The following is a 72,089-nucleotide window of genomic DNA, read 5'->3' as shown; positions in this document are numbered from 1 at the left end:
TGCAATTATTTCCATTTTACAGGAAAAAAGCTGAGAGTAGTGAACTAAAGGAATTTTCCTGTGGTTGCACAGTAAGTAGTAGAGTTAGTATTCCAGCTCAATATTGTCTGATGCCAAAGCTCAAGCACTTAATCAGTAGGCTCTCCTGACTCCTCAACTACCCAGATTGCAGATGTGGTTAAGTTTGGCAGATGTCAGAGACCAAGGAAAGAAGCAAGCCTGGTGGCACTTCCCAGGGTAGCCTGGAATGAATGGGCAGAGTACATAGAAGGCAGCTCTTACTCAGTAGGGAGGGATCATTTCTGCTGAGACCCCAGGCTGGGGGCTGAGGCAGGACACCCCCCACAGCTCCCAGCACTGGAGCCCTGCTCTGAAGCCGTAAGGGGGACACTGGGCTGAAACCAGGAGGGTCCCAGGGGAAAGAATTATGGGTTAAGGTCCTGTTCTACAATATATCTGCTCAGGGCCACTGTCCTCTTTTTTCTAGAAAAACTGATAGAACTTCTCAAGGCCAACAGGTGTAGTTCAGCACAGGTGAACCTAGAACCCAGTTGATCAAGTCTTATTCTTTGGAACCAAAGAAGTTAACACTGCTTAAGTAGATAAATGAGAAAATATTTTCTTCAAACTGATTTTCAGGAGGGACACTATTAAGTGCTTACATTGTAGAGGGAGAGTTTGGCTAAGGGGTATAGTTATGGGACAGGTGATGATGTCAGGCCAGGACCCAAGGAAAACTTCAGTCCCTACCTAGACCATCCACTTCTTTCTCCACAGTGGCCAAGGATGGTGTTTCCTGAGAGAAGAAAGACCTTTTGTTATCTCCCCCAACCCTGATGGAGAACTCTAGCTGGCTGGTGTGATACGTCTAGAAAAATCCTTCTCCCCCCATTTGGAAGGTTTAAGTAACATGTTAAACAGCAAACAGCAAGACCTATGCCATTGATTTTGTGTGACTGCCAATCCTAATACTTGTGAATGCCATGATGTCTAAGCCAGCACTGTCCAGTATGGCAGGCATTAGCCATGTGTTATTACTAAGCACTTGAAATATTCCTAGTCTGAGTTGAGGTGTGTTGTAAAACACACATTTCCAAGACTTAGTACCAAAAAAAAGAAAATATTAATAATTTTTATGTTTGATTACATTACAATGATAACACCTTGGATATATTGGACTAAACACAGAATTTATTAAAATGAATTTCACCCCATCTAGTTACTTTTTAAATTTTTTAAAATAAAGATTTATTTTTGGCTGTGCTGTGTCTTTATTGCTACATGGGCTTTTCTCTAGTTATGGTGCACAGGCTTCTCATTGAGTGACTTCTGTTGTTGCAGAGCACAGACCCAAGGGCACATGGGCTTCAGCAGTTGTGGCTCCCAAGCGCAAAAGCACTTAATAGTTGTGGCGAATGGGCTTACTTGCTCCTCAGCATGTGGGATCTTCCTGGACCAGGGATTGAACCCGCATCACCTGCATTGGCAGGCAGATCCTTTACCACTGAGCCACCAGGGAAGCCCCTACTTTTAAAATTTTTTGTAAAAAAATTTATTGGCATAGAGTTGATTTACAATGTTGTGTTAGTTCCAGTATACAACAAAGTGAATCAATTTTGTGTGTGTGTGTGTGTATATATAAATATAATCTCCAGTCTTTTTAAGATTCTTTTTCCACATAGGTTATTGAGTAGAGTTCCCTGTGCTATGCAATGAAAGTGTTAATCGCTAAGTCGTGTCCAACTGTTTGCAACCCCATGGACTATAGCCCACCAGGCTCCACTGTCCATGAGGTTTCCCTGGCAAGAATACTGGTGTGGGTAGACATTCTATTCTCCAGGGGATCTTCCTGGCCCAGGGATCAAACCCAGGTTTCCTGCATTGCAGGCAGATTCTTTATCATCTGAGTCACCAGTGTGGCTATTAGGAAATGTAAAGTGTTGTATGTGACTGGCTTCTGTGGTTTATGGTATATTGGACAGCACTGCTCTAGACATTTGAATAGCTAGATACCTTGAGGACCTGCTTTTCTATGAAGAGCACTAAACGCACCACAGAAAAGTCAGCCTGGTCTCATTCCTGGATGTAATTTTCCACCCATCGTGTCAGAAAAATTGTATTTGCAGTAAAAAGGAGTCATCCTTACTCTATTATTTCTGTGTTCAAAGAGAGGGTGAACACAGCATGTCCTGGGCAATGGGGCTGATGTTTTCCTATATAGTGGTTCTTAACCTTGGCTGTGCATTAGAACCACCTGGGGGCTTTAGAAAATTCTGAGGTCAGGCTACACCCCAGACTACTTAAGTGGCAATGTGTGGGAGTGAGACCCGGGCATCAGGGTTTTCCTAAAGTTTCCCCAGGTGATTACAATGCAGCTGGGCTGTCCAGCGATTCAGAAATCTTGCTGTATAAGAAAGGCAGGTGTCTGGGACTTAACAGCAGGTGAATATTTCATCAGATATATGTGTCAAAAGGTAACAGAATCACTGATTTCCTCACACTGAGCTTAGATAGCCAAATAAAATGTAGCTTCTTTGTATTCTAGAATGAATCTGAACTTCCTCCTGACTCACCTTCCCCAATGGCACACACAAACACACAAAAACCCAAACACAAAAAAAAACCCAAACAAAACAAAACTTTGCTAAGCCTGGTGTCTCCATCTATGCTAAACTGAGTAGTCTCTTTGCACTAGCTGGAGATCTTAGACTTAAAATGCTTTGTATTTCATTTAAATTTGTTTTATTGAAGTATAGTTGTTTTACAATGTTGTGGTAATTTGTGCTGTACTGCAAAGTGACTCCAGTTATATATATGTGTGTGTGTGTGTGTGTATTTTTTTTTCATATTCTTTTTCCATTATGGTTTATCACAGGTTACTGAATATAGTTCCCTGTGCTATACAGTAGGACCTTGTTGTTTATCCATCCTTTATATAACAGTTTACATCTACTAACCCCAAACTCCCAGTGTATCCCTCTCCATCAGTCCCCTCCTCCTTGGCAACCACAAGTATATTCTCTATGTCTGTGAGTCTCTTTCTATTTCATAGATAAGTTCATTTGTGTTATATTTTAGATTCCATATATGTGATATTTTATGATACTTGTCTTTCTCTTTCTGACTTACTTCACCTAGTGTGACAATCTCTAGGTCAATCCACATTGCTGCAAATGTCATCATTCCAATTCTTTTTCTTGGCCAAATAGTAGTGTGTGTGTGTGTGTGTATGTATATACCCCACATCTTTTTTATGTTTTAATTTTCATATGTATTTAATAAATTTACAAATTTTAATTTTTCCTTATAATTTGTACAGAAGACTCAAATATGGACAATCTGTGTTTTTCTCAGTTCAGTCGTTTAGTCATGTCCAACTCTTTGTGACCCCATAGACTGCAGCATGCCAGGCCTCTCTGTCCATCACCAATTCCTGGAGTATACTCAAACTCATGTCCATTGAGTTGGTGATGCCATCCAACCCCCTCATCCTCTGTCGTCCCCTTCTCCTCCTGCCTTCAATCTTTCCCAGCATCAGGGTCTTTTCCAATGAGTCAGTTCTTCACCTCAGGTGGCCAAAGTATTGGAGTTTCAGATGCAACATCAGTCTTTCCAAAGAACACCCAGGACTGATTTCCTTTAGGATGGACTGGATGGATCTTGCAGTCCAAGGGACTCTCAAGAGTCTTCTCCAACACCACAATTCAAAAGCATCAATTCTTTGGTGCTCAGCTTACTTTATAGTCCAACTCTCACATCCATACACGACTGCTAGAGAAACCATAGCCTTGACTAGACGGACCTTTGTTGACAAAGTAATGTCTCTGCTTTTTAATATGCTGTCTAGGTTGGTCATAACTTTCCTTCCAAGGAGTGTCTTTTAATTTCATGGCTGCAGTCACCATCTGCAGTGATTTTGGAGTCCCAAAAAATAAAGTCTGACACTGTTTCCACTGTTTCCCCATCTATTTGCCATGAAGTGATGGGATGAGATGCCATGATCATAGTTTTCTGACTGTTGAGCTTTAAGCCAACTTTTTCACTCCTCTTTCACTTTCATCAACAGGCTTTTTAGTTCTTTTTCAGTTTCTGCCGTAAGGGTAGTGTCCTCTGCATATCTGAGGTTATTGATATTTCTCCCGGCAATCTTGATTCCAGCCTGTGCTTCCTCCAGCCCAGTGTTTCTCATGATGTACTCTGCATATAAGTTAAATAAGCAGGATGACAATATAGAGCCTTAACGTACTCCTTTTCCTATTTGAAACCAGTCTGTTGTTCCATGTCCATTTCTAACTGTTGCTTCCTGACCTGCATACAGATTTCTCAAGAGGCAGGTCATGGGGTCTGATATTCCCATCTCTCAGAATTTTCCACAGTTTGTTGTGATCCACACAGTCAAAGGCTTTGGCATAGTCAATAAAGCAGAAATAGATGTTTTTCTGGAACTCTCTTGCTTTTTCGATGATCTAACGGATGTTGACAATTTGATCTCTGGTGTTTTTCTAAAAAGATACAAATGAACTTAATTTACAAAACAGAAACAGACTCACAGACTTAGAAAATGAGCTTCTGGTTGTCAGGGGGAAGGGTGGGGGGCAAGGATAGATTAAGAGTTTGTCCCACATCCTTTTTATCCATAAAATGCTGTCTTTCAGAATATCATCCCTGCCCTCCTCCTTTACTAAGATGGAGTCAAGGAAAGACACTATATGGGAGAGACACTGTGTGCACTGACCTCATGGCAGAGGGACAGCCGAACCCTCTGGCCTGAGGCTGGTCCTGGGGCCAGGTTGGGCCAGTGTTAGCTCACACCTGGGCCCTACATCTTCTGCTGGGTTCTGCTGCCCAGGTCTGTCGTGGATAGGGCCAATCCTCTTGCTGCCTTCCTCAGCATTCCTCTTCTCACTGTGAGTTGCCAACCCCGGAGCGCACCCCATTCCCTCTTTTGGGGCCTGCAACCTGGCTGCTCCACAGAGGGCACATTGAAGGGTTTTGGCCTGAGCCTCACATCCCACCTCCCCAGCAAGGCTGGGCTTCTGGATCCCTATGGCCACACCAGAGGGCTCATTCCTGCCCTCTCTCTGTGTGACCTCAACTCCTCCTTGGTTACTCATGATTAGGTTGGGCCTTGAACAAGTGTCACTCATAGAGTCAACAATGGGAAGAGAAGCTCCGAATCTGTCAACTGATTCCTATGTCCCTTCCCAGGCTGAGGTCAGGGGAGGGCCTTCAACATACAGGGGACTCCCTCTTCCCTCAATCCCCACCCCAAGGGCCCACCACCCACTTCTTCACTCACATGACCTTCCTTTCTGTGGGGCAGAAAGTCTGTTCTAGGTGACCCAGGCTGAAATAGTATCTTCTCTATTCTGCCAGAGCAATGTGGCCTCAGCCCTTTAGGATTTGATTTTCTTTTTTTGTTTTTTATTTGTTTGTTTTTTAAGATATTATTTATTTATTTGACTGCGCCAGATCCTTAGTTGTGGCACACAGGTTCTTTAGTTGTGGCACATGGGATCTAGTTCCCTGACCAGGGATCTAACCCAGGCCCCCTACCTTGGGAGGGCAGAGTCTTAGCCACTGGACCACCAGGGAAGTCTCTCGGATTTGCTTTTGATGTGCTCAGTGAGAACCAAAAAACTTAGAAAATGGTTCTCACAGCAAAGCCCGGCTCTTGAGATCATGGCTTCAACTCAAAAAAATCATTTCTGCAACCTCAAATGGAAACACTACCCTCCTCTCTTAGATGCTAGCCTCAGTCACATCCCTCCATTCTGCCATCTCAGGCTGATGTTGCCTCAGGGTGACTAGGGACAGGGTCAGCCACGTGGAAACAGAGAAAAGTCCACTAATGTGCATTTTCAGACATGATTATTACTCTTAGTATAATTACAGAGGAACAGTTTGTTTACTGAGGACCAGGTCCTGTTCTGTATGCTTTACATGAATTAAGTCATCTTAATCCTGATCACACCCTCATGAGAAAACAGACACAGAATGCCGGAGTCCAGCCCTGGTGGATCCAGGGTAATTCGAAGCGGGACAGTGTGGCGAGGAAAAACTTATTTATTTAGAAATATAAAAGAGAAATTAGGAAAGAATAGGGTAGTAGGAAAATTTAGTGGAGAAAAGATGCTGAATAACTTGGTTTACGGGGAAAGCTAATAAAACCTCAGGACAAGAGATTTGCACCATCTATGTTGGGCCACTGGTGCCTGTTTGAATAGCGGAGAGTGCCCCGCCTTGGGCTCCCTCTCTCATGGATCTTAGAAGCCGGGGCAAGTAAGTAGACATGGCGAGCCTCCCCGCTCCAGATGGGAATTCAGCCTGAAAATAGAGTAAAGAAGACACGGGGGAAACCAGTCCAGTGACTGGCCCATCCTCTATTGTCCAGAAAGGCCTTATATACTCTTGATTTTACATAGAGATCAATGGATAATACAAAATTATGCAGCATCAGCAGCCCTGACTCTTATCGAAACCAGGCTTTTCTCTCTGAATACCTAGTTGTATACACAAGTCTTAGGTGATTTACATCATCTTCTGGCCAGAAGGCCAATTAACATTTTATGGCCCTTTTCTGATAAGGGTAATAGTGTTGTTCTTCCCAAAGTCTGGTGCCACTCTCAGAAAGCACTAAATAAAGTTACATTCTTACATAGCAAGGACACAACATTTTATAACAAGAAAGTGGAGTACAGTGATTTATAACAAAGAGAAAATTAATTAACTCAAAAGTCTAGTATTGCTAACATCAAAAACTACTATATTCTTATTTCTGCATCCCATTTACATTGATTAATATCCTCCCAGGTGCCTAAAATATAAAGGATATGGAGGCCTAGCAGCAAACATTAACTCAACAAACTCTTCACCAAACTAATACTTAACTCTAAAAGGCTCTATATCTTTAAGATGTTTTAAGCTTCGTGCCTCTCACAGTTGGGGGCTGTAAACAATCCATAAGTTGTAAAGTCCAGGCAGACCAGTCAGATAAGTTAGAAAGCCATCAAAGGGGTTTAAGCCGAGACATTCTTTTTATATGCAGGAGACTGTTGGAGCTCTGAATTAACTCTTTCCAGAGAAAAGGTGGTAATGTCAGAAGAGTATAGTATAGCAGACAGTAAACAGACAGATTTTGGTTTTGGGGTAGATGCTCAGACAGGACCCCTTGAGACCTGACTCGCCTTGCCCATCAGGCCTCTCCGCATGACCTTGTCATGGGTGGGAACTCCCGTGCTGGCTCCCAGCAACAGAGAAGTTAAGTAACTTGCTGAAAGTCACACATCTGTCAAGGTCAGCTAGGGATTTGAATCTAGACTGGGCTTCAGGGTCTATTTTCTTAACTTATTTTTAAAATTTTTAATTGGAGGATAATTGCTTTACAATATTGTCTTAGTTTCTGCTGTACAACAACATGGATCAGCTTTAAGTATACATATATCACCTCCCTCTTGAGTCTTTCTCCTCAGGGAGACTCCTCCTCCTCCTCAGACTCACCCTCACCCACATCCCACCCCTCTGGGTCATCACAGAGCACCGAGCTGAGCTCCCTGTGCTATACAGCAGCTTCCCACTGGCTGTTTTACACATGGTAGTGTATATATCCGCAGAAGGCAATGGCACCCCACTCCAGTACTCTTGCCTGGAAAATCCAATGGACAGAGGAGCCTGTTGGGCTGCAGTCCACGGGGTCACGAAGAGTCAGACATGACTGAGCGACTTCCCTTGCACTTTTCACTTTCATGCATTGGAGAAGGAAATGGCAACCCACTCCAGTGTTCTTGCCTGGAGAATCCCAGGGACGGGGGAGCCTGGTGGGCTGCCGTCTATGGGGTCACACAGAGTTGTACACGACTGAGGCAACTTAGCAGCTGCAGCAGTGTATATATCAGTGCTACTTTTTCAGTTTGCCCCACCCTCCGCTTCTCCACCTGTGTCCACATGCCCATTCTCTACGTCTGCATCTCTATTCCTGCCCTGCAACTAGGATCATCTGTACAGTTTTTCTAGATTTCACATATATGCACTCATATACGATATTTGTTGTTCTGTTTCTGACTTGCTTCACTCTGTATGATGGACAGAGTTCATCGTCTTAACCTCTTCTCTCCCTCCATGAGGACCCTTCCCCTCTGCATGGTCCCCACTTCTCTTCTTGAGAGGTATAAAGACAAAGAGCTCTAAGAAAATATTCTTTTGACATGAGAGGCCCAGGATGTTTCACTACCAAAAGACTTTTCAGAAAGAGCTGAAGTACAATATTTTAAAAGTAAATGTGTGTGCCAGAAGACCATTCAGTTGGGTTAGCTATCAATCATTAAGCCTCCTACTTCCAACAGAATTGAATCCGTCTCTGTGGAGTCCAAGTCCTTGCTTCAGGCTCTTTTGAATTCTAAAGACTTCCATTAACCTAGTTTGATTTATTGTGAAATGCTTCCACCCTCACTCCTTAGCCTTACTCACTACTGCCTTTTAATTCCTTCTGTCCATTACCTATACCTGCACTACGTACAACATGGCCTGGTGAGATTATATATTGTTTCCTTTAAGCCACACACACACACATTTTTGTCTTGAGATGAGAACTCAGGATTCACTTTGGTTTTTGTTGATGTATATTTTTAGTTGTACTCAGTCTTTGTTGCTGTGTGGGCTTTCTCTAGTTGCAGTGAGCAGGGGCTACTCTTCGTTGCAATGCACAGGCTTCTCTTTGCAGTGGCTTCTCTTGTTACAGAGCACAAGCTCTAGGCACGTAGACTTCAGTAGTTGTGGCCCACAGGCTTAGTTGATCCACAGTGTGTGGGATCTTCTCAGACCAGGAATCGAACCCATATCTCCTGCATTGGCAGGCAGAATCTTATCCACTGTACCACCAGGGAAGTCCTATATATTGTTTTCTGATTGTGTCCTCTGTGTATATTTTATTTCCCCAAACTGACTGAACTCCTGGAGGGCAGAGACTGTACAGATGGCAGAGACTGTGTCAGACTCACAGCCCCCACAGTGTTAGTACAGTAGGGCACACAGAGAAGGGGCTCAGTCAATATTTGTGGATTGATTCCCTTGGGAAAAAAATAAATGATCTCTATTTGCTTACTTTTCAAATCTTTGAAACTTAAATTCAATCTCTGGCTTCCTTTATTTGTCAAATATAGGGCTCTGTGCTAAACTGTGTAGGTTGAAACTTTAGTACTGCCAGTTCCTAGCTTTGGGCTAGGTGCATTCACCCTCTGTGCCTCAGTTTCCACAAATGTAAAATGGGGATATAATTGTGTTATCTCACAAGGTTGGTATGAGGAGTATAAATGAGATAATATACACTGAAGAATTAGACTAGTGCCTGGCATGTTGTAAGCATTCAATAAATTCCAGCTATAAAAAATGGATGCACATTTACCTTATAATCCCACTTCTCCTACCCTCTAGCTTGAATACCCCAAGGACACATTTACATGCACATGACAAAACATAATATTTTAAATATTTTAAATTTTCTATCCATTCACCCATTTCCTCACATTTTTCAAACACTGTTTGTTATGTCATTTCCCAAGAAACCCCTTGATGGTCAGGCTTTCCAGATGGCGCTAGCGATTAAAAAAAAAAAAAAAAACTTCCTGCCAGTGCAGGAGACACAAGACACCCAGATTCGATCCCTGGATTGGGAAGGTCCCCTGGAGGAAGGCATGGCAACACACTCCAGAATTCTTGCCTGGGAGAATTCCATGGACAGAGGCGCCTGACAGGCTACAGTCCATGGGGTCACAAAGAGTTGGCCACAAATGAAGCAATTTCATAGGCACTTCAATGGTCACATGATCCTGGCCACCAGGTGGCGGTGTTGTTCAGTCGGGTGCAGTATATTAGCAGTTGCCTTACACTAGGGCTTGGCCTGAACTTCCAACGCTGTTTCAGAAGTAGCACAAGTTACTTTTCTTGTCCTGTGACTAGCTGTTTTTTCCTTCTGCTTCTGTTCCTATCTACTGCTTGACTCACCTCCATTACACATCTCACCACCTCCTCAAATGACACACCTCCATTACATATCTAAACACCTCCTCAAATATGCACTGTGTAACTGTGGCCACATAGAAATCTGATTGAGATTTCCATACCACCCAGCAAGGTGTTGACCAGAAATGAAAAAAGTGAAAGTGTTAGTCGCTCAGTCATGTCCAACTCTTTGTGACCCCATGGCCTGTAGCCCGCCAGGCTCCTCTGTCCATGGGATTATCCAGGCAACAATACTGGGATGGATATAATGTTTTTTTTAAAAGGGCCACCTTGAACATTCTGGAAATTAAAGGTTAAATCACTAAATACCTGCAGTAAATCACTAACAGGGCAGAAAAGGCAAATGCCCCTCTGGTCTCTCCATGCCAATCTCCTCCCTCCTCTGCACTCCAACCCCGCAGCTGGGCCACGGGGACCAATCCTGACATTCAGTGGCCACCCAGACACTCTCCATGGCTTCAGAGTCCTTCCCAGGATGACTTTCCTTGAAGCTTCCAGTAACCAACAGGCCAGCAAGTCAAAGCTGTGTTTGCCAGATAGAGCAAGCTTGTGGGTTCAGGTGCAGTGTATGTGCAGGACCCAAGCCCCACACCTGCATTCAGCTGCTTCCCAGAACCACCGCCTAGGGCTCTGCACCATTTCCTCCTCCCCAGTATGATGACAATAGCCAGGCGTTTAGTAACAGCTGCCACCTCCAGTGAGCCCATCCCGTGTACTCAGCGATTCACAGGCGTTAACTCACTTCACCTTCAGAACAGAGCTGAACTGTGGCAGTGACACTTGTGGACACCATGGCTGAGGTTCAACAATCAAAGTCACGCAGCCCCGAAATGGAAGAGCTGGGGTTGAGTCCAGGTCACTGACTTGAAGACCTTCCCTCTTAACCACCCACTCCCTGGAGGTCCCACAGGACATCACATGTTCTTGCTTCAGCAGCTAAAAGTGGAACAAGGCCGCCACCCTCACACCCACCCCATACCCACAATTCCCAGCTGTCCCTCCCCCTCCCTACCCACAGCTCACGACTCTGCAGAAAAATCAGATCTGGCAACTCGACCTGCCACTCTAGAAAGGCTGTGGTCTGTGGTCTTTCCCTCTGGGGCCCTGGTACCAGCGAGCTAGGAAGGTGCCCTGTGATACCCAGACGGGCAGGGCAGCCTTGTGGCAACGATAGTTGGGCACGTGGAGAGGGAGCTGACACTGTCTGCAGGGCTGACAAAAGGCCCTGAATTTGGGAAGGAGAGAGGATGAACTTAGGAAGGACGGGAACACAAAGGTTGACCTACGGGGACCCCTGTCCTCTGACTCAGAGCTGAGGTGCAGCTTCTCCGGGTCATCAGGAATTCTTCCACACCCTACAGAGGGGCAGCTCCTGTATGGAGAACTTCTCCAACATGAGGGAAGGGCTCAGCACCTCCCTAGCCAGGGCAGGATGCACGGATAAACCATTGCTAGGTCACGAGCTTCCTACGGAGCCAGGCCTGGAGTCTCTCTGGAGCGCTGGTGGTGGGGTCCACCTTCCTGCTGCTGCCTTGTGTGCTGCATTCCCAGCCCCATGCTGCTGCAGAGAAGGAGTAGGTGGCCCTGACAGTGTGGGTTCACTACACGGTGGTTTGTGTTGGCCTGAAAAATGGGTCATCATGGAAACCACGGAGGGCTGCCCTGGAAGGGCCCTGCTACCCTCATGTTTCCACCCATGTCTCATGTAAGGCAGTTTCCAGAATTCTTCCACCTGTAGCTATAAACCACTAATGGATCCCAAAATCAGTTTCATGTGTCACAATCAGAATTTTGTTTACAAAATAAAATAGGCTAGAGTTGAACACAAGGGAAAATATGAGAATGCCTAGAACATATCAAATCAGTTATTCTTTGGGGGCATTTTTGTTTCAGTTCTATATGTTTATGAGGGTAGTGAGTCACAATATAAAATAGATTCTTGTCGTAGCTGTGGTCCAAAATGCTTGTAAACTGATGCTAACCTGAGTCTCATCTTGACAGAAGGGAAAAGCTTGCATTTTTTTTCAGAGGAGAAAAACATTTCCAGTAGTCAAAAATGGGACACAACCCAAATGGTTCTCAAAGATAGAAGAGATAAATAAGTTGTGGCATAATAATGCAATGGTAATATTATGTATATGGCAAAGAAAGTGAATGAACTATAGCTATAAACAGTAACATGGATGAAACATATTAACATCATGTTGAACATAAGCAAGATGAAAAGGAAGACATAATTTATGATTCAGCTTATGTAAAAATTTTAAAAGGCAAAACTAAACTCTATGGTTTACAGTTACATCTATTGATGGTAAAATTAAGAAGAGAAGTAATCATTAAATAACATCAGGCAAATGGTTACCCCAGAGGCAAAGGGGTTTGACGATGATCAGGAAGGGACACCAGGCAGGGAAACCAGAGGCCTGAGTGTGTTGTTTCCTAACCCTGCTGGTGCTTACCTGGGAATCCACGTTAACATTATTCATTAAATTCTATGTTAATGTTATATGCATTTCTAGGTATTCATCTTTCATAGTTTAAAACAAGATCATAAAAGTATAGCAATGAAATTTTACCTTTCAGTCTACATGTTTATTAGCTTCTAGTTTTATGACTTTCTGGAAAACATCTTGACAGTGAAAGGAAATAATTATGAAGTAAAGTATGTCTGGGCCTGTTCATTCTAGACCAGCACTGGACAATAGACATTTCAGTGATGATGAGAGTGTTGTGCTTCTATGCTGCTGCTGCTGCTAAGTCGCTTCAGTCGTGTCTGACTCTGTGCAACCCCATAGACGGCAGCCCACCAGGCTCCCCGTCCCTGGGATTCTCCAGGCAAGAACACTGGAGTGGGTTGCCATTTCCTTCTATGCTATCCAGTGCCAAATCTACTAGCACGTGTCGCTGTTGAGCAGTTGAGACAAGGCTAGTATAACTGAGAAATTTCAAATTGTATTTAAATAATGACGTCTAAAAAGCCACATGTGACTAGTAGATTGTACAATACTGGTCCAGACTTGCTTGGTATAATCAAATGTAATAATGCTTCTCAGATCAACCTAAATCTGAATCCTACCTCTGTTCCTACCACTGTAAAAATTTAGGTGGAATAGTTGGTTTTTCTAATCCTATTCTACTCGTCTGTAGAATGGGGATAAAAAGAAGCACATCTTACTCTTGATATGAGGACTGTATTAAATTCATGAATGCATCCTGGGGTGGTTGCCATTTCCTTCTCCAGGGGATCTTCCCGACCCAGGGATCGAACCCACGTCTCCTGCATCTTCTGCACTGGCAGGTGGATTCTTTAGTGCTGAGCCACCAGGGAAGCCCATACAAATATATAATATAAACAGATATATTCTTTTTCATATGGTCAGTGGGTTTTTCTTTGCTGTGCCCTCTTATATAACTTGCCTGGTAGTGTACTTGGAGGCCACTCTGACATCATGATGGATAGAATCGTACGTGACAGGGAGGACGCTTTAATGGCCTCAACTCTTCACCCCTCCCTATGTGCACAGCCTTTGTCATGTGACTTTTCAGCTCCCCCCATCAAGGGATGACATGTATTTCCTCCCCTTTGAAACTGAGGTCAGTCATGTGGTGTGCTTTGCTCCATGGGATGTTAGCAGAGGCTTCAAAGAGAGCCTGTCTGGTTGGGCTTGCTCTCCTGCACCACTTCCATCTATATAAGAAGGAAGTGTCCAGGTTTGCCCACTGTCCCTAGGAGGAGGATGAAAGACACAGGGTGTGGAACCATGGCCAGACAAGCCCATTCTAGATCAGCTGACTCCTAACTTGCCCAGCCTAGATTAGTCATCTATCAGTTCAGTTCAGTTCATTTCAGTCACTCAGTTGTGTCCGACTCTCTGCGACCCCATGAACTGCAGCATGCCCAGCTTCCCTGTCCATCACCAACTCCCAGAGCCTACCCAAACTCATGTCCATTGAGTCAGTGATGCCTTCCAACCATCTCATCTTCTGCCGTCCCCTTCTCCTCCTGCCCCCAATCCCTCCCAACATCAGGGTCTTTTCCAATGAGTCAGCTCTTCACATCAGGTGGCCAAAGTATTGGAGTTTCAGCCTCAACATCAGTCCTTCCAATGAACACCCAGGACTGATTTCCTTTAGGATGGACTGGTTGGATCTCCTTGCAGTCCAAGGGACTCTCAAGAGTATTTTCCAACTGATCCACAAATTCACTGAAATAATATTGCAGGTTATTTTAAGCCACTCGGTTTAGGGCATTTTATTAAACAGTAGTAGCCAATTTATTATATTCATCTAGACAAATTCTGTGGCCTCCTCACTTTTATTCCTGCCTACAGTGGTCTCTTCCAGTCCATTTCCTACTGAAGTCATAGTACTTTTATAACACATAAATCTGCTCATCTTACTCATCTTCTTTAAACCATTCAATGAATCTTTTCTTTACCTTTAGGATAAATTACAAACTCCTGCATAATCTGGCCCCTACTTGTTTATCTAGCCAGCCTTATTTCTTGGCATGACCCACATCTCTCTCTAGACTTTAAATACACTGAACTCTTTGCAGGTGTCTGACCGAGTCATTCTCTCTCTTGCTTCCAGGCCTTGGAACATGTTGTTTTCTCTACAGGGAGCATGTGTGAATTTCCTAGGACTGCCTGAACAAAGTAGTACCACAAAGTGAGTGGCTTAAAACCGCGAAAATTCATTGTCTCCTGGTTCTGGAAGTGAGAATTCCTAAATCAAGTTATCAGCAAATTCATGTGCTCTCTGAAACCTTCCTCACCTCTCCCTAGTCATTGGTAGTTGCCAGCCATTCTTGGCATCCCTAGGTTGGCAGTGGCTGCAATTCAATCTCTGCCTCTGTCATCACATAATCTTCTTCCCTTGTGTCTTCACCTCCTTTTTTTAAAAAAAATTTTATTGTTTATGAATAATGAAGTCCTGGGTCTTCATTGGTGTTTATGGTCTTCTTTAGTTATGACACACATGCTTAGTTACAGCATGTGGGATCTAGTTCCCAGACCAGAGTTCAAACCCAGGCCCCCTGCATTGGGAGTATGGAGTCTTAGCTACTGGACCACCAGGGAAGTCCCACACATCCTTTTCTTATAAGGACACTAGTCAGATTGAATTGAGGGCCCATTTTACCCCAGGATGATCATATCTTTTTATTCCCCCACGTTTATTGGGATATAATTGACAATGATGTATAAGTTTAAGATTAGTTATCTTAAAGTTAGTTATCACCTCTGTCATCACACATAGTTAACATTTAATTATTGTAATGGGAATGTTGGAGATCTACTCTGTTAGCAACTTTCAAGTATATGATACAGTATTGCTAATTATAGTTGCCATGCTGTACATTAGATCCTCAGAACTGATTCATATAACTGGGCATTTTTACCCTTTGACCACCAACATATTGATCTAGGGTGGCATCATCCTGCAGCAGCTTGAAGCAGATCTTGGGTTTCCAGCCAGAGATTGGTCAGTGACAAAGCCCTGGCCCTTCGGCTCTGCAGAAAAGGATTCCCACAAAGATGGAAAGTAGTGAAACAAGTAAAGTATTTATTGGGAGGAAAAATAGAGTACAGTGCGTGTGGTTAAACACACAGGTAGGCTCAGAGAGAGTCGCTGAGTCGCACCCTTGTAGTAGTTTGAATCACTTTTATGGGCATTTCTTCCAGGTTTCCTTTGACCAATCATCTTGCTTTGTCTGGTCCTGAGTCTGTATTTGGTTTGTCTCAGGGTCCTCCCGTGTGTGTGTGTGTGTGTGTGTGTGTGTGTGTGTGTGCATCTCTCAGCCAAGATGGATTCCAGCAAAGAGGCTTATGGGTAGTTGAATCACTTACTATGAGGTGACAACACCCTCTCCCTTTTGACCTCCAAGGAGCCTTTCTGTGTATGTGTAGTCAGGGAGGTCTCCTTGACTTCAAGAATGAAAAATATGTTGTCTTTTATCTCTTATCTTGGCAAGGCCCAGAATCCTCCATCATCCTGCTTTTATGGAGTTTCTGCTGTTATGGAATTTCTGTCCACAGAGGAGAAAGTGTTCAGCCTGGGGCCTATCTATCTTCTACCTCAATACATATAGCTCACATCTTCTGTATCCATTCACCTGAGCCATACTTTCTTGTTTCTTTACATGCCTGTAATATTTTGTTGAAAACTGGACGTTTTGAATCTTATCCTTATTATTTGCCTCACTTCCAGGATTTGTTGTTGCTTGCGTTGGGTTGTAGTTGTTTGTTTAGTGACTTCTCTAAACTACTTTTGTGAAGACTATATTCTTTGCAATGAATGCTATATGAGGTCTCTGTTCCATCAGCTCAGTGGTCAGCTAGTCATTGAACAGAGATTTCCTTAAATGCTTTGAGTCAAATTTTTAAAAATAGAAAGAAAGAAAAATATACTCTCCAGGTCCTTGAAGAATGGCTCCCTCTTGGGATAATCCTTCATACATCAGTCATACCATTTACAATTCTACCTAAATTTTCACTTCCTACTTACTTGGAGCATAAAGATCAGCTATATGTAGAAGTGTATTGTTTTCTCAGGTCTTTTTTGAGCATGCATCCTTCCCTGGACATGAGTGTGGCCTTCTAGTTTCCCCAGTCTACAAGGCAGCTTGTCAAGACTTTTATTCCCCAAAGAATGTCCTACCCAGCTTTTCCTGCCAGGCTATCTGTGTTTCTGTCATTTGCCCCAGTGGTTATGTCTTGCCCCAGGTCACAGTGGCTTTCCTTTCAGTGCTTTTGAGGGAGGATCTTTGCATGGCCCCTCCTCCACTCTGAGACAGCTCTGATTTAGAGAAAACAAAATCAAGCACTTGTGCCAGTCCTTCATGGAACCCCTAGACCAATCAAAACAAACAAATGCTGTCCTTGAGGTTAAGGTCAGCTCTGGTCCCCCCACAACCAGGTACCCACAGTGGGAATGCAGGCTGCTGTCTTCAAAGTCACTGCCATCCTGCAGAGGGGGATGGGACTAAGGTAAATTAAAATGCCACAAAGCTCTCCTACTGTGTTCTCATGGCCTTTCTCTTAGTTAAGTATTCGCTTGTTGCTGTAAACATTTCATTATCGTCCAGTGTTCTGATGAGGTTTCTGCTGACAGTTTTTCCCCAGGTTTTTTCAATGATTCTGGGCATGGACAACCTCCCTGATTTCCTTATTCTGCCTGTATTAATCTACTCAGGCTGCTAAAACAGAATACCACAGACTGTGTGGCTTCAATAAGTGAATTTTTTTTTTTTTTTTGCACAGTTCAGGGAGCTAGAAGTCTTAAGGTGCCATCAGGGTTGGTTTCTGGTGATGCTTCTCTTGCTACTTCCTCACTGTATCCTACATGGACTCTTCTCTTGCACACAGGGGAGAAGAGAGAGCTCTCTGGTGTCAAAGTCTTCTTATGAGGACACCAGTCCAATCAGATTAGGGCCCCATCCTTGTGGTCTCATGTAACCTTAATTACCTCCTAAAGCCCCTGAGTCCAAATACAGTCACAATGGGGGTTAGGGATATAACAAATAAGCTTTATTTTTTATTTTTAAAAATTTTATTATTGGGTTATAGTGCCTTAGAATGTTGTGTTAATTTCTGCTATATAACACCGTGAATCAGCTATTTGTATAATAATTCCTTCCTTCTTAAGCCTCCCTCCCACCCCCACCCCCAGATTTTAGAGGGACCGAATTCAGTCCATAAAACCACCATTTTCACTGACATCATCCTTGACTTCATTATTATTACAGTTTTTCAATAAAAGGAAATTTTTTCCCTGTAATGTTTTGTCTTCCATGTTCCTGGAAGCTATTTTTTGGTTTTTGGCCATGCTGAGTCTTCATCGCTGTGCACTAGCTTTTCTCTAGTTGCAGTCAGCTGGGCTACTCTTCACTGCGGTATGTGGGCTTCTCATTGTGGGGGCTTCTCTTGCTGAGGAGCACAGGCTCTAGGTACATGGGCTCAGTAGTTGTGGCACACAGGCTTAGTCACTGCGCGGGCAGGTGCACTCTTCATGGACTAGGGATCGAACCCCTGTCCCCTGCTTTAGCAGGTGGATTCCTAACCACTAGACCACCAAGGAAGTCCTGGAAGATTATATTTTAAAGTCTACTTGCGAGGAAGTTTGGGAGCTTCCAGAGACCTTGTATTTGTTTTTATTTGTTTTTGTTTTCATTCTCTATATTGGGAGGCAGTGGAGGAGAAGGGAGTTAAGAAAATCTTGAGAGTAATGAAAACACTGCCTGCTGTGCTGGTATTTAACGGACTAAACCATCCTGGGGAAATGGATCAAGTTAGAGAGTACCTCATTTTGACTCTGAGCTTGCATTGCTTATGGTGCCTCTTTGATTTCAGCTATTTCATTAATGCCTGCAATGCAGGGGACCCGGTTCAATCCCTGAGCTGGGAAGATCGTCTGGAGAAAAGAATGGCTATCCATTCCAGTATTCTTGCCTGGAGAATTTCACAGACAGGGAAGCCTGGCAGAATATAGTCCGTGGGTCACAAAGAATGGGACATGACTGAGTGACTAACACTTTCACTTCATTTCATTAATAATTACAATTTTATACAGTCACTTAAGACCCAAACATTGTTCATCATTGCACCATATTGCTAGATATTTTATGAGGGTTTTAGTATCTAGAGCCACATATTTCCATGGACACTATCAGCTTTGATGGGTATGTGTTGTTTTTAAGCCAATCAGTGCTTTTAAAACTGAATCACACTCTCAGGACTGATATTTATCCAATTATATGTGTATAGATATAGACATTTAAATTTCTAAGGCAACTGAATAAATGTTAACTATCATCCAGAGTCATCAAATCTTTTTTAAAATTGTGGTTTCATTTCCACAAAAATGTTTGCCTTTGTTCAAAATCATGAATCCTTTGGGTCCAGGGAAGTTTAATAAGGGAAATAGATGTGATCTCTGAATTATATAACAGTCTGAGTTGTGTCTGAATATCTTCACTTCCTTGAACTGACAACAGTATTTCACATTTTTAGCCTGTAGTTTCAGGTTCAGTGTGTGCAGATGTCTTCTCACATCAGTGAGAAAATAAAACTTCATGGTTCATTTGAACTCTTGTTGTAGAGCTTCTTAGACTTTTTAAATTCCTGAAATCTCAGTGTCAAGAAAGCAGTGCAGTAAATCTTACAAGTAACCACAAATTAATAATCTCACTGTGCTAAAATCAAATAAATAGTCATTACCTGCCTTCTTATTTTTACACATGGTCCCTAAATTAGCAAAATTTGAAAGTCCACACAGAGGAATATTCTCATTCTTGATCCACCTCATATGCAAGGGATGACTTTGCCTAACAAAATCATTATTCTCCTGGTGCTTGTTGTAGTAGAAGGTAGGCACACCAACTCTTCCTTTGGACTTGAATAAACCACTCAAGCATATTTTTTTAACCATTTATTGTACATGACCCACATGTGGCCAATGAACTCTACTTTCCTATATATGCTCACATTCTCCAGAGTTCTGCAATTTTCTTCTCCTTAACAGCCAAATCACTACAACTCGAATGCCAGAGAATGCCTGGAAGTCCAGTGTCTTTTTCCAAATATTTCCAGGAATTTTTCAGACTGTTGGCATCCTCCTGATTGTCTCCTGCTCTTCCTTTCACGTCTGATCATCTCATCATTTTTTTTTCTCCTTGCTGCCTCAGGCCCTTCTAGTCTATTTCACCACATGGCCAGCTTCCACTTTATCCCTCAAGATGACCATTAATTCAAGACTGATGCTATGTCGTGCTGTTTTATCAGCTGTAGTGAAGACAGAGGAACAACATAAAGGAACGACGTTATAGGAAAGGGAAAACCAACAGTCATTATCGTGTGGCCCCGTTCTTACAGATTATTACCATGAACAGGAAAGTTCCTTATTGCCCATGTCCTCTTTTTCTTTTTTAAAATTAGATGACTTCCCCCCCCCCGCCCCCGCCCCCGCCAAAACCATGCCACAAGGCATGTAGCATCTTAGTTCCTTGACGAGGTATCAAACTGGTGCCCCCTGCATTGGAAGCATGAAGTCCTAACCATTGGGCTACTAGGGAAATCCTGCCCATGTCCTCTCTTGGGCCAGAGACTCTGTTCTGTTCTTGGGCCTGTTACTCATCTCTGTGAGAAACACTTCTGTCCTCCAGGACATTCTATTTCATGATCTCCAGTGCAAGCCTCATATCAAGGTAACACTGTAAGTTTCTCCACTCAAGGACATCATCCTTTTGTTGTATTATGCTAAGTAGCTTAGCTTTTCTCTGACTCTACCTCTAACCCCTTGACCAGGCAATGCCTTTGAATCACCAAGAAGCCCATTGAAGTGCCTTCCCTCACAAAAAGCAGCATTCCCCCCCCAAAACCAATGCTGCCCCCAAGTGCCAGAGCAATCTGTACACACTGAAAACCACTTCTAATATGTCATATTTTTAAGCTGCTTTATTTAAAAATTATGTCAAGCCTGTAGTAGTTATCAGAACAGGACAAAGAAACCCAGTGCCGTTTTGTCAGATTTCCACGATGATGGTTATTTTTTTTTTTTTACTTTATTTTACTTTACAATACTGTATTGGTTTTGCCATACATTGACATGAATCCACCATGGGTGTATACAAGCCATTTGAAAATAAATGGCCTACATTTACCCTTAAAGATTTCTCTGTGTGTTGTCTAAGAGTAAGGTCATCATCAGCAATGTGACAGACTGACATCACGTCCCTCCCTGATGTGATGCTCTAACAAGGACACTTGCCATTTCTAGCATATTCCTGCCCAAAAGGCGTAAGTTGAGTCTACTCATAAACAAATGCAATACCTCAAAGGAGGGACATTCTATGCAATAACCAGCCTATATTCTTCAAACATGCCACAATCAGGAAAAATAAACAAACAAAACGTCAGGAACTGATCCAGATTAAAGGAGCCCAGAGATACATGACAACTGTATTCCATACATGATCTTAGACTAGATTCCAGAGCACAACAACAAATCACAAAAAGGGCAGTTGGTAAACTCCATGAACTGTACATTACACAATAATATTGTATTTGTGTTGTGTCTCCTAATTTTGACAACTGTACTGTGATTATATATCTTAACAGGTTTTTGCATGTGGCTACAAGTATTGACCTGAAATATCTTCAGTTTCTCCTTAGCAAGCAGTCAGACCCTATTATTAATAGTTTTGTTAGGCTAGACATTATTTGGTGAAACTGTCAAGACCTCAGGCTCACGTGAAATGAAGATGCTTTTTCTCTTGGAGAGAATCCTATTTCAATGCCAGTTGTCCTACAAGAACTGACACTTGCCTCTCTCATGTGGCTGACACTTGTGATGACAATGATGATGTTTAGTTGCTCAGTCATGTCTAACTTTGCGAAACTATGGACTGTAGCCTGCCAGGCTCCTCTGTCCATGGGATTCTCCAGGCAAGGATTTCCTGACCCAGAGATTGAACCTGCATCTCCTGCATGGGCAGGCAGGTTCTCCATGCTCTGAGCCACCTGGGAAGCCCAGCTAACACTGAAGTGACTGATTAACATCTTCTCCAGAATGAACCCTTGCTAACTGCTGCAAGTGGGGCTATAAGAGCTCAGATACCTCCTGGGGCAAGGAAAAGTGATAGCAGAAACACAGAAACAGAGTTTTCCTGCTTCAGGTCAGGGTGAAGTAGGCAGAAACTGGTTGTATGGAGTCACCCTTGTGGCTCAACAGACTCCTTCAGGCTTCTTAGGTGGAGCCAGTTCTGCATGCCAGTGGTTACTGCAGGAAACCATCAGCAGCATCTAGACTGTCAGAGGGAGACTGGAAATCAAGGACAATTCTGGTCAGTCCTAGGTGGGAGAGCCATGTGTTGCCAACTAACAGCAAGATAGCAGAGTCCAATCCAGGGATCTTGGGACAGCAGCTGATGCTCCAAAATAAATGATTTTATTATTGACAATGAAGACCTAGCTTTACAAAATGATTCTGGAGGCGCGAATAAGCAGTGATACATCAGACTGCCTGCATTCAAATCTCAGCTCCAGCATCAAGCAGCCATGTGATTCTGGGCAAGCTACTTTGTCTCCTCACTGCTCTTATCTCTGGTCTTTAAAGAGGGATATGAGTCTTCTATTGCTGCTGTAACAAATTTCCACAAATGACTGGCTTAAATCAGCACAAACTTACTTTCTTGCAGTTCTGGAGGTCAGAGGTCTGGAATCCCTTTCATGGGGTTAAAATCAAGGTGTCAGCAGGCCTGCATTCCTTCTGGAGGCTCCAGAAGAAAATCTGTTTCCTTGCCTTTTAGAGATTCTAGAGCTGCTTTCCTTGCATTCCTTTGTTCAGGGCTTCTTCCTCCATCTTGGAAGTAAGCCACATAGCATCTTCTCTGCTCTCTGAATTCTGGTTCATCCCTCACATCCTCTCTCAATGCACCTGAACCTCCTGCCTCCTTCGAATAAGGGCCCTTGGGATTACATTGGCCTACTCAGAATAATCCCTGATAATCTCCCCATCTCAAAATTTTTAACTCAATCATGTCTTCAAAGCAAAGTTAAAGTTACTTTAACCATGTAAAGTAACATATTCATAGGTTCTGGGAATCAGTACCTAGACATTTCGGCTGGGGCAGGGGGCAATACCTTCCCTGGTGGCTCAGATGGTAAAGAACTCACCTGCAATGCAGGAGACCTCAGTTTGATCCTGGGTCGGGAAGATGCCCTGAAGAAGGAAATGGCAACCCACTGCAGTATATTTGCCTGGAGAATTCCATGGACAAAGGAGCCTGGGGGGCTACAGTCCATGGGGTCGCATAGAGTCCAACGCAACTGAGTGATTAACACACAATATTCGTACTACTTCAAATGGATATGATAAGTTTGCACACTTCATAATGTGACTGTGAAAAGTGAATGAGATAAAGCACATCAGGCACTTGGCATGTGTAAAATGCTTTACAAATGTTAGCTATTGTTGGGACCTAGCTAAAGTCTGTAAAAATAGATTTTTTTCAAGAAAAAAAAATTATTTACTCAGGAAGCATCCTTGAAAGTTTTAAATTCAAATCAGTGATTAGTGAGAGAAAATAGGTAAGCTTTCCTCATTCTTCCTTATTCTTGTGAATGCTGCTGCTGCTGCTGCTGCTAAGTCGCCTCAGTCGTGTCCGACTCTGTGTGACCCCAGAGACGGCAGCCCACCAGGCTCCCCCATCCCTGGGATTCTCCAGGCAAGAACACTAGAGTGGGTTGCCATTTCCTTCTCCAATGCATGAGAGTGAAAAGTGAAAGTGAAATCGCTCAGTCGTGTCCGACTCTTAGTGACCCCATGGACTGTAGCCCACCAGGCTCCTCCATCCATGGGATTTTCCAGGCAAGAGTACTAGAGTGGGATGCCATTGCCTTCTCCGATTCTTGTGAATAAATGTATGCAAATCACAATCTAAAGAGTTAAATTTTAAATCCTCATCACCAGACATTTTCACTTTCTAATAAATAAAATATCAGGTAAAACCATGTTCTTAATGCCTCTAATCACCTACATCAGTAAATTACCCCTTCCTCCCTGTCTCTTCTTTTACTCTTTTTTCTCCTTCAAACAAGAAATAGAATATCTGGATCCCATTCCAGCAGCCTTATTCAACTTTCACTAACCTTTGAGACTGTGGTTATGGAATAAAAGTGGTTTCTATTACAGCATGCTTTAGTAGGAACCCTTCTAGGTATAAGTGGTAGAAAGCCAACTCAAACTGTTTTTTCTTCCCCTTAAAAATAGGAATTTATGGCTTGTGTAACTGGGTTGGATAGTATAATGTGGCAACTTCAAAAGTGAAAGACTTACTCCCCTGCTGTCCACACCTCCAGGGAGTGTCTTAGTGAAGAGCAACTGTCTTGCCCAAGATCATCCAGTCATCCCAGCTTCATATCTCCCCACAGGGTTGCTGAGGCCTTCTTATGACCACATGATAATTCAGCTTCTCCTTTTGCCCACTGCGGTTTTCTTATTTTTCCTTTACATGGGTGTGTGCCTCCAAAGACACTCTCAGATCAAACTCCTCAGCACTAATCTCCAACTTGGAATGTACTTTCAGGGAACTCAATCTGTAAGAATAACTGAGATATCCAAGTGTCTCAGGTAGATCAGACCCAGAAAGCAAATGTTGTTATATTTGTCTCCAGACCTCTCACTCCTTCCCCAACTACTGATCTGATTTTGTGTTGGCATGATTCTTATGCAGCTTCTTGGCACAAAGTAGTAGAGATGGTCAGTGGCAGCAGCAGACATGCATATTCACAAAGAACAAAGAAAGAAGAGCTTCACTCTCTCACCTCCATAGACCCCAAAAATTCCCTCCTTGTGCAAAAGGAACTCTCATTGGCCTCATTTGGGTCAAGTGCCCATCCCTGAGACAGTTACTATTTCCAGGAGGATGAAGTCCTCTCATTAGTCATCCTTAAGCAAGGGAAGTGGAGCCACGTAACTCACGGATGCATAGAGAGTGGGAACATGGTAGTTCTGAAAAGAATAGCTTGCACAGTAGAGGTAATCCATTTTTCATTACCAGGAATGAAATTTCTCAGGAATCTTGGTGCAGTAACATACCTGCCTTTCTTCACCATTCCATACATCCTCCTGGAAATACTTTAGTATACTTTTTTTTTTTTTAATTTGACAAAGCTTCCCTGGTGGCTCATACGGCAAAGAATCTGCTTGCAGTGCAGAGACCCAGGTTCGATCCCTGGGTCAGAAAGATGCCCTGGAGAAGGGAATGGCTACTCACTTCAGTATTCTTGTCTGGAGAATTCCATGGACAGAGGACCCTGGCAGGCTGTAGTCCATGGGGTCACAAGGAGTCAAACGTGACTGCACAACTTTCACTTTCACATACTTTTTTAATTTGACAAATCGGGAAAGAATTATACTCAGAATGCAAAATCTAGGGATCTCCTAGAGACATGGGGCTGTGTCTCTCTTTTTTCCCTCCACAAGAGGTGTCTAGGATTTCTATCACAAGCTGATGGTGTTGGTCATTGTCATTACTGCCTGCTAGAAGGGTTGAACACTTTCTTGCATTCATCACAGTCTAACTTGACACTAACAGCTTAGGAGGCAATGGAAGCCCAAGTGACTGGGAGAAGATAAACTATTAGCTGCTGCATAGAGGTTCAATTTTCTTCATTCTCCATGTCCAGTCAGTACCAGTCAACCAATACCTGTTGCTCCTTTATCAAACTTTCTGCTTGTCTTTTCAAGAGCAGAGCACATTGAAATTAACTTGAACAGTGTTCTCAAAAGGGAAGTTACTTGCTATAAAAGAAAGATTTTACTCTTCATTGCAACTGAGTTCTCTTCCTCCAGCTGTGAAACTGATTGAGGTTCTTAAATTTCTCAAGACATCTCTACTCACAGCCCTGTGGTTACTTTTATAAAGGAGAAAAAAGAAGCCATAGGAAGGAATGGTTGATCACCCATAAAAATATTCTTTCTTTTTTGAATTTTCTTCTTTAACTGTGGAGGGAGGGGAAAGGAGTTAGGAAATGTTCAAGGAGCATTATTTCCTAGTATATGAGTATCTATGGTCCCCTTGCAATTGCTGCCCCAGCAGAGCATGGTCCTTGGGAGGTAGATGACAAAATGTGGGAGAGACTTGAAGTTTAAGATAGGTAGGGTAAAGGGACGATAAGTCAGTAGGTTAGGAAAGAGAGAAGCAGAGAGGGGTGGAGAGGGGAAGACTTTGGCAAGTTTTTTTTTTAATTGGGATATAGTTGCTGTACAATGTAGTGTAGGTTTCTGCTGTACAATGAAGTGAATCAGCTATATGTGTGTGTGTCTGTGTGTGTGTGTGTATATATATATCTTCTCTCTCTTGGACCTCCCTCACACATACACCCCCTCCCCACCCCTATAGGTCACCAAGACCTAGACCACCTCAGACCACCAAGCTGAGCTCCCTGTATGGCAGGTTCCCACTAGCAATCTGTTTTACACATGGTAGTGTATATATGTCAGTCCTAATCTCCCAATTCATCCCATCACCCCACCATGTCCACTCGTCCAATCTCTACATCTGCATCTCTATTCCTGCCCTGCAAATAGATTCATCTGAACCATTTTTCTAGATTCCACATATATGCATTAATATATATTTGTTTTTCTGTTGGGAGCCAGCGTGAGGAACTACGCCCATGGCAAAGGTCATGAGGAAGGAGGCTTGGCATACGCAAAGGCATGATCAAGCCTCAGGAAACCCCCTGTTCCCAAGCATCTACCCCCAAAACCAGAGTACTTTACAGGGAGCTCTCCCCCATAACCATTTCTCTCAGAGAAGGAGTTAACTTGCAGCTCCAGTTAATAAAAATTCCTGGGCGTGACAAGAGTGTTTCAACTTACGAACTCTGAAGGTTCTCTGGCCTGCCTGATCAGGCTCATCCAGCCGCATGTGATTGTTTACAGCCTCCCAACTGCGAGAGGCACGGGATGTTTTAAAACTTTCTAAATACAGACTCTTTTGAGAAGTTAGAAAATTATTAGTATGGTATAGTGGGTTGATTAGGAATTATATTGGTGAAGGGTTTTTTCATTTGTTGTGCCAATAATCACTGCTAATTCCCTGCCCTGGGTGTGACAAGGATGTCTCAGGTCAAACCTCTCTGCTGGCAGACTAGCTCCTGTGACAACCTCTCAACCATAAACAGCACAGAGAGTTTGGAGTATTAGCATAGGGCTTTTTTCATTGATGAGTCAATGATTGCCGCCAGGCCTCCATATCCTTAGGCACCTGGGAATATATTAATCAATGTATTTGGAATATAGAAAAGGAAATATAGTTTTTTGATGTTAGCAATACTAGACTTTTTGAGTTAATGAATTTTCTCTTTTGTTATAGATCACTGTACTTTGTTATAAATCACTATAAATCACTATGCTATGTAAAAATGTAACTTTATCGCTATCTTAGGACAAAATAGATCTTAAGGGGAACACTGGTGAACGGTTTACATTTGTTGAGCCAATATTTGCTGCTAAATCTCCATATTCCTGCCCTTATAATGAATATAACTAGCATATAGGAGAAATAAGTATTAACCTTTAAGATTAATCATGTTAAACCTTAGGTTAAGTAAATTCCTTTCTTGATTGTAACTCACTACACCCTCACCCTATAGGAACGCAACTTTATTTGGAGGGTGGCGCCTGATTTAAGAAAAAAAAATCACCCCTGGAAAAATAAGTTTTCTGGTTAACTGACCGGTATCAGAAAGGGCCATAAAATGTCAGCAGACCTCATGGCTAGAAGATGATGAAACTCATAAGACCTTTGTATAATTTTATATGAAGCACCTGATTGTGACAAGGGTCAGGTCTGCTGACCCCCATGTGACTCTGTATTCATCCCTATGTATAACAAAAAGGTATATAAACAAACCTGAAAAATAAAGAAATCGGATCAGTTTCTGGAAAGACTGATTCCCCCGTGTTGTTTCTTTCTTGCTCCCCACTTTCCTGGCTGAATTCCCATCTGAAATGTGGGTACTCACCAAGCCTGCTAATTCTGCCTGGGCTTCTGAGATCAGACCAGGGAGGCCTCAGTGCCTCCTCTCCTTTGGGAGAATGGAAAGACACCTGTGGCCTATGTAGGTGGTGATTGGTATTTCATGTAAACCAGTTATTCAGCCTCTTTTCTCCACTAATTCTCCTACTACACTATCTGTTTCTAATCTCCCTCTATATCTGTAATTAAAAACATATTTTTCCAAGGACGCCAACTCTGTCCCCACCTTTGAATCACCCTGGATCCACCGGGGCTGGACCCCGGCATTTTTCTCTTTCTGACTTACTTCAGTCTATATGACAGACTCTAGGGCCATCCACGTCTCTATAAATGACCCAATTTCTTTCCTTTTTATGGCTGAGTAATATGCTTCTCTGGTGGCTCAGATGGTAAAGAATCTGCCTGCAGAGGAGGAGACCTGGCTTTGATCCCTGGGTTGCGAAGATCCCCTGGAGTAGAGTATGGCAACCCACTCCAGTATTCTTGCCTGGAGAATCCCATGGACTGTATAGCCTGGTGGGTTATAGTCAATAGGGTCACAAAGAGTCGGACACAACTGAGCAACTAAGCACAGCACAATATTCCATTGTATTTATGTAGCACATCTTCTTCATCCTTTCATCTGTCGATGGACTACTTTGGTAAGTTTCAAAGACCCTGATGGAGCAGGAATCATCCCTGTGGAAGAGTTTGAGAGTGGCAGGAAGAGAGAGCTCAGATTTTAAGGTATTTTATTCCTCTTTAGGCATACATGCCTCACTTCTTTAATTCCATGAGAAAATGAGTACAAGTCTGAATTACTTTCTGTATCAGGCAAAGTCCAGTCAGAAAAACAGAAACCACCCTGTTTCAACAGAGGGAATTTCACACCAGGGATTTGTTACATAGATGATGTGAAAGTGGAGAATCCCAATGTGGGTGCAGAGGCAACAAAAAGATTAACAGCTACAGGAAGTGGTGACTGCCCTCCAGGTTGGAGGGAACCTGGGAGGAGTTGGTGTAACTCAAGCCCAGAAGCAAGGGCCATCTGGTAGGAGCTGGACCTATAGTGGTGATGGCCAGCAGGAGCTCAGGCCACAGGGAGAAAGGCTGACTAGTGGGAGATATAGTTTCTGGTTAAAGGAAAGCACTTCTGAGACCCCTCTTGAAGCTGAAAGCCAGGGGAAGAAGCACTCTGACTCCTCACCTGCTCCTCATCCTCCAGTTTGACTGAACATCCCAGAAGCCAGTGGGACAAGGAGCCTGGCAAATACAACTCTCTCTAAAACAGAACAGAACAAGGAAAGGGTGAGGAATAGATCCCAGAGCAGAGAGGCAAATTACTGACACATAACTTGATTGTCTGTGTTTCTTTGAATTCATCTCTGTGTGTAACTGAACCATGAAGCTGACTGTCCTTGATGTGGGTTACACATGATTCAAGAGCCACGCAGAAAGTCACAGTTGAGTACCTTTCCTTAAATATTAAAAGGTGAAAAATAATTACTTTACTCATGGTCACAATTCTGCAGGTTGTCTCAAGTGCTTCAGTAGACACCAACCCAAATAGTTCAGGCCTCTCTCTTTTTTCTTCTCTTTTTCCCTTTTGCTCCTCCAGCTTCTTCTTTTACCTCTCTACTCTAGCTGTTCTACAACCACCTTGTTGCAATTAGTCAACTTTGAACTCATAGTGGCGTTACCACCCTACCCTTGTCTCTTTCATGTCCTGAAGACTGGGTGGGAGTCGGGTGGGGGTGGGGGGGATGCTAAATCTGACTTTTGACATCCACCACCTCGAACATACCTTTGTTCTGACCCTGTTTACCTACCCTGCCTAGAAAAATGACCTGTGAACCTGGGACTACTACAGCTATCCAAACATTTTGGCCTGTTTGTTGTTTTTTTTCCCATAGTTGTATTGGAAGTGATTTGGGATGGGGTTGCCACTGTCAGGCTTTTTAATTTTGGTATCATGGTCAAAGTATGGTCAAATTACTTGGCTTTCAAATCCCAACTCCACAGTTTCCTAATTGTATGACCTTGGCCAAGTAACTTAACTGCTCTGGGTCTCAGTTTCCTCATCTGTAAATGTAATCATAATAATAGAAACTGCTTTATAAGGTAGAATATTAGATCAAATTAATTTATTTACATACTGCTTCCCTGGTGGCTCAGAGGTTAAAGCATCTGCCTGCAATGTGGGAGACCTGGGTTCGATCCCTGGGTCAGGAAGATTCCCCTGGAGAAGGAAATGGCAACCCACTCCAGTATTCTTGCCTGGAGAATCCCATGGACGGAGGAGCCTGGAGGGCTACAGTCCACGGGGTCACAAAAAGTCGACACGACTGAGCAACTTCACTTTCTCTTTCACTTTCACTGAATTTATATATGTGTGTATATGGGTGTCTTTGTGTGTAGACACACACATAGATGTGTATTGACTTATATATGTGTGTGTGTGTATATATATGTACATACACCTACACACATATGTATCTTAGAAAATTGGCATAATGTAAGCATGGTATAAATATCAGCCATCACTATTATTATTATTTTTCTCAGTAAGATTATAAATGCTTCTTCAGCCTATCAAAAAAGATCACATCTATCTAATTTTTTTTTTTTTACCTAACACGAAGTCATGGCTAGTTGGGTGACTTTTTAAAAATTGCCATTTGCTAACCAGTCAGTCCAAAAATTAATTCACTGTGTAATTCACTATGAATTACACTGTTATTTGTCTCTCAGTTGTAGAAATTAGTTTCATTTCTCACTATGTTTAATTGTGATTGGATCATTGTAGACTTTTTTCTGTCTTTTTTTTGTGGTTTAAAAATTTAACTTTGTTATGAAAATAAGCTTTTCAGTTGACCAATGATTAGCTAATTTCTGATAATAGAAAAGGAAACATATTGCCCCAAGGCTGCTATTTTCATTTCCTCATGGGAAGAAGAAGTATAGCAGAGAAGAAAGGCAAACTCAAGGCATTGAACCTCTGCTACCATGGGGAACTGGGCTGTGAATGAGGGCATCTCCATCTTTGTCATTGTAAGTACCAATAAGAAAGAAATTACAAATTCTCTAACTTGTCTATGTCTCTTGAAAATGAAAATAGAGAAAAGCTTTATTTCATTCATTTGAGAAATTGTGTTGAAACTTATTTATGTGAACATGCATCCATCTGATGGATACAGAATGAGTCCATTCTTCCAAATTTACTCATGGAAGGAATGCATCTAGGGGCTCACTTCACTTAGTTTATTTCTGGAATTTTTTAGAAGTATTAAATTAGCCAGCATTTCACAGTGGGAGTAGAAGACATTTCATGATAACAATCCCTGAATATGAAGTGGTTACAATGTTTACTTAGAAGCAAATTTTTCTATTTTTTATGTACTTATACCACCTAAAAATGGGGCAATTGAAACTTTATACAGTTTTCCAAATAACAAATACAAGATTGGCTGATGTACAGGAAATTGGCCTATATTTTCAGTAATTACACCAAAAATAATTGAATTTCTCAATTTTCTCTTTTTAAGAAGTATCTTCTTTCTTCTGAGGTAAACTGTAGTTATTTATGAAGTTTTTTTAAGTCAAGGAAAAGAAATTGAAGTAAACTATCTAGATATATGTGTATAATGTATGTATGATATATATTACACATAGTTATATATAAATTAATATAATCTATCATGAGAAACAACTTTTAAATAAAGATATGGTGATTTTCTAATAGACATGTTGATTTCTTTAGTTTGTAACATAACAAATATTAACTATTATTTTAAGGTGGTGGTCTCAGCAAAGCAATCACAGATGGTTGGGAAGATAGAAATATGATTTAGAAGTAGCTTTTCCAGTAGCCAATGAAAGTGTTATCCTGATTTTTTAAAAGGACACCTATGAATGAAATTTCTGAAAGAACTTGTCATGAAGTAAATATGACTTCTCATTTCTGTTTTAAGAACAGATGACTCCTATAGAAACTAAGTTCAAATTATACTTTTAGCCCTTACCACAGTTTAATGACCTCCATCTAAATTATGCATTCATATACTTGAAAGTGAAGACACAGCTTGGAAATCAAGAGTAAACATGACAAAGTTAGGAAATGGAGAAGTGGCTTTAGCACCTTCTTCTTTGTAAAGAGAGACTATTTTCTAGCATTGAAGGACATTAAATAAACTGAAAGCTCAATTAAGAAAAGATAGCCACTGGGGACCTGAAGGTGGAGCACTGGGCAGACTCATTGTTGGATGCAGTCAGTGCTTGAGATGAAATCAACATGCAGTCTAGAAAAATCTCCTTTTAATAATAATAATAATAAATCCCATGCCTCTCATCCCCTTGGGCTTCCCAAGTGGCTCTATTGGAAAAGAACCTGCATTGCATGCCAATGAAGGAGACACCAGAGATGCAGGTTCATTCCCTGGGCTGGGAAGATCTCCTGAACGAGGACATAGCAACCCACTCCAGTACTCTTGCCTGGAGAATCCCATGGACAGAAGAGCCTGGCAGGCTACAGTCCATAGGGTCACAAAGAGTCAGCTATGACTGAAGCAACTTAGCATGCAGTCATCCCCTCAATGATGCTCACTTGAAGCAAAATCCATCAAGTAGAATTAAAGACTTGCCATTTTAGCTGAGGAGACTCCCACTAACTGGGGCAAGATGCTGTGTGATGGAGGGAGATCTTCCACCTGTGAGAACTGAGAATCGAACAGAGTCTTCCTGGTGTGAGAGACAGCGTAGTAACAGATTCCTTTCCCTTCAAGTCACTTGCTATCATCTATCAACTTAAGAGAAGGAGAAAGAAACAAGAAGAGATAGACCGATAATAACGGCATAGTGGCCAAGTAGTAGAACAATCACAGGGGACAAGACAGACTGGAAAGGTTACTACCAAAGTGCAGAGACACCTTTGCAGGAAAGAGCTGGTTTGAAGCTGGTTCCACCCAGCTTTGTAACCACCTTTATTGAGGGCTGTCCATGGGGAAGTCTTGACCCTGGTCTGACTCCAACCTGGTGTGAAATTTGCCTGTTGAAACTTGAAAACTTCATGCAACCATTTCTATTTGTGCAGCTGGTATGGCTGGGGATGAACGTCTTCCTCTTTGTCTGGTACTACCGGGTTTATGATATCCCAGATAAGTTCTTTTATACTCGAAAACTTCTTGGGGTAAGTATAAGTTCCAAATCCCATGGTATTGACTGGCTCCCGTGTTTAATCTGAGATTCTTGTTCCTATTCCTCTTAACATTTTAAAGAAATATTCTGACCAACCCAACAGTACTATTGGCCTCAGTCCCTCCATTGCAGCCCCCTGATCAAGAGTCTTTAGGTCTTCCAGTGTGGGACAAACAGAAGGGTGGCAGAAGGTCCCAGCAGCTACCTTCCCCTCCCAAGAACTACTGTGCACCTGTTTAGCTTAAAGGAGAAATCTAATACTGACTCTGGAATAGATGGCCAGGTTGAAGAGATCCATCCAGGGTGACACAGGTAGCACAAGTGAGACTTTCTGTATTCTCTATATCATCTGATTCCTACTGCATTTTTGCATGAAAAGCCCTAGTGACATGTTATGAAATAATCTACAGGAAATAAGCCTCTCCCTACATATGGAGCCTTTGAGGAACTTGCTCAAATGTCACATCCGTTGACTAGACTGGCGGAGCAAAGGCCCCTGCCTTTCCTTGGGTCCATAAGCATTCTCAGTTTCCTTGAACTGCCAGAGTTCTTCTTCATCATAAATGAAATAATTACAATTAGGGCTGCCTCAGAGGATGTCATTTGTTATGTCATGCTGAAACCACAAATTGATTACTTAATGATACTAATTATAATATGTATTATGTATCATATGCATACATATTATAGCATATAATTATACTATGTTATTATAATTGTTAATTTATTCAGGTTGATGCTGAAAAGGATGATTTCCTTTTGCATTTTCCTCCCCCCATATTTAATTGCATATATGCAATTTCTTTAGGCATTACAAGGAACAGTTTTAATGCCAAAGCATTACACCATACCAACTTAGTTACTGTTGAGGTTAGTCTAAGTGCTAAGAAAATCTTCTTTACAAAGCCCCAGTTTCTGTATTGGACTCTAATTAATGATATGCATACCGAGCTATTTAGGAGGAAGTGAACTGATGTCTGCAACTTGGAAATGCATCAAAAATAAGATGCATTGATGGATACAGAGGTAGGCAGATGAATGGATAGATTAATAGACATGTGCTAAAGCAAGCTTCATAAAATGTAAAAGGTAGAATCTGGGAGATGAATAAGCAGGTATTCATTGTGAAATTATTTCAGATTCTCTTTGTGTTTGAAAAAGTTCATAATAAAAATGTTGGGGTGGGGAGCGAGGCCTTAAAAATTAATCTTTGGTTCTGAAGAACCTTTGTTCCCAGATTAACTTGATGTCTCTGGAGTGTGGTCCTCATGCTTGCTGGGAAGCCTTGGGGTTGGGGGGCCGGAATGAGATGGGGGAGGGTGTTCTGCGCTCACAGGAGTCACCTGCTTTTCATCTTGCCCTTTCCAGTCAGCGCTGGCCCTGGCCAGAGCCCCTGCAGCCTGCCTGAATTTCAACTGCATGCTGATTCTGCTGCCTGTCTGTCGAAATCTGCTCTCCTTCCTCAGGGGTTCCAGTGCGGTAAGAACCAACGTTTACAAAGTTTGAGTTCCTCAAAATTTCGAAGGCCATCAAGCTCAACACCCTTTTATAGGAAAAGCAAACCAAGGGTTTATGAGAATTCCAACCACTGTACAATATTCATTATACAATCAAACCATGCTTGATTCTCTAGTTTATTTTTATATTATCTGTCGGTGGAGCTCCCTGAGAAACCTTTTAACCTGGAACAGACATTGACAACAAAACAAAACCCCCCAAAAAACAAAATAACCAATCTACCTATACCTCCACAATAGCAATAAAGTACATGTACACACACACAGAGACAGATATATATAATATGACATTATATATATATATATATATATACACATATAGAAATTTATGAGGCTGATGTGAAATTTGGGGATTAATCTCATAGTGTCATGTTTTTCAAAATTTTTAAGTCAGAGAAAATCTCTTTGGTGGATAATATCCCAAGAAGATGGGAACAATGAGCCATGAGTCACTATGCAATGAATGTGACAGGTGTTTGGTCCATGGAATTGAGGAGTTCAGAGCTTTCTAAATGCCCCAGGCTCGTTCACCCTCACTTCAACAGTCTACTGAACCCCTAATATACTATGCTGGAAGAAAAAAAGATTATGTAGGAAGAACTTTGGTAATCTGTAAAATGGTATACAAATTTCTTATTATTATACAAAGATGAGAAGCAAGGAACTTGGAATCGACATACATACTCAAATATGATACAAAGCCAAATGTGATGGGTCCCACAAAATGTTACAAAGAAGGAGCTACAGGGAATCAAGCAAAGGCAAAGGAAATTATATCAGGTGGTGCGGGGCGGGGGAGATGAAAAGAGAATTCTTAGAGAAGGTGGCATCAGATATGGGCATAAAGGATAAAAATAAGCTTGTAGAAGATATAAAGCACAGGAAATGGTGATCATGACTTGCGGCTTCTTTTTGGCTGTGTTGGCCATTCCTGACCACACCACAGAGGGTAGCTCTTCCAAACTTAGGGACTGATGCCTGGGAGGCCCTATTCCATTGCTCATTAGTGACTAGTTGCCTCTGTTTGGGGGCTTCCCTGCCAGCTCAGTGGTAAAGAACCTGCCTGCAATGCAGGAGACCCAGGTTCAACCCCTGAGTCAGGAAGATACCCTGGATTAGGAAATGGCAACCCACTGCAGTATTCTTGGCTGGAAAATCCCACCAACAGAGGAGCCTGGTGAGCTACTGTTCATGGGGTTACAAAGAGTTGGACATGACTTAGCATGCATGCAGCCTCTGTTTTTCCTTTTAATAAAATGTTCCTTTTATATTAACTAGCTTTTTAAAAAATGACCTATTAAACTGAAGTCATTTATAGTGGAGAGAAGCAAGCAATCTACTTTGATGAGAGTGTAAGGATTTTAAATGGTAGATACCTGAGGTCAAGTTGGAGCTTTGCTAGTAAACTTGGATCTGAAATGTATAGCTTAGGTGTTAATCTTAATTGGTAATCAGTGACTCTGTAGGGGAAGGAAAGTGATCTAAACTGTCAATAACAATTAGAACTTGCCTTGAACTCTACCTCGCTTTTCCCTAGTCTTACTAAATTCACAATGATCCTAAGGAGATTTTTTTTCTTTAAGAATGATACAACACTTGATTTACAAATATAGGGTTAATAAGCCATAACTAACACATTGATCACAAGGATTTCCAAAATAATCTTCTCAACCTAAGAAACCACTGAGGTAGAACTCCATCTGATGGAAAAGTTTTATTTTTTATTGAAGTATAATTGATTTACAGTGTTGTGTTAATCTACACTGTATACCAAAGTGACTAAGTTATACATATACATACATTCTCCTTTATATTCTCTTCCATTATAGTTTGTCACAGGACATTGACTATAGTTCCCTGCTCTATACAGTAGGACCTTGTTGTTCATCCATTCTAAATGTAATGATTTACATCTGCTAGTACCAAACTCCATCCCTCCCCAACACTCCCCTCTTTTGGCAACTGCATGTCTGTTCTCTATTTCTGTGATTCCATTTCTGTTTTGTAGATAGGTTCATTTGTGTCATATTTTAGATTCCACTTATATGGGATTTTCTTTCTCTTTCTGACTTTTTTCACTTAGTATGATGATCTCTAGGTGCATCTATGTTGCTGTAAAGGGCAATATTTCATTCTTTTTTATGGCTGAATAATATTTCATTGTATATGTGTACCACATCTTCTTTATGCATTCATCTGCTGATGAACACTTATTTAGGTTGTTTCCATGTCTCAGCTACTATAAACAGTGCTTCTATGAACATAGGGGTGCATATCTTTTTGAATTATAGTTTTGTCTGGATATATGCCAAGGAGTGGAATTGCTGGATCATATTGCAATTGAAAAGTTTTCTTGAAGGGCAACCTGTAAAGTACAACATCTGGACATTTTCTAAATGAAGTTCAGGGACTGTAGCTGTTTTATTCTCCCCCAATACCTCCTATTCAAATAGTTTCTATTTAGAGGAAGTAAACCCTGAGAAACAGGCAGTGTTTTCACCAGGACAGCCTGTTAAGAAATCCTTGTTACTCCACAGGCTCAAATTGCACTGCCGTTTTGTGGCTATGATCAGCACATGTTGTAATGGCCACTTTTAGGGTTCCTGTGACCTGAAGGGAGTGAAGATTCTAATGAGGGTTTTTTTCTAGAGATAAGGGTGAAATGAGGCTGTTCTTCAAATTGCAGAGAAGTTCAGCTCTCTAAGTAGAGAGACCTGTACATCAAAGAATGCATTTTTCAAAAATGAGGAGCAAGTAACATTCTTTTATAGATGGGGTGTGTCCTTCCGTCCAGATTTCCCAACCTGAAATGTGAACTTGGCAAAGAACCTTCTTTTCTGATTGGGATTAAAATGAGTAGACATACTGTGACTCATTGGACACGGTAACAGCTGCCGCTTACTGAGTCTTCATAAACCTTACCTCCATGAAATCTGCATGTCAGGCCAGTGAGGTGGGGATGAAATTCAGTGAGAGTGTTGAGGTTCCAACCCAGGTGTTTGTGCCCCCAGAGCCTGTTCACTTTCCCACTTGCTACCTAAACTCAAAACTCTTGTGGTGCTGTTATAGTCTTAGGAAGTCCATCAAATATATGAATGTTTGGGCAGGCTGAATAACCTAACCTAGAAGTGGCAAGGATGTTGTAGATTCAAGGATTTATTAGTTGGCCTTTATGAAAACTAAACAGTCACAGAACATCAGTGTCTAATGGTCTTAATCCTTTAGAGCTGGTTTTATAATCCTTCTGGTTAGCTGGAGAAAGAAAACCCCAGGGTTGGCCTTTCTCAGGGAAGATAGGGGTAAACACTCACAGCCTGCTCTGTTGAGGGAAATGGGGAATGATAGGCACAGCCTGCTCTGTTGAGGGAAATGGGGAATGGTAGGATTCAGCAGACAGACGTCCCTAAAGAAACATTAACAACCTCAGCTTGGATGGAAGTTCTAGTCTGAAGATCAGAAAGAAACAGAAACATGAGAGAGTGAGCTCTTTTCTATAACCTTATATAGCCTGAGAGCCAGAGGCTGTCAACATAGCCCTGTATCTAACATGTCCAAGGCAAGGCTCTTAGACTTCCTGTCTCATAGTTTTTTTTTTTTTTCTCTTTGTTGTTTTTAGCTAAAAAGCAAATGAAATAATGCAAATGTAAGAATAGATATGAATGATATTTTAAAATTGTATTAATTGACTAAGTCTGCCAACTAGTGAGTTGTCAGTGAACAAATATTTGTTGAATCCTAACTATGTGCTAGGCACGGGGACACATAGTGAGTAGAGGGTAAGACATCGATGAGCCATGAACTCAGAGAGCTTAGAGTTTTATGGGATAGAAGATAAATATGGATTTTAAAATTATAGACAGTGCTATACGAATCCAGTGGTGATCTTCATATTTATTGCATATTCTAATGCTTCCAGGTTTCTGTCGGCTTCTTTGCCTGAGTTCTGTAGAGTCAAGGCTGGCTTTGCAATTTCTCTCAAATTGCATATAGATATCTAATTCAGATTCATTTATGGCATTTGTGGTGAGACCAGGTGTACATAAAATTGAACTTTAAAGTTTCCGTAACACTCATGTTACAGAAGCTTATGGTATGCTCCATTAAATATGCACTTCTTTGTAGTTCTGTTTCTCAACTTTTTAAATTTTTTTTTACTCTTGCAGTTTGAATCAAGCGTAGAAATCTGCCAAGGTGACTCAGTAATCTCCCTAGCACTTGAATGTTAGCTTATTGAGATTGAACAAGGCTTTAGCTGACAGTAATAGAGGACCTCTCCATTATAAGTCAATGGAGTGGAAGTTCCCTGATGGTCCTGTGGCTAAGGCTCCATGCTCGCAATATAGGGGCCCAGGGTTCAATCTCTAATTAGGGAACAAGATCCTGCATGTCTCTACTGAGGATCCCTCATGCCACAACTAAGACCCAGCACAGCCAAATAGATAAATATTTTTCTAAAAAAACAAAGAAGTCACTGGTTATTCAGTGAAGAAGCTATGGTGCATGATGGCAGCTTGGGTCATTAGTAGGTGGCTGGTGGTAATTCACAAGTGACTCAAAAGCATAAAAATGGTATCTGCATGGTAGCAAGGAAGAATAAAGCCCTGGTCAGTCACAAGCAGCAAAGCCCTCCCTTCCCAACCAACTGTCTCACCACCACCCCTCCTTGTCAGGAAACAATGAGGAAATTGTACCTGGAAGCCTGGTATAATCATGATATATGGCTTCTCTTTGGACGTGTTTGTCATTCCTGACCACATTATAGAGGGTGGCTGGGAAAAAAATGAGGGATTGGTGCCCTAGTAGGACCCCATTTTACTAACTCATTAGTGACTACAAGTCTCTGTTTTTCCTTTTAATAAAATGTATATGGTGGTGGTTTAGTTACTAAGTCATGTCTGACTCTTACAACCCCATGGCTCCTCTAACAATCCATGGGGATTCTCCAAGCAAGAATACTGGAGTGGGTTCCCATTCCCTTCTCCAGGGGATCTTCCCTACCCAGAGGTCAAACCCGGGTTTCCTGCTTGGCAGGCAGATTTTTTACCACTGAGCCATCTGGGAAGCTTCAGTTTTGTTATCTGTAAAATGAAAATAGTAATATTTATCTGGTTATATTAAATGGTATAGTGATTATGGATAAGCTGCTTGGCTCATAGAAGGCACTCAATAAAGCCTAATTGTGTTTTTTTTCCCTTTCTCTGGAATCATGCGTCTTCCTTACTAGTATTTCTGCAGTTTCAGGAATCTGCTTTCATGATCCAAACAGCCTGCCCTTCCTAAATGTAACTAACTCCAAGATAGTGGAGTAAGCACAATTTTCCATGTAATTTTATTTTTTCTATAAAACCAGAATATTTTATTAAAAATAAGGAAGTCAAATATTTAATACCCCTGTATTGAAATTAAACATGTTTAGAACCAGTTACTTATAATACCTAAGTTTTTTGTTTTGTTTTGGGGTTTTTTCACTTTGGTCTCCTTAAAAGTTTTCTGAATCTATATGCCGGTACATCTACCCTTGGAAACAAAGCAGCCAGAGCGAGCACTTGACCCCTTTTCAGGAAAACAAGGTTCTGGTTCAATCAAAAAGCAGGGTATTTTCTCTATTTCGGGCGATGACCTGAATCCAGATTGAAGCATTGAAACCCACAGCCTCTAACATATGTTCGTAAGAAAATTACACTAACCAATTGGCCATAATTCCATTGTAATGCCAAGGTAATCATAAAAGGTATGAAATATCAGATTGTTGCTATCTCTAGCATCAGGGAACTGGGGTTTAGACCCCAGCCAACTCTATCACTTATTAACTATGAAACCTAGGGGAAGGTAACCTGTCTATGCCTGTCATGTGGTGATAATAATGGTACCTCCCACATAGAATTAATGTAAGAATGAAATGAGTCAATGCATGTAAAACACTTCTGCACAAGCTCTTTGTAAATACCCTTGGCTATTATTATTTTTGCTGTGATTGTTTTAATGATTTCCCTTGCTTTGTTGTCTCTATCAACATGTGCAGGTGGACACTTTTCTACCTCTCATAGTGTGTATTTCCTGGAAGGGTGCTATTCTAAAACTATTCACTTGTTGTAGAACTGTTCATTTGTCTGTGCCCCCACTGGACCTTCAGATCTTTGAGGGCATCCCTGTCCTTATAAAATTTCTATAACCTCTCTTTATTGAATAAATTAATCTGAACTAGAAGCTACATAGATAGATGCTTTCTGTCCAAATTCATATTTTATACAATTAAGCAATGAATTCCATGCGAGGCGTTTTATGTTAATAGTATGAGAACCTAAAACATTGCTTAAGCCAACCGTACTACTCATTGGCTATTTGACCTATCTGAGCCTCAGTTTTCTTATCTGTCAAATGGGTAGTATGATATAGGTTTTTTGTTTCTTTGTTTCTTTGTTTTTTAGAGAATTGGTTTTAACAACTAACTGAGAAAAGATGTGTCTAATATCTGACACAGAGAAAACTTTCTTGTTAACAATTATTATTTTTCCCTTTAATCCAAAGTGCTGTTCAACAAGAATTCGGAGACAACTGGACAGGAACCTCACCTTTCATAAAATGGTGGCATGGATGATTGCACTTCACACTGGTAAGTTCATTCAGATATTTGAGACTGCAAAGAAAACTTGGAACCAGAGTATTCCCTCTAAGATACTTTTAAAATAAGATATCAGCCTTTGCAGGTAGATTGATATATTTTTTTGAACAAGTTCTGTTAGAAAAATATTCAACACTCTTTCTGCCATCCCAACATTAGGATTTATTCCTTCAGGTCTTAAAACGTTATTCCCTAAGGCTCTTCTGATAAAATCCCAGTGCACTCCCCCTTTTGCACACTTTTTAATGTGAAAATTGTTTGTTAGTTCACATGTAAGAGCTTTTGTTCATTCATTTTTTTAAAAAATACTTGGTTGAACATATAGATTCATGGATTTCTTGCAGTAACTCTACAAGGACCATAGCCCATAAATTGAGAATCTAAGATAGACATTATGAGCTAAACATTTTATTTTTATTATTTTCATATATGTATATATAATAGTATTCATGTATTTATATGTGTTAAATATTTTGTTTTATTATTATAATTATTAAGAAAGTGGTGTTGGTGTGAGAAGGGATCCTTATCAAATCTCCACTACTTTATCATAGAGTCAGGAAATGGCAACCCACTCCAGTATTCTTCCTGGAAAATTCCATGGACAGAGAAGCCTGGCAGGCTACAGTCCATGGGATCACAATGAGTCAGACATGACTGAGTGACTGAGCACCACACAGACACACACACACAGGGACTGTAGCCAGAAACTCAGCTCCAAATAAAATTATGTATACCACTCACCCTCTTTGTTTCTCTTCTCTGCCCTCTTTAGCAATTCACACCATTGCACATCTATTTAATGTGGAGTGGTGTGTGAATGCCCGAGTCAACAATTCTGATCCTTATTCAATAGCACTCTCTGACATTGGAGATAAGCCCAATGAAACTTACCTCAATTTTGTTCGACAGAGAATCAAGGTAAGCCTCTAATTTCCTAATTCAGATGTTCTCTAGACTATTAAAACTGAGGATTAGATTTCAGTGAGTGAACAATTTTACTTGATCAGAACAGCAACAATGACAAAAGTAGACTAACTATATCAGAGGGCCAGGTCTGTAGGTTCTAAGAATGTGGGTACAGAAAAAAATGCCTCCCATACTCCTGAGCTAAATGTGGAAGGTCACAAGATGTTTTCCAGTTTCGTAAACTCGCCTGTAAGAACGAGTGTACATGAAGCCTGGAGCAACTCAGGCTTATCCTTGACAAGGCCCAGCAGTCAAAGAAAGCCAGAAACATTGTCTAGTCAAACAAACTTGGGTTTATTACTTACTGCAGCAAAGAAACCTCACACTCTGAGGAAATCTGGGGTTTCTCAGGAGGATGTTGAGAAAGGCTTGTTGTGGGATTTGTGTCAGATGATTTGGGAGGGGTTTCAGAAAACAAGCATTTGCTCTGGGTCAGATTCAGTCCAAAATTGGGGATAGTTCCAGCATTAGGTATCTTAATAATTTTTTTTCTAGGAGGCAGAAGAATGGGGCTAAGTCTGCAATAGGCTAAGAAGTAGCAGTCACGCATGTGTTTGTCTTGACTGGTCTTGAATGACAAGGTCACAGAATGACCTTGTCTGATGTTGGTGTTCTATGAAACTGTTTATGTGAAATAGGGAAGCTTCTGGCTGAGGTGTTAATGCCAGGTCAGCCACCAGCTGATACCCATCAGCAATGCTTTTCCTCTTCCTTGCTTACAACATCTGAGAGGTGGCCTCTGTCTGCTAATTGCTCCAGCAGCAGCCATATGGGCAATCCATAGGCAAGGACTTCTTCCCTTCCAGTAGTTGCTAGAGCCTTCTACACTCAGAGGGAGAAGGTCAAAATCATTTTCATGTGCCCAGTGGTTGGGTAGGATATCTGAATCAAATCACTCACTATACACTGAATTCTAAACACATTTTCTTGTCTGTTTAGATTACAAAAAAAGTCCTTTAATTTTGCAGAAATCATTATCCTCAGGCTGATATTAAAAAATGTGATCTATTTAGGGACAGAATTAAACAGCATCAAATAAAATAGGAATTCTTTTTGTATGATGTCTTGGATGACTTTTCTTTTATTTATACGATGATACATAGAGGTGGCACTGCAAACATATCAAGTGAGCTGACACTGAAGTGCTGGGCCCAGATCATGCTTCTGTTGTCTGTGCTCCCCCACCCTTCTGTGTGCTTTCATTTTCAATTGCCTGTATTTGTGTTTCTTCCTCACAGGATTGCCCTGGGGCTACTGGAGGCACTTTCCCCACAAGCTCCAAGATCTGAAAGGGCCTAGATAGCTATCTCGCTGAGCTGGTCTTAACCAATAACTGATGGGTTTGGGCCATAAAAACCCAGCTTCTTTGCCTCTAGTCAGGATAAACACTGAGATGTGTTTGACCCTCTACAGTTTCCCTGCAGCATCAGGCTGAAGATTTGGCCCAAGATCACCCTCTCGGAAAGGACCCTGATGCAGGGAAAGATTGAAGGCAAAGGAAAAGGGGGCAGCAGAGGATGAGATGGTTAGCATCACCAACTCAATGGATATGAATTTGAGCAAACTCTGGGACATAGTGGAGGACAGGGGAGCCTGGTGGTCTGCAGTCCATGGGACACGACTAAGCCACTGAACAACACCCTCTTATTTGACTTGACATGTTCCTCTTTCCTATCCTGTTAACCATTCTCTTACCAGTTTCTTCAGGAGCACATTCTTTCAAAATCACTTACCCATGAATCCTCATCTCAGGATCTGCTTTGGAGGAACATAGCCTAAGATGTGGCATGCCCAGAATACTTTTACAAGCTAAGCATTATGACACTTTCCAAATCAAAGCGGGAAAAGAGCTTCTGACCCTTTTAGGACATTGAGTTGACAAAAGTCCTTTTTTCTGATACTGAGAACTACTTCTGTATATCAGTTGATATTTCCTATGACACCTCAACCCTGTAAGACTTTTAGTTTGGAACTTTCCATTCTAAGTCTATATAGGCTTCCCTGATGGCTCAGTGGTATAGAATCCTCCTGACAGTGCAGGAGACCTGGGTTCGATCCCTGGGTCATGAAGATCCCCTGGAGAAGGAAATGGCGACCCACTCCAGTATTCTTGTCCGGAGAATTCCATGGACAGAGGAGCCTAGTGGGCTACAGTCAATGGAGTCACAAGAGAGTCAGCCACAGCTGAGAAACTAAACAACAACAATTCAAAGTCTATACCACCTATTGAGGGATGGTTAGGATTATCTAAAGAAGGAAAGAACATACCTATTGCCCTATTCATTGGACACTCTATAGACAGGGAGTCCTGCATCTGAGAGCATACAAATAATGTGTGTGTGTTTGTGTCTGTGTCTGTGTATTTTACAGAATCCTGAAGGAGGCCTGTATGTGGCTGTGACTCGGGTGGCAGGCATCACTGGAGTCGTCATTACACTGTGCCTGATATTAATTATCACATCCTCCACCAAAACCATCCGGAGGTCTTATTTTGAAGTGTTTTGGTACACACACCATCTCTTTGTGATCTTCTTCATTGGTCTCGCCATCCATGGAGTTCAGTGAGTATTTAAACTCCAAGGCCAAGTACTTTATGCCCCTCAGTTCCCAGACATGGTGTTCTGTTAGAGGCACAGTGACCTTGTCTTGGTGTGATCAGCCTGTCTGTTGAGAGAATAAGAGGTGAAAACAGAAGTCACTTTGATAAAAACCACTCAGTACCACTTTAGTTTCTGGTATGCGACTCATAACTATTCATAGTGCAGTTATTTATAGCAAACTTGAAAAATACACCAAAGTTTTGAATATCTTTGCAAGCATATACAAAGCATGCTGAGAGTGCTGGTAGAGTCTTGGATGTCCACAATGATGTTTCCCATGGCTTAATCCCTCGTAAATTAGACAAACTCCCAAACCAGGAGAGTAATGATTCATCAGGTGAAAGGGTCTGCTGTAGTTCAATGAGTTTTGATTCAAGCCAATCATTCACTGATTACCTACTGTATATGAGGGCCAATCTCAGAGACAGTGGGGAATACTAGAATGAGAAACACATGGTTATTGCCTTCAAGCATCCTAACATAATAAAAGGAAGACCTAGCTTCTATTGAGCATCTGTGACAGGCATGTTTCTTTTAACCTATAAAAGGAAGACATGCTCTTACTGTCCTCATTTACTGGGGAAATTATAGACAAGGAAACAGACTAAAAAAGTTTAAGTACAGGGTTGGCCAGAAAGTTAATTTGGCTTTTTCTGTACCATCCTACGGACAAACCCAAATGAACTTTTTGGCCAACCCAGTATGTAGCCAAGCCATCACCAGTTTATCAGTGGTTTAGATGGGATTGGAGCTCAGAGGGGCTAAGGCAGGCAGCGATGAATCTGTCCTAGAGACACTCAGTGCCTGGATGTGCGGTTGAGAGAGTTTGCCTTATTGGGACCCCTGTTTCATACCAGGCTTCCTTTTTCTACTGTTTCACACTAGCCGATTCTCCCACCTGCACGCAAAAGCAGGCCTGGGAAGTTCCCCAGTGGGTACGGGGTGCATATAACTAAGAGTAGAGGAAGTAGGTGCTCAAGGCTCAGTGACTCTGCTCTGAGTCAAGTCAGCCTAGAAGTGGCTGAGACTTGAGTATGAAAAGGGGAAGAGTGGGGAGAAGCAGCCTGTGGCAACCCCTCATGTGCATTCTTTTTTAAAAATGTCTTATTGAAATACAGTTGAGGTACCATGTCATGTTAGTTTCAGGTATATGGCAAAATAACTCACTTATACATTCTTTTTCATCTTTTCCATTATGGTTTATTACCAAATATTGAATATAGTTCCCTCTCCTCGTGTGCATTCTTGATCAACTTGCAGACCCTGACCCCTGGTCATCCCTTTCTAAGCACTGAAAAATCTGTATAGACAAAGACCCTTTCAATTCAGTTCAGTCGCTCAGTCATGTCCTACTCTTTGTGACCCCGTGGACTGCAGCATGCCAGGCTTCTCTATCCATCACCAACTCCCGGAGCTTACTCACACTCATGTCCATAGAGTTGATGATGCCATCCAACCATCTCATCCTCTGTCATCCCCTTCTCCTCCCGCCTTTCTTTATAGTGCAACTCTCACATCCATCCATGACTACTGGAAAACCCTCTTAAACCAATGAGTATCTTTAAACAGAACTCGGTCATCATCCAGTTGTTTCAGAGAATCCTAGAGAAAAAAAATTAATCTCTTCCCCTCTCTAGCTGAGTAATTCCACCACTTTACATTTGTATAGATTCATAGATTTGTATCTTTTTTGTTTCTGGCCATGGATCATGTGGTATATTAGTTCCCAACCAGGGATTGAAACTGTGCCCCCTACATTTGTAGTGCAGAGACTTAATCACTGGACTGCCAAGGAAGTCCCTCACAGATATGTATCTTACTGTGGAGCAGGCAGAGAACAGATATGTTCCCTGTTCTCCACCTGAGGAAAATCTGCCACTTACACTGGTTGACTGATTCTTAGTCTCATAGCTAGGTAGCAGCTGAACTGGGATTAAAATGCAGGTTTTCTGACTTCCAGTCTTGGCACTGAGAAGAGAAGAAAGTCAGATTTTCTTTTCTATCACTCCCCATGTGATCTTGAGCATTAAGAACTCTAATAGTTATCATTTGTTGGATCATTACTTTGTGCGGGCGTCTTATATGCATCATGCCAGTTGATTCCTAAAATAAACTTTTAATGAGGTACTTATGCCTATCTTATAGGTTTCCCAGGTGGCATTAGGGGTGAAGAACCTACCTTCCAATGCAGGCGACATAAGAGATGCAGGTTCGATCCCTGGTCGGGAAGATCCCCTGGAGGTGGGCATGGAACCCACTCCAGTATTCTTGCCTGGAGAATCCCATGGACAGAGGAGCCTGGCGGGCTATAGTCCATAGGCTCACAAAGAGTCGGGCATGACTGAAGAGACTTAGCACGCATGCACATGCCTATCCTACAGCTGAAGAAACTGAGGCTCAAAACAAGTAAAATAACTTGCCCAATTTGCCACTAAATTAGCAAGGGGTGGATGTGGGATGTGAAATCAAGGCTGTCTGGCTTGGGTCCAGAATTGCTTTCACCAAATCATTCTGCTTCTAGTTACCTGGTCTCTCTAAGCCTCAGGGTCCACATATGTAAAACGAGGGTGCTTACATTTCAGGGCTGTTATGAGAACCAACTGAAATAATTTGTGTACAGTGCCTTTTCCATACCTGGCACATGACAGCTGCTCAACACATGGTAATTCTCTTCCCTAGGACCTAGGGATAGAAAGCGATGGTTAATGACCTTGAAGTAAAACATCCTCTGAACATACCAAGTGGCCCAAACTTTTACAAAGCACCTTCTATGTGTCATCTTATATATTTTGAAGTGTTAGTGTTAGTCACTCAGTCATGCCCAACTCTCTATGACCCCATGGACTACAGCCCGCTGGGCTCCTCTGTCTATAGGATTTTCCAGGCAAGGATTCTGAAGACCTTGCCATTTATGTTTCTAGAGACCAGAGACCTGACTCTTTCAACTTTGTGCCTCCCTCCACCAGTTCCTACTCAACCTGCATTGTCTTATGTTATAGTAGTTGCTCAATTAATACTTATTGAAGTGAATGGGCTCTGAGCATTTCAGGGAACATATTATCAGTGTTGATGTCTGTGAGAATGGCATAATCTCCACAAAGTCATCTCAAGTGAATTTCAGCCTTTTGATTTAATTTAGACAATTTTGAAAAAACAAATAAAGGATCTATATACCAAGCCTCAGGGCTACTGTAGATGGTTGTATGGGTTGTCAACTACACAAGCATACCTGGCCAATGGGAATGAAATTAGTCCATGCTCTGCTGGCCAAACTCTTTGCCTCTAGGGCTGTCCTCAAAGAGGCGGGGCATCTTGTTCTAATTTTCAGAAAGACCCTGTACCCATCAGCAGTTGCTCTCTTAGATTTGCAGTTTTTCTGTTTTTGTTTCTAAATAAGAATAATATTTGAAACAGAAGCACAAATGTTGCACTTCAGAAAACATGTATGGATGATCCAAAACTTACCCTGTAGATGTAATGTTACATATAAATATCCTTTGTGCCATCATACATGTTTTTCCTTTTTATTCTTTTTCTCTTTTTTTCGCTATGCTGCACAGCATGTGGGATGTGGGATCTTAGTTCCCAGACCAGGGATCAAACCCACATCCCCTGCAGTAGAAGCTTGGAATCTCAGCCACTGGACTGGCAGGGAAGTCCCCATATAATTTTTTTTCTATTGCTAAAGATCATGCATTTTTTCCTTCCTCTAATCTATTTGGAGGAGGCAATAAGATATTGCTTGTAAATCAGAAGTATAAGACCCATATTAGAATACTAAAAACATGTCCAGAATGTCAAAAAATTAAGAACTTAATGTCTCATTTCTAAATGGTCAAGACTTACATTTCCTCCTCAGGCAGATTGTACGTGGGCAGACTGCAGAGAGTTTGTTGGAACACCAACCAAGAAACTGTTATCAAAACATCTCAGAGTGGGGAAAAATAAAGAACTGCCCAATCCCAAAGTTCTCTGGGAACCCTCCTATGGTACGTACAACCCATTGTTGCTATTATAGTTTCATTACCAATAATCTTCAAACTACATCTAAGAAATACATACAAGTGTCATAGAGTTGTCCATTATGAATGTCATGGAACTGCTAGGATAAGTATCCAGTGTTTTTCTGCTAATTGTCTAGAATTAGTTCTTGAAAAGTAAACTTTACATTAGTCTGATATGAGCATCCTGATATAAAACTTGGAAAAGTATTATTTTTTTAAAGTGAATTTGGATTCAAGAACTTCTATCTCTTCTGGATATGATGGCCATGCTAATATCAGTTAATGATTTTCAGAGGGATTCCATCCTGAGCTGAATTGGAAAGCTCAGATAATGATTTATAATATAAGGAGCCAGGAACCTCCTCAGATACCAGGAAAAAGATTTTCTATCTAGCTTTCAGAGCTGAGTGGAAATTTGTGAGATGGTACATAGGGCTGCCATTAGGTATCAGGAGGTCCTGTCTGTGAATAAAGGAGACTGGAGAGCTAGGTTCATGCCAACACCCAATGGCACTTCATGGTAGAGCAGGAGTGTGGCAAGGGTGACCAAGGGAAAGGATGCTAAAATATTTCCCTTTTGTTGGGAACTCTCAAGAACTCCATTCTGTTTATTCTCAATATCTCTGTTCCATAGAGTGAGAAGTGAACCCTATGATTTTCATACCTTTTCCCCCATTGGCAAGCAATACACGTTATCGGTTATTATGTTAGCTATTGGTAGAAAACTAAGCAAAAATCAACGTTTGTATAGGTCTTCTGAAAAGGATCATTAATTGTGTCCTTAAACACAGTATAATATAAATGCAAATTTACCATCCCATTTCTCCTTCCTTTTTCCCTACTCTCCTAATATGGGAGTACTCTTCCTCTAGAAACAGCATCTAGAGGACTTAACATCTTTCAGCATCCTTACTTATTAATGAAAGTAACCAGACACATCACTGCACTACCCCCACTACATAGAGACATCAGTTGTTGTTGTTGTTTTAGTCACTCAGTTTCATCCGACTCTTTGCAACCCTATGGACTGTAGCCCACCAGGCTCCTCTGTCCATGGGATTCTCCAGGCAAGAATAGTGGAGTGGGTTGCCATCTCTTTCTCCCAGGGATCTTTCCAACCCAGGGACTGAACCCACATCTCCTGCATGGCAGGTGGATTCTTTACTGCTGAGCCACCAGGGAAGCCCAGAGACATCAATAGAAAGGATTAAAAGGGAACTGTATTGCAGGTCCTCTTCTGAGTCGGGGAAGGCACATTTCCTTGAAGACACCTGGAGTCAGAATGCTACTACCTTAACAGACACCTACCTCAGAAATGCTCCTGGGTTTCTGGGAAGATTAGAGGTGATGTCCAACACCTGGTTCCATTCAATGTGGCCCCAGGTGGCCCCCAGGAAATAGATGGATAATGCTAGATGGTTTGAAAAACCTGTCCCATGAAAATGAAGGCCAGTAGCAGAGAATTTATGACCTCCAGGCAGATATTTTTCAAGTTTGATTGGAGATAGGGCTATTTGGGTGCTCTCAACTTCCAACAATAAGTTTCTTAAAAATTTTCATAGGAAGATCATAAGTGAGAGTATGGAAAGTCCTCTGGGATTTCTTCCCCTCTTGGAATCCCTTCTGGAATGTCATATTTTAGGTGATATCACCTTCTAAAATTCTTTGCTACTTCAGATATTCAACTAGGAACCTAACTGACTGAATCCCAGGATGGATCTGTTTGGTCTAAATATTTCTGGACAGCCAACAATGCCACAGAGTAATTCCAGTGGTCTGAAACATTGCAGATTCTGACAAGAGGGGACTCTAGAAAAAGCTAAAAATCTCTGGATCTGTCCTTATTCAGCAAGTGCATTGCTCTGAGAACTTGCTAGAATATTGGAGAAACAGCTAAATTCTTACATGAAATTTCTCATCTTGTGACGAATCAAGCTTTGACTACGTGACTGAGAGAAAGTAATTGCAATGTTACGTTAAAAATATGATGTTTTTGAAATGCTATCCTTTAGAGAAATGTTAATTCCAAAACCAACTTTACTCTGCTGTAGGATTATCACAACTCCTATTGCAACAATAGGAGGAAATCCCATTCTTGTGGGCAGTTCCTCTTGGGAGAGTTTCATACTGTAGATATAGTTCCCCAATGTGACCAAAGAGAATGTTCATTTTTACTGGCTCAGAAATTTATTTTAACTTTAGGTATTTTCATGCATTCTTTTATAGAAGAAATTTACTAATATAATATCAAATATTTAAACAAGCCCACAAATGTTAATTGCATTTCTAAAATGTTTTGTCCCTGTGAATCTTTTATTAACTATCACCCCTTAACACATGCTTTTTTTCATTGTTCTGATTACAGACTTGGAAATGGATAGTGGGTCCCATGTTCCTGTATCTCTGTGAGAGGTTGGTACGGTTTTGGCGATCTCAACAGAAGGTGGTCATCACCAAGGTAGGCACTGGCTTAGGAATGACTATCTAACTATATCATGGACAAGTCTACCCAAGTTCTTTACAACACTGTCAGAGCTGTCTTTTACTTGGTTTCTTTTGATTCAACTTAGGGCAGAGCAATAACCTATGGTTTGTTTCAATGTCCCTAGCCTGATAATCAAATGATTGGACCTTTTCATTGGGGAAACTAGAATTTAACATTTTCTGTTGAAAAATGAATGCAAATATTTTATGTAAATGAATTTGTGTTGTGTGTGTGTTAAGGGGAGAGGCATGAGGAATGATGTGATTAGTTAAGAGTAAAGAAGCAAAGAGATGAGTTCAAAAGGTCACAAAGGTCATTTATTGAGCCTTAAAATATTCAGATGCTGAAAGAATCAGGGAACCAGGGCAGGTCTTACTGAGATAGAGATCATTCCTCAGGTCCTCTTTGCCTCCTCCTCTGTGCTTTGTATGTAGTAACAGAATATCAGAAGTAACATCCTCAAAGTCTTTAGTAAGCTAACTAAACTTCATTGAGATTTGAGTCTGGTAACTTCAAATATATAGTGGTTTATTCCCCTCATGTCGATGCCACTTCTTATCACTAAATAAATAAATATCTAACTAAATAAATAGAAATAGAATTACCTTATTATAGTTTCAGGAAACATAAGACAAGACTATTTTATCAAATAAAATTGAATTCAATTCAGTTCAAAAAGTATTTACCAAAGTTTACCATGGGTTGCTTTTGCAAAACACATAAAACCTTCCTGTCCACCTACCTCTTCTTTCTGGACCCCTATGGAAGATCATAGGAATGTAGTCCAGCTGGCAATGGAGATCTTGAAATATAGGAAGCCACAACAGTTCTCCTTTTATGATATTTATATTGTATGAGAAAAAGCCCACAGATCAGCAAAAAGAGCAACCACAAAATTTCCCTTACTAGACTAAAATGAACTAACCAGACAAGTATTTCTGCTAGGCCTATTTCTAAGGCAAACTTGTTTTCCTGTGAATAAAATGAATATCCATTTTCTTCTCATGTCAACACATGTAAGAAACGAAGTACTATCCAAAAGTATTTTGTGACTGTGTTGTCCACTAGGACATTTTACTCCCTCCTATCCCAGTGTTGCCTGTGGTGGCAACATTGCAATATGGTAAAAATCATGTTCACCACACAAAATTGCAATGTGAGCAGCATAATTTTCGAAGTCATTTTCATCAATCTTTGTTTTCAAAATAAAGCTTTACACCTCCTTAATTCAGTGATGAAGGTCCATGGGTTGCAGCCTTGTCATTTAAGTTATATTTGAATCACCAATTTTGGAAACATTTGACAATTTTTCTTGAAAGGATTTCCCATTCTCCTACCCCTCAGTCATGAAAAGTAAAGCTTAGCAGCATCAGTCAACACTGTGCTCAGTCCCTTCAGTCGTGTCCAACTCTTTGCAGCCCCATGGACTGTAGCCTGTCAGGCTCTTCTGTCCATGGGATTTTCCAGGCAAGAATACTGGAGTGGGTTGCCATGCCTTCCTCCAGGGGATCTTCCCAACTGAGGGATTGAACCAGTATCTCCTGTGTCTCTTGCGTCACAGGTGGATTCCTTACCACCGAGCTACCAGAGAAGCCCCTTACTCAACATTAGGAGATGGCTCTTTTTGTTTCTATTGATTTTCCTTTCCTTTGATGTCCCTTGGTTTGTTTTCTGTTGGACATATAAAGACCTTCTAAGATCTCAGGAATCATCACAGAAACAGCATATTACAATGAAAGCATTTTGTTGTGTTCTATTTTTATTTTCATTTACCAACTCACCAGTTGATGGGCATTTGGACTGTTTCCAAATTATTTTGCTATTGCAAACAAAGCTATTATGAACATTCAGGTACATGGAGAACGAACAGTGGGTGGGTGGGGCCCGGCTTTGGGAGAGAGAGATGGTGTACTCCCCAAGTAGGGAGAAACAGAAGCAATGCATGAGATCCAGCAGGCTCAAGGTGGGACTTGGGACAAAAACAGGCCAGCACCTTTGGCTTGGTTTGGGGGACGTTGCTATGTAACTGTCAACGGGGTCGCCTTCTGCCTCTGTCTGGCTGCTAAGGCTCTTGATCATGCCCCTGGGGAAACAGGAAGGCTGAGTAGGAAACCATCTCTTCTTCCTGTTTCTAGCCACTGCCTTGATTTCTTAGAGGAAAAAAAAAAATCACAGTAAGCCAGAGTCTTAAGTTGAATTCCCTAGCCAAGACTCAGAGACAGAGAACTGCAGAAGGCTTATCGGGGCGTGTTCTCAGGAGAGGAACTTGTAAAAGAAAAAAAGGCAGGACTGGGGGAAGAAAATGGGTGGCTGTCAAAGTGGTTGCAACTGCAGCCTCAGCTGATCCTACAGGAAGTGCTGGAGCTGGGATGGCCCCTGGGAGTTGTCCAAAAGTGAGGACCATTGTGGGCCACTGGCTACAGCCGAGGGCTATTCCCAGTAAGAGATTCATTTGCTGGAAGAACTACTCTGTTGGCCCTGAAGAAGGGACCTGGCCTCTTAGCTCAGCCTCTTATCCATACAGACACTGACAAGACAAGTACTGGGAGAAAGGGGCATTTCCAGAGACATGTTTTATTTCCATAGGTGGTCACTCACCCTTTCAAAACCATCGAGCTCCAGATGAAGAAGAAGGGATTCAAGATGGAGGTGGGCCAATACATTTTTGTCAAGTGTCCTGTGGTGTCTAAGCTGGAGTGGCACCCTTTCACCCTGACCTCTGCCCCCGAGGAAGACTTTTTTAGCATCCATATCCGCATCGTGGGGGACTGGACAGAGGGACTCTTCAAAGCTTGTGGCTGTGATAAGCAGGAGTTTCAAGATGCCTGGAAACTACCAAAGTGAGTAGAGTGCCTGTTACAAAGGTGCATGCGTTCAGGAAAATATGTCACTAAATAGCTTTGCTTCTCCCATCTCTTACTCCAGTAGCCCCTAAGTCTTGACAAAACACACGGATTCTACAAACAGAGGTAACGATCTCTGTGTTCCCCATATTACATGTGGTGAAGTGTTAGTCTCTTGGTCGTGTCCGACTCTTTGAGACCCCATGCACTATAGCCCACCAGGCTCCTCTGTCCATGGAATTCTCCAGACAAGAATACTGGAGTTGGTTGCCATTCAGTTCTCCAGGGGACCTTCCCGACCCAGGGATCAAACCCTCGTCTCCTGTGTCTTCTGCATTGCAGGCAGATTCTTTACCATCTGAGTGAGCCACTGGGGAAGCTATTTATGCATGTCTGTATAAATCTTATGTAAAATATAAAATATTTGAATCATATGTTAATCATGAATATTCCCCAATGCCTTTACATTTGTAAGGGTCAAGGTCAAGGTATATTAACTTTCAATCAAAGCTATACTTAAAATTTAGTTGCTGTACATTATTTGAGGGGAAATGCCAGGTGGCGCTAGTGGTAAAGAACCTGCCTGGCAATGCAGGAGACAAAAGACACTCGGGTTCGATCCCTGGGTGGGGAAGATCCCCTGGAGGAGGGCACACTAACCCACTCCAGTATTCTTGCCTGGAGAATCCCATGGACAGATGAGCCTGGCGGGCCACAGTCTACAGGGTCACAAAGAGTCAGACACGACTGAAGTGACTAAGCATGCATGCATGCATGCCAGATCTTACTCAGTTGGCCTCCTTCTTCCCACATGCCTAACATGGCGTCAGGTACTTAGTAGATGCTGAAGAAAAGTTGGTCAAATAACTCAATGACTAGACAAATGGAAAGTTGAGATAATAAATTCATAAGATATTATAGCATGGAAAATTCTCACTTTAATGTGCAAGAATTTCAAGTGCAGGCTGCCCTGGCAAAACACAGACATGTGTGTGTGAGTGTGTATGTGAGTGTGTGTGTGTGTTTGATGTGTGAAGGGAGGCACAGGAAAAAATACCCCTGAGAGTTACCGCGCATTTTCAGTTAGCTAAAAATTCCTCTTCTTACTTCCAACCCTAATGTTCACACCGAGTTGGTTACTTGAAAGCCATCTCACAGAAGAAAGTGCCACATCATCAATACATTGTCCCAGTTTGAAGTGACGTATTGCACACCCCCAGTGATAATGTGTGCCCCCTCCGCCTCTGAAGAGCAAGACATCTGTGTAACCATCTCCCCCTATACTTCCCTCCAGGGTAGCTGTTGATGGGCCCTTTGGCACTGCCAGTGAGGACGTGTTCAGTTACGAGGTGGTGATGTTAGTGGGAGCAGGGATCGGGGTTACGCCCTTTGCATCCATCCTCAAGTCGGTCTGGTACAAATATTGCAATAAAGCCCCAAATCTGCGGCTCAAAAAGGTAGGTTCTTTCTTTTTTTCAGAGAGCTTGGGCTGGTCATCACACTCTGCCAAGTAAAGCCTCAAAGAGCCGTCAGGGCAGTGGCTGGCAGAAATCAGGCGAAGTGAAGACAAGTTCTGGGTGGTTTCAGAGAGGCAGGCTTCTCAAAAAAGGGCTATTTGATAAATTAAAGGTGTCTCTGGGACTTACCTGGTGTTCCAGTGGTTAGGACTCAGCACTTTCACTGCCAAGCATTTCAGGTTCAATGCCTGGTCAGGGAACTAAGATCCCACAAGCCTCGCAGCACCACCAAACAAACAAATAAATGTGGTTCTATAGAAGCAGGCCTATTATTGAAAATAATATACCATATTTGCATGGTATTACTAGAAATTCAGAAGAGAGAGAGCTAAAGTGTTCACAATCCCAATCCAGTAATTCTCCTTTTGGCAAATTCTCTTCCAACATTTTTCCACTTGTTTATATATTTTTAGAATGCTGCATATATTGAGTATGTACAATTTCATGTCCCCCTCTTTTGAAAACATGTAGTGTTTTTCAGTGTTGTCACAAGCTTGCTAATAATCATTTTGATGAGTCTTTCATGTTCCATTGAGAGGATATAGAATAATTTTTCTATCATCTTATGTTAGATATTGAGGTAGATTCCATTTCCAGTCACCTCTCTCCCACATTTATTTGCAAGGGGAGGACAGGAGACATGTCCTTTCATGACACTTTTACTTTTTTACTTTCTATGGCTGTCTCCTCAGAGTAAAGTCCCAGGGGAATTTTTGGTCCCATGTAAGTTGGGTTTCATTGCCTGAGAAATGACATCTTTAATAAAGCTTGAGTCACTCTAATGACTGTTGTTGTTTAGTCACTAAGTTGTGTCCAAGTCTTTGCGACCCCATAGTCTGTAGCCCAGCAGGCTCCTTTGTCCATGGGATTTCCCAGGCAAGAATACTGGAGTGGGTTGCCATTTCTTTATCCAGGGGATCTTCCTGAGAGAGAACCTCTAATAGGCACATGGAGCTTACTTTGACTTTCATTCTCCCTTCCCCTCTTTTCAATGTTAAGGAGGTGTGGGTAGAACTACTTTTCCCCCTAGAACTCAGAGGTGTCTGGCGTAGCAGGCAGGGAAGTTGCGTGATGGCAACCATGGCTCGTCAACATCCTACTGATCTTTCTGAAAGGAGAGTCCAAGGAAGTGAGGAATTCTGAGCCCACCACAGCCCCAGAGGGCAAGTGGTGGGCTCATGTTTTCTTCTTAAGCTACAGATTTCTGAGAACAAGCTGTTTATTTACTATCCTGCCGTGTAAAGGCCAGAGCAGGTTCATGTGAGCTAGTTTGTCAAATATCTAGAGTTTTCTGAAAACCTATGTTTCTAGGCATCCTGAGCAATAGGGAAAAGTGGAAGGTGGGAGGGTAGAAATCCATATGTCAATGCTGATAGGTCTCTATTTAAATATGATCTACTCAATTCACAGATATAGAGAACTAACTGGCAGTTACCAGTGGGGAGAAGGGACAGGCAAGGGCAACATAGGGCGAGAGGATCAAAAGATACAAACTATTAGAAATAAAATAAGCTACAAGGATATACAGCATGGGGAATATAGCCAATGATTTATATGAATTATAAGTGGCATATAACCTTTGGAATTGTTGATCACTCTACTATACACTTGTGATTTATATAATACTATACATCAATGATACTTCAATTTAAAAATTATATATATATATATATATATATATATATAAATAATGGTTGCATGGCATCATCAACTCAATGCACATGAGTCTGAGCACAATCCGGAAGATGGTGAAGGACTGTGAAGCCTGGCATGCTGCAGTCGATGGGGTTGCAAAGAGTTGGACATGACTGAATGAACAGCAAATAACCTGCTTCACGGTCTGTCCCCCTCTCAGATCTACTTCTACTGGCTGTGCCGGGACACACATGCCTTTGAGTGGTTTGCGGACCTGCTGCAGCTGCTGGAAACACAGATGCAGGAGAAGAACAACACGGGCTTCCTCAGCTACAACATCTACCTCACTGGCTGGGATGAGTCTCAGGTAAGGACAAAATCCTCAATCTCAGGTCTCTCCCATAGCACCCAGGGCTTACCAACTTTCCCTTGGCTATTGGAGTGGCTTGTGTACAGGTTTTAAGAATAGTCAATGGGTTCAGGTGATCCACCGCATTCGCTCTGACTCAGTATGCCCATATGTTCAGACTGTTGAGACTAAATTCAAAGCTGGTATCTGTGGGACAGGTCAAAGCTAGGGAGCTTACAAAGAAGTCAGAGCCATGACTGTGACCTTGTTAGAGCAATGCCCCCACCAGGAGTATTGAACCAGGTGGATAAGATGATACACTGGGTTATGGGACGAAAAGAAAATATTAGCTATCTCTCACTCTCTTTCTGTGTGTGTGTGTGTGTGTGTGTGTATGTATATGTATATATACATGCATATGTATGTTGCTATTGTTTAGTCACTAAGTCGTGTCCGACTGTTTTGTGACCCCATGGACTGTAACCCGCCGAGCCCCCTGGGAAGCCCATAAATACACATGCATAAATATACGTGCATATATATGGATATATATTCCTTTAATTTGTATTATGTATGTTTTATAATATACATAATACATTCAATAAGGAGTCATAATAACTGGTAACAATTCTTAAGCATATGCTTGTGCCAAGTATTCTTAGTGTTTACATAGATTGTCTAATTAAATCCTCACAACCGCCTTATAAGTAGCTATTATTCTTATCCATATTTTACAGATAGGGAAGCCAACGCCCAGAACAGCTTAGGTCTTTTGTCCAAGGGCATCCAAGTAATAAATGCTCCAGGACCTGCACTCTTAGCCACTTCCAGTAGTTCATGATAATCGTTTGTAAATAAATCAGTATATATCTAGTGAAGGTGATATATGTATGCATATATGTATACATGTGTGTAGTACACATGTGTATATATGCTCCCTCCTGAGACATTTAGCAATGAAATTGTGAATTTTCAATGGATAAAACAATTACAGCTACAAGTATTGATAAGATAACAATTCACGAGACAACCCCCCACAACAAAGAACTATCTGGCCTCAAATGTCTAAAGTGATGAGATTGAGAAACTTAGAAACAAGTTAATGATTCCTAGCAGGTAACGTGTTTCTAAATAAACAAACATTAATGACTTGGCCCAGAAACAGCATAACTGTCCTCCTGAGTGAGGAGCTAAGGCAAGAGTTTCTGGTCACTGGCTCAACTGGCCACACCCATACACTGGCTCCTCATCAGAGACATTTTTCACATGTACCTTGTACCTGTGAAAACTGACTTCTTCTCATTCAGGTTTTGGCATATTGACTATTATAAATTCTCCAAGTCTTCAGAAAGTTTTGTAGGTCCCATAGGTCCCACAAACATAGGTCCCGGGCCACATGACCATGAAAATTGCTGCTCTAGAAAAAGTGGTTTTAAGATGTCACTTCTGCAATTTAAAGACAAAACAACAGAATTTGATAAAAATGAAACCCAGGGGGAAAAATGTATAATATATAAATTGCTCTGCAGTTCTGTTTTTTTCAAAAGCCAGTTTTTTTTTCCCAGTGGAAAATTTTTTGCATTGAAAAATAGTTATTTTTCTTTGCAAAACTTTGTGTGTACAGGATTATTAAACCAGGGAAACCACCCTTCTTAACCTCTTCCATCCCCATTATCCATCCTCTGTCCAGTAAATTTAAAATCTGATTTAATTGTTAAATTTAATTAACCATTTTTACTAAAAAATACCTGTGGTTCAAACTGAGGCTCCCTAGAATGGTAACAGAAAGCAACCCCCCCACCCCCCTCACACACAGACTATTAATAGCTTTAGGCTTGGTTTGATGTCTTATTACATTCACAAAATATGAGTGTATTTTAATCTATGATTGTGTTAATTCTTAGTGATTCTCTCAAAACAGTGGGAGTATATTCAGGACAGACTGCTAGATATACTGCAGAGAGAAAATCAGTGAAACAGAATTTAAATCATACCCACACTTTAAAGTCTGGCTCAAATGCTGCCACCCTGAGACCTTCTCGTATCCTCCACTTGTCCTCCCTTCTTTGTTCTCATGGAGATGTTTGTGCCTCCTCTACGACATTCATGGTACCTTAGTCTACAAACAGGATTGCCCACCTCTTTACTTCAAGGTCTCCCTTTCTGGACTATAAATGGCTTGAAATCAGTGTGTTCAGTGTTGTTGACCTTCTAGCTTCTGGCATAATGCCTTGCTTCATATATGTACATTTAGAATGGGTAGTTAGAGCTTGGTTTGTGGGATATGTTAGTGTTTATAGAGCATGACTCTTTTTTCTGAATTCAAATTCATGTCCTCTCCTGCAGGCCAGTCACTTTGCTGTGCATCATGACGAGGAGAAAGATGTAATCACAGGCCTGAAACAAAAGACCTTGTATGGACGACCCAACTGGGATAATGAGTTCAAGACCATTGGAAGTCAACACCCCAAGTAAGGAGTTCCCCCAACAGAGTGTTCTTGAGGCTTACAGTCTATGTAAAGCAGCAGCTCCCAAACACAGCTAAATTTATATATTCTGGAAACTAAAATATCTAGATAACTATATTCACACTCATAAAAGGTTCTAAATATCTCTCACTTTAAGAAGAAGTCTTTAAATCACACCCAACATTGACTGGTGAGTTCCAAACAGAGTCCCAGGCCCTACCTCAGACTTTCTGAACCCTGCTACCCCCAAGTAGGCCCATAACTCAATTCTTTGCTTTTATCTCCTAAATTTCACTCATGTATCTGCTTCTATTAATTCAACAAGATTTATATTGTTTACTAAGGAGACACTGGCCCCATTTTCATGTATAGCTTTTGGGTCCTAGATCACAAGTTGACAGATAGCCCAGGTCCTTCCTGCCCTCACTAAAGCTTTAGTCATTATGAGGCTTTGAAGAGATCTTTTATCTTGTTAGAACACATGGCAAACTCAAGAAATCACCATAAATACACTCTTTATGTCATTGCTTCTTACACTTTAATGAACATGTAAATCACTTGGAGGAGCTTTTTAAAATGCTGATTTAGTATCTGTGGGGTGGGGCCCAAGAATGTGCATTCTTGGCTTTGAATGGCTTTTTGAGTTTTCTTGAAATCTTAACATGAACAAGGAATTGGAAATACAGTCACATCAAAGAACAAATCATCACAGCTTTGACATTTAAGCCAAACAGATATTTTAGGGCATATTTGAAAAAAGTGTGAAGTCATAACAATTTAAAAACATAGCTGACCTACTTCAATAATATGTATTCTTGAAAAGCTGACACCAGGGCTCTGGTCTGAAACCACAGCTGGAGGAATAAGGCTTTAGAGTCTAAAAAGTTGAAGGACGAAGCCACACCAAGTTGTTAGCAGAGTTGCCATTCCTAAGGCGGGTTTGTTCCTGATTGTAAGACCCTGGAGTGACTTCCCTGGTGGTCCAATGGTTAAAAGTCCGTGCTTCAAGTACAGGAGGGTGTGGTTCGATCCCAGGTCAGGCTACTAAGCTCTCACATGTCCCATGGTGTGGTCAAAAATAATTTTTTTTAAAAAGATGCTGGAGTGTTTGAGAACACAGAGCCCCGAAAGGAAGTAGACCACAGGCTCACAAATTCACCACCATTTTCTCTGTGGTAGAAGTTTCCATAAACCTTGCTTGAATGTCATTTTTTTTTTCAACAAAGTCAGCTGCCTTTTGAAGTAGCCAGCTGCCCCCATAAACAGGACCAAGCCACCCTTCCAAGGGTCACCTGAACTCTGTCATTTGTGGAAGGATAAAGGAGCTGAGGAGACTCTGCTCTGAGGCCTAAAATCAGTAGGAAATCTCCCCATGTGCTTTGTACTTGATCCCATCCCAAAGCCTAAAACTGTCTTTTTCTTTCTCTGTTTCTCCCCAAAAGTACCAGAATAGGAGTCTTCCTCTGCGGACCGGAAGCCTTGGCTGACACCCTTAATAAGCAGTGCATCTCCAACTCTGACTCTGGCCCCAGGGGAGTGCATTTCATTTTCAACAAGGAAAACTTCTAACTGGTCTCTTCCATGAGGAATAAATGTGGGTTGTACCACTGAATAACCAAGTAATGCTAGTGGATAATATAAGTTCCTCCCTTTAAAAAAGAAAAAGAAAAAGGAACTATGATGTGATGATTTTCCCTGAAAGGAATGTCAAAGATTTTTAATGGTGATAAATTTGCATTTGTGTGGAGCTTTATAGTTTTCAGAGCAATTATATAAAATTTTTTTTTCATTTTGTTTTTTCCCTTCACAGTAATGCCAGGAAAGGTAGGGCAAAGATTCTCAGACTCAGTTTTCAGGATTAAAAATAAAAGGTTCAAAATGGTGAAGTAACCTCCCTAAGATTAAAGCTGAGACTGGCTCTAGGCCATCTGACTCTAGGTTTGGTGATCTTTCAGCCATAGCAGGTTGCCTGGAAATTGGTTTGCATACTCCCCCAAAGAAGAAGCAAACCAGGGAATAGTTATTCATATTCCCTTTTGTGTCATCTTTGTTATCATTATTGTTCTATTGAAGGAAATGTTCCAAGTAGGAGATAATTTATCCTGTGAATGATTCATCACTTAATAGTGACAACATCCTCCAGTTTACCAATACAGCAGCCTAATTGGGTCAGAGATTTCTCCTAAAAAAGAATATTAGACTGACTGGATGTATGTATGACCCACCATTTACACTGATACTTGGCAGAGAGTGGATACTCATTGAAAGTTAGCTGAATGAATGAATGAAAAGACATTTAGAACCATACAGTGCCAAGGTAGAATCAACTGAAAGCCTTAAACAGTATTATCTGAGGAAATCACTTCTGATACTCTAGTTGACCAAATGAGCCTCATTCTCTTAAGGGTACAGAACAGGCTAAGGTTAGTAACCAATAGGTTGTCCTGTCCAAACACTCTTATTTGAAGCATTGCACCAAAGGGAGATGGAGGCAGAGAAATGAACTCCTCCCATAACTCTGGCTGGCTCCTTTAGTCCTGCTCCTGATGCTATGAAGGAAATGCAAACTAATTTATTGACCAAAACGGTCCTCTCCAGCCAGCACTTGTGAATTTGAAATTAAGAATTGTGACAAGTATGTATCTGACAGCTGCTTTAAATAGCACCCGCCCTTTGTTTTACTTAAATACACATGGAAAATTGATCTTACTGGTGTAACTAATGATTTATCCTTCTATCATCATGATCATAATAAAATTTACATCCCAGAAACTAAATCCCTAGCTTACTATGTAGCTTTTGAATTCATATCCAATAGAATATTCTAGATATTCATGAGTTCAAGAATCTCTAAATCACTCTTAATGTAACTGCTCCTACTTCTGGAAACTAAAAACAACTTTATTTGTTATATTCTCTGCGGCCACAGATATTTAGAAGTAATCGACTTTAATAATGAGAAAGAAGGAGAAAGGAGCAGAGGGGAAGGGCAGAAGACCAGGTTAGGAGGAAAAGGGAGGGAAGGAGGAAGACAATAGAAGGAAAGTGAGAGAAAGCCAAAAAAAAAAAAAGGCAAAAGGGAAGGGTAGGGGAAGGGTGTCGCTTTCTACCCCAGATTTCTTAACGTCTTGTATGTATTAAGTGTAATTGCAGGAGCCATACATATATTCATTTTACTTTGATCACATAAAGTATTGAATCTGAAATTCTGGCCACAAATTTGATGCTGAGTGGACCTATTCAGGGGACCAAGCTGAACTAGAAAGAACTCAGTTGTTCCATTGGGTCCCAAGGATGCCCAGGGCACTGAGGGCATCAAGTCAGGCTTGCTTTGGGAAGGTCATTTCCCCGTGATGTCCAGGACTGTTTTTTCAAAGAGAAACTTAGGTCCACCCATCCACACTGCACCTCAGGTATCAGTTCATTCATTCAACAAAGCTGTATTGTGCTATTGCTATGACTCAGGCTCCTTGTTTGTGGTTTCATTTCTTTATGCCAAAGTGTGAGCCAGAAGGGGGACCAGGGTTACAGGGAGTCTGAGAATCTGGGCCCTTGCTCCCTATGTGGCATAAGTAAACCCAACTTTATTTGTTGCTCTGAAAATATTTCTCCAGGGTTGTCTATTTTTGACATCCAGAGAGTTACACCCTGTGTTATCCTGGTTATAAGATGAAAAATGAGTGTAAACGCTCTTGTCATTATAAGAACTTCCTTCCTGCTCCCCAGCCACCAGCTGCCCATGCAGCCTTTTTAGCATTTAGTATTTAGTATTTTTTTTTCTTTTTTTCTTTTTTTTTCAGTATTTAGTATTTAGTAACAGTTACTGAGAGAACGATTAAGCATTATTTTTAATCTCAAGGCTATGAAGGCGTTTCTTATTTCTTTTGCTTTTGCAACATTGTGTTTATTAATTTGAATACTTGTAGATGTTGTGTGTGAATAGTTTGGGAGAGGGGGCCCTGGGAGATAATTCTTGGGGAGAACTATCAAAATTGCACTCAATTATTAAAATGAATGAGCTCTCTCTGTGTCTGTGTTATTGATCTTCGTATTCAAGGATGGACTCAGAGGGCATAGATTTTCTCTGCCCCAGTGGGATTGAGATTCTCTGTGTTTTCGTAGATGACATGTCAAACACGGCAGAATTTCTGGATTGAGTAGGGAAAACTAAGTACTGAGTTCTGTACTGATATCCGGGTGACACTCACAACACTGGTACAAGGAAATGGACAAGAGAGTATCACCTGATATTGTAGATAGAATTTCAAAGGCAAAGAAGCCCTAGTATAGCAACTTTTTTTTTTTCATTTCCATTCATCTTTTGGGTTCTAACTTTGCAGTTCAGTTCAGTTCAGTTCAATTCAGTTCAGTTGCTCAGTCGTGTCCAACTCTGCGACCCCATGAATCGTAGCACGCCAGGCCTCCCTGTCCATCACCAACTCCCGGAGTTCACTCAGACTCACGTCCATCAAGTCAGTGATGCCATCCAGCCATCTCATCCTCGGTCATCCCCTTCTCCTCCTGCCCCCAATCCCTCCCAGCATCAGAGTCTTTTCCAATGAGTCAACTCTTCACATGAGGTGGCCAAAGTACTGGAGTTTCAGCTTTAGCATCATTCCTTCCAAAGAAATCCCAGGGCTGATCTCCTTCAGAATGGACTGGTTGGATCTCCTTGCAGTCCAAGGGACTCTCAAGAGTCTTCTCCAACACCACAGTTCAAAAGCATCAATTCTTTGGCACTCAGCTTTCTTCACAGTCCAACTCTCACATCCATACATGACCACAGGAAAAACCATAGCCTTGACTAGATGGACCTTTGTTGGCAAAGTAATGTCTCTGCTTTTGAATATGCTATCTAGGTTGGTCATAACTTTTCTTCCAAGGAGTAAGCATCTTTTAATTTCATGGCTGCAATCACCATCTGCAGTGATTTTGGAGCCCACAAAAATAAAGTCTGGCACTGTTTCCACCTTTTCCCCATCTATTTCCCATGAAGTGATGGGACCAGATGCCATGATCTTCGTTTTCTGAATGTTGAGCTTTAAGCCAACTTTTTCACTCTCCTCTTTCACTTTCTTCAAGAGGCTTTTTAGTTCCTCCTCACTTTCTGCCATAAGGGTGGTGTCATCTGCATATCTGAGGTTATTGATATTTCTCCCGGCAATCTTGATTCCAGCCTGTGCTTCTTCCAGCCTAACTTTGCAGTTAGGTGCCATCAAATCAGGTTGTGAATAGATATACACTCATGGTTCTGTGTTGGTCATTGTTCTAAATGAGTCAACCAATTATGATCCCCCCATCTAGGAAAGGTATAGAGATGTGGGCATATGTTCCTGTGGGGGTCAGCAAATGCTGCCATGGAGGGAAAGGTCATTAACTGAAACAAACATCAGCAACATCAACAGCTAATGTTTAATAAACACCTTCTACTATGTCAAATGTTTTAATACCTCAGGATTTTGCAAGGTAGTTGTGTGTGAGCATGCTAAGTTGCTTCAGTCATGTCTAACTCTTTGCAACCCTATGGACTGTAGCCTGCCAGGCTCCTCTGTCCATGGGATTCTCCAGGCAAAAATACTGGAGTGGGTTACCATTCCCTCCTCCAGCAGATCTTCCCAACCCAGGAGTTGAACCCCCATCTCTTAGCAAGGTAACTATTTTATCTCAGTTTTGTTGATTAAAAAAACTGAAGCTGAGAGAGAATAACTGGTAGGCTCAAACTATCCCACAACTACTGGGAAACTGTATCAAAACTAAGTCCATATATTTCTAGCTAAAAATTTCATGTTCTTTATGTCATGCTAGGAGACTAGACAAGGTATAAGTACCAAGGATTTTTTTTAAAGCTGTTGTGCTGCTGCTGCTGCTAAGTCACTTCAGTCATGTCCAACTCTGTGCGACCCCATAGACGGCAGCCCACCAGGCTCCCCCATCTCTGTGCTATTGTGCTAGGTACAGATAATGCACTAAGAAGAGCTGGGTAATGGTAGTGTATAAACCTTTGGTTTATACTATCTAAGTATCTTGGTAACTTAATTTAGAAATATTGGTTAACCAGATTCATGCTAATTTTTAATTTTAATGTTTTAGGCTTTGTTGAGGTATAGTTGACAAATAAAATTGTAAGATATTTAAAGCAAACAACATGATGATTCACTGAATGTTTTTCCAAAGAACAACTTTCAGTTATATAACCACAGTGCAATTAATCAATCCAAGAAATTTAACACCAATACAAAACTATCATTTACTATATAGTCTATGTATAGGTGACATTGTATCTTTAGTGCATTGCTTTGGGAGGTAGGTATTATCAGTTTGTCCTGTTATTAGTGGTATTAAGTTTGACCACCAGATTTTTCTGTTATAAATGTAAAGGTATTACTTTACTTTTGTAATCAGTAATTAACATTTGGGGAATACTTCTGATGATATGAATATCATTTTCTCCAATCATCTTTCACCCAGTCATTTTAAGATACATTGATGAAATCACATTGAATTGATTTTTATAATGATGGTTACCAAATATCTAGATTCTTAATAAAACTAGATATTTTATAAATATCTTAAACCTCAATAACCTACCAATTTCTTTCTCCTCCTCAGATTTATTGAGATATAATTGATATGGAACATTGTGTAAGTTTAAGATGTACAACGTGTTGATTCAATAAATTTATATATTGCAAAATGATTACCACTATAGCCTTAGCTAACACTTCCATCCTGTCACATAATTACAATTGCTTTACTGTGCTAAGAATAATTAAGATATATTCTTTGCAGTATCCCAGACATTTTGACATGTTGCACTTCCATTTTCATTTGTTTTGAGATATTTCTTGATTTACTCTGATTTCTTCTTTGACCCATTCATTGTTCAGGAACATGTTTAATTTCCACATATTTGTGAATTTTCCAGTTTCCTCCTGTTACTGGTTTCTGGCTTCATACCATTGTGGTCAGAAAAGATACTCATGATTTCAATCTTCTTAAATTTACTAAAACTTGTGTGAGACCTATCATTTACTCTGTCCTAGAGTATGTTCTGTGTGTGCTTGAGAAGAATGTGTATTCTTTGTTGTTTGATGAAATGTTCTATATATGTCTGTTAGTTCTATTGGTCTGAAGTATGTTTCAGATTCATTTCCTCATTGATTTCCTGTCTGAATAACCTATCCATTGTTGAAAGTGGAGTATTGAAGTCCTCTACAATTATTGGATAGTTGTCTATTTCTCCCTTCAGATCTGTATTTGCTTAATGCATTTAGGTGCTCTGATGTTGGGTGTATATATATTTATGATTATTATAGCTTCTTAACTAATTGCCTCCCTTATCATTATATAATGACTGTCTTTGTCTTCTTAACATTTTTGCCTTAGAGTCTATTTTGTCTGATCTAAGTATAGCTACTCTTGCTCTCTTGGTTTCCACTTGCATGGAATATCTTTTGCCATCCCTTCACTTTCAGTCTATGTGTGTCCTTAAAGCTGAAGTGAGTCTCTTACGGGCAACATAGACTCTTTGCGACCCTATGGACTGTAGCCCACCAGGTTCCTCTCTCTGTCCATAGGATTTTCCAGGCAAGAATACTGAAGTGGGTTGTCATTTCCTTCTCCAGGGGATCTTCCCAACCCAGGGATCAAGCCCAGGTTTCCCACATTTCAGGCAGACTCTTTACCATCTGAGCCACCAGGGAATCTCATATAACATATATATATATATATATATATAACATATATATATATATAAACATTTATATATATATATAAAACAGTCTACCTTAGTGATAATTTCAGTTTAATTACATACAAAACCTCTTTTTACTACCCCCTTTTATATTCTTTATGTCACCTTTTACATCTTTTTATATTGTATAACTAAACAAATTGTAATACTTTTGTCCTTTAACCCTTATACTAGGGTTAAGTAGTCAACACATCACTATATTACAGTGTTAAGGTATTCTGAATCTAACCGTATGCTTACTTTACCAACGTGTTGTCTTATTTTCACATCTAATTAGCATACATTTGTTTCAAGCTTGAAGAGCTCTTTTCAGCATTTCTCTTAGGGCAGATTTACTCGTGAGAAATTCCCAGTTTTTGTTTGCTAGGGAAAGTTTTTATTTTGCCTTCAATTTTTTTAAGATTTATTTATTTTATTTATGGCTGTGCTGGGTCTTCGTTGCTGGGCATGGGCTTTCTCTGGTTACAGTGAGCAGAGGCTACTCTTCGCTCCAGTGTGCGGGTTTCTTCTCATTGCCGTGGCTTCTTTTGTTGCAGACTGTATGCTCTAGACCCAAGGGCTTCAGGACTTGCGGTTTGTAGGCTCAGTAGTTGTGGCTCCAGGCTCTAGAGTGCAAGCTCAATAGTTGTGGCACACGGCTTAGTTGCTCTGTGGCATGTGGGATCTTCCTGGACCAGGGATCAAACCCGTGTCCCCTATATTAGCAGACAGATTCTTAACCAATGGACCACCAGGGAAGCCCTTGCTTTCAATTCTGAAATACAACTTTGCTGGCTAAAGTTTTCTTGGCTGGTGGTTTCTTTCAGCATCTTGAATTTTCAGCATCCTTCAGCATCCCATTGTCTCCTGGCCTGCAAGGTCTCTGCTGAGAAGTCCACTGATAGCCTTATGGAAGTTCCCTTGCATGAGAGATTTTTTTTCTTTTGCTGGTTTTAAAATTCTTTGTCTTCAGTTTTGGACAGTTTTGTTATTACATGTCTTAGAGAAGATTGTTTTGGATTGAAATTTTTAGGTGACATTAGCTTCATGAACTTGGATGTCTAAATCTCTTCCCATGTTTGGGAAGTTCTCAGTCATTATTCTTTAAATAAGCTTTCTACTCCTTTCCGACTCTCTTCTAAAACTCCAATGGTGTACACATTATTTTTTATCATGTCCCATAATCCCCCAGGCTTTCTTCATCCTTTTCCATTCTTTTTTTTTCTTACTCCTTTATTGGATAATTTCACTTGGTCTCTCTTCTTGCTCAAAGATTCTCTCTCTGTTTGCTAAATTCTGCTGTTCTATACTGACTTCTTCAGTTGTATTCTTCGGCCCCCAAAATTCTGTTTGTTTGTTTTTTTTTCATTTTTTTTTCTTTTTGTTGAACTTCTCATGTTGTTCTTGTATTTTTTCCTGATATCATTAAGTTGTTTATCTATGTTCTCTTGTAGCACTCTGAGCATCTGTAATTATTGTGAACTCTTTATTGGACAATTCCTAGATCTCCATTTCTTTGAGGCCAATTACTGAAATTTTACTATATCCCTTTGGTGGAAGCATGTTTCCTGATTCTTCATCGTTCCCGTAGCCTCAAATAGGTGTCAGCATATTTGAAGAAGCAGTCACTTCTTCCAGACTTCATGAACTGAGTTTAGGGAAGGAAGCCATTTACCTGCAAGAGGGGCATACTGGATCATATGGTGACTCTGTGTCACCTGGTCCAGGGTCCCAAGCTTGGGGGTATCTTGCAGCGCCCAGTCTGGGGAAACGCAATGTCTCTTCAGCTCGGGCCGCTGGGCTCCACAGTCCAGAAGACTGTGTGGTCCTTGATGAGTACTGAATAGGGGAGAGGGATTCCGTAGTGGCTGCTAAACAGTACCTCCAACTCTGCCGGCTAGTGTAGGCAGTGGGGATGGCCAGAGCTGGTGGCGTACACACACTTGGTTGTGGCAGCTCCCATGCAGCGGAGGAGGCTCCTTGCAGACACACTCATAGTGATAGGAACCAGGGCTGGTAGCGAGGGCCAGTCTAACCATGTGCCCTTTAGTAGCTGCTGGGGATCTGGCTGTTGACACGTTCTCCTGCAGCTGCAGACACTCCCCCACAGGGTGTACACTGTGGTGTAGGCTGGTGATGGGTTCAGGCTGGGGGTGTGGAGCAAAGCAGGAGGTGCTAGGTACAGGTGGGCAGGGTGGTGCTGGCCAGTGACAGAACATGGCCGGATCCCAGCTCACAAGCTGCTGTGGGGGCCCTGGTTGTTGGTGCACTCACCCATGGCTGAGCACTCATGCAGGGATGCACACTCCAGCTTGCAGGCTGCAGTCAGAGGCCAATGACTGGCGTCAGGCCAGTGGTATGCAGGTGCACAGCTGCAAGGGCTCGCTTCCAGGGCAGGCCCAGCAGTGGGGTCACCGAGGGGTGGGCGCTAGGCTGGCTGTGAGCCTGACTCCAGGGCACTGGTAGGGGTGGGGAGGGACTCGGACGGCTGGTATCTTACACTTGCCCAGCCTCCCAGATCTCAGTGCCTGCTCGTGTGACCAGCTTCCGGTGGGGGCGAGGTGGCAGTGCTAGGGTAGGGGGCGGGGCAAGACTCAGGTGTTAAGCATCACTGAACAGACTACCTGTGGGGCAAAGGCTGGAGACATCAGCAGGCCGTCCATGCATGTGTGCTGGCCATTGCCTCCATGAGTGGAGAAACCTGCAGAGTTTTTCTGCAGAGCGGGTCTCCGTGAACCACACTCTATCCCACTGCGTGTCTGCTAATAGCAGCTAGCCTCTGCGTTTCCTCCTGGTTCGTAGCCGGCTGTATTGACTTCTCAATTTGGCCAGTGGGGTGGGGGTGAAACTGAAGCAGAACCTTCCTGCAGTGTCCCAGGAACCCAAGGAAGCTGTCATTCACCCCACTCTTAGGGAAGGGGTGAGTTCCTGGTGAGGGCAACTCTTTCTAACTGGGAGGTTCCTTCTTGGCCCTGAACAATGCCTGCTTGGGAAGAGGGGTGGTGGTAGGGAATGATGTGGGCAAAATGAATTTGGTTTTTCTTCTCTTTTTATGTGATTATTCCCAGGAGTTTTTGTTGTTGTTCCACAGTGTCGCTAGCAGTTCCTAAGTGGACTCCACATGTCTCCCAGAGCTGTTTTTGTTCAGGAGGAGTGTCCAGTCATTAATCTTTGTAGGGAGATTAGAAAGCTGGGTTCTCCTATGCTGCTATATGTTAATTTTTGGTTGTGTTGGGTTTTCCTTGCATTGTGTGGACTTTCTCTAGTTGCGGCAAGCAGGGGTTAATTTTTTTCGAGGGCTTCTTATTGTCGTGGCTTCTCTCGTGGAGAAGGGCCCTAGGGTGCTAGGGCTTCAGTAGTTGTGGCACACGGGCTTAGTTGCTCTGCAGTATGTGGGATCTTCCCTGACCAGGGATCAAACCCACATCCCCTGCATGGATAAGCAGATTCTTTACCACCAAGGAGACACAAGAGAGGTGGGTTTGATCCTTGGATCGGGAAGATCCTGAGGAGAAGGAAATGGCAACCTACTCCAGTATTCTGGCCTGGGAAACCCTATGGACAAAGGAGCCCAGTGGACTACAATCCATGGGGTAGCAAAGATTGGAACATGACTTAGCAACTAAAACAACAAACAAACAATACCAGGGAAGCCTCCTACATCACTATTTATCCCATAACCTAATTTTCACTTTAGAATGGACCTATTAAGAAATGGAATTATTTTGCTTGGAGAAAAGGCTTCAAAGTGATTCAATAATATTTATGAAATCCATGTTTTTAATATTTCTTTTATTCATAGAGGATTTCTGTCAGAAAAAGCCAGTTATTGTCAATATTGTTGTGTGTGTGTTATGAAATAAAATTGCATGAGGAAGAAGCCAGTTTTGAGTTTTAAGCCAGCTTTTCCACTTTCCTCTTTCACCATCAAGAGGCTCTTTAGTTCCTCTTCACTTTCTGCCATAAGGGTGGTATCATCTGCATATCTGGGGTTATTGATATTTCTCCCAGCAATCTTGATTCCAGCTTGTGCTTCATCCAGCCTGGCATTTTGCATTAAATACTCTGAATATAAGTTAAATAAGCAGGGTGAGAGCCTTGACATTCTCCTTTCCCAATTTGGAAACAGTCCGTTGTTACATGCCAGGTTCTAACTGTTGCTTCTTGACCTGCATACAGGTTTCTCAGGAGGCAGGTCGGGTGGTCTGTTATTCCCATCTATTTAAGACTTTTCCAGTTTGTTATGATCCACACAAAGGGTTTAGCATAGTCAATAAAGCAAAAGTAGATGTTTCTCTGGAATGCTCTTGCTTTTTCTATAATCCAACAGATGTTGGCAATTTGATCTCTGGTTCCTCGGCCTTTTCTAAATCCAGCTTGTACATCTGGAAGTTCTCGGTTCACATACTATTGAAGCCTAGCTTGAAGAATTTTGAGCATGACCTTGCTAGCATGTGAAATGAGTGCAATTGTGAAGTTGTTTGAACATCCTTTGGCATTGCCTGTCTTTGGGATTGGAATGAAAACTGACCTTTTCCAGTCCTGTGGCCACTGCTGAGTTTTCCAAATTTGCTGGCATATTGAGTGCAGCACTTTCACAGCATCATCTTT

The 72,089-nt window shown here is 41.6% G+C and overlaps 1 protein-coding gene and 1 long non-coding RNA gene across 2 annotated transcripts in view; one reads left to right on the top strand and one right to left on the bottom strand.

The window, feature by feature from the left end:
• The window catches only part of LOC120882341, a 10,608-nt gene extending 1,860 nt beyond the window's left edge, over positions 1 to 8,748 (bottom strand). The window contains exons 1-2 of the long non-coding RNA XR_005725475.1: positions 8,736 to 8,748; positions 4,044 to 4,047 (exon numbers count right to left, since the gene is read on the bottom strand). This is a non-coding gene — a long non-coding RNA (uncharacterized LOC120882341). The remainder of the gene's footprint in view (positions 1 to 4,043; positions 4,048 to 8,735) is intronic.
• A 21,036-nt stretch (positions 8,749 to 29,784) lies between these two features.
• On the top strand, positions 29,785 to 62,809 carry LOC120882340 (cytochrome b-245 heavy chain). The gene is made up of 13 exons (XM_040266320.1): positions 29,785 to 30,595; positions 32,634 to 32,729; positions 34,106 to 34,216; positions 40,783 to 40,867; positions 41,652 to 41,797; positions 44,216 to 44,406; positions 48,305 to 48,434; positions 50,815 to 50,907; positions 53,521 to 53,774; positions 55,072 to 55,234; positions 57,150 to 57,296; positions 59,625 to 59,749; positions 61,189 to 62,809. The coding sequence occupies exons 1-13, from the start codon at positions 30,551 to 30,553 to the stop codon at positions 61,313 to 61,315; spliced, it is 1,713 nt and encodes a 570-aa protein (XP_040122254.1). The 5' UTR covers positions 29,785 to 30,550; the 3' UTR covers positions 61,316 to 62,809.
• The last annotated feature ends 9,280 nt before the right edge of the window (positions 62,810 to 72,089 follow it).

The sequence above is a fragment of the Oryx dammah genome, unplaced genomic scaffold (assembly GCF_014754425.2).
Source record: "Oryx dammah isolate SB20612 unplaced genomic scaffold, SCBI_Odam_1.1 HiC_scaffold_23, whole genome shotgun sequence".
In the NCBI taxonomy this organism is placed as follows: domain Eukaryota; kingdom Metazoa; phylum Chordata; class Mammalia; order Artiodactyla; family Bovidae; genus Oryx; species Oryx dammah.
This window is presented reverse-complemented; position numbering and strand designations above follow the sequence as displayed.

What these genes read in the sequence shown, in the direction of transcription:
- LOC120882340 (XM_040266320.1), top strand. Translation starts at nt 30,551, where the DNA reads ATGGGGAACTGGGCTGTGAATGAGGGCATCTCCATCTTTGTCATT. An exon ending in TTGTTCGACAGAGAATCAAG is followed by an intron (nt 41,798 to 44,215) that starts GTAAGCCTCTAA and finishes TGTATTTTACAG; the next exon opens with AATCCTGAAGGAGGCCTGTA. An exon ending in ATTGGAAGTCAACACCCCAA is followed by an intron (nt 59,750 to 61,188) that starts GTAAGGAGTTCC and finishes TCTCCCCAAAAG; the next exon opens with TACCAGAATAGGAGTCTTCC.